This window comes from Spermophilus citellus, assembly GCF_964194105.1.
Source record: "Spermophilus citellus genome assembly, chromosome: 12".
NCBI classification, from domain to species: domain Eukaryota; kingdom Metazoa; phylum Chordata; class Mammalia; order Rodentia; family Sciuridae; genus Spermophilus; species Spermophilus citellus.
In genome coordinates, this window is record NC_138198.1 from 3,264,757 (window position 1) to 3,335,719 (window position 70,963).

A 70,963-nucleotide genomic window follows, 5' to 3' on the forward strand; every position below is an offset into this window, starting at 1 on the left:
TCCCCCTCTCATCCTCACCAGCATTTATTATTATTTATATTCTTGATGGCTGCCATTCTGACTGAGGTGAGATGAAAACTCAGTGTAGTTTCGATTGGCATTTCCCTGACGGCTAATGACGTCGAAGCTGTTTCTTGACCTCCAGGTCAGCTTCAGTGTGGACTGGACAGGCGAGGAAACAGCAAACAAGAAATGCTGCTTAAAGTCACAGTCATTGCCCTGCATAACTCTAGGGGGCACTGCTCACATGGTCTGGAGCAATGCATTGCTCAAGCTGCCCAGCCGTGAGTGGCAGTCCTGCTACTGAGCATGGAAACGATGGAAAGAAAGGGAAAGGAAAATAGCATTTGAGGGGATGCCAACTGTGCTAGCTTCCCGTTACTATAATAAAATACCTGAGATCATTAACTCATCAAGAGAAAAGGGTTAGTTGCTTAACAGTGCTGAAGTTTCCGGTCCGTGATCAAGTGGCCTCTGATGAGGCAGCACATCAAGGCAGCAGCTCATGACAGAGTGAAACCACTTGTATCACCAGCCAAGGAGCAGAAGGAAGACTGGGTGGGCCAGGTCCCCAGGTCCCCTCTGGGGACATGTATTCAACAACCTAAGAACCTTCCACTAGCCCCACTTCTGGAAGGTACCAGCCCTTCCCAACAGCACCACCCTGGAGACCAAGCCCTTAATGCATGAACCTTCTGGGGACATTTACCAGACCACATTTACAAGATGTCAGTGCGCGTCACTGGCCAACCGCAGGAGAGAAGCACGGGCTGGTAACTAGCTGGGTGACCTTGGACAGCCCTTGATATTTTTAAGCCTGTTACTCATCTTTAAATGGACTGTACAGCCTGTGTCCGGAAGTATTTTAAAAATGGTTTACCACAAACACCGTGTGATTCTATGGAGATGGAAGTTAACAGTAATCCACATCTCCGGAGCGTCTCAGTAGCATTTGAGGTACTTTAATTATGGAGTCACACCGCGGGATGGCTGCAGGAGCCCTTCAAAGTCTACGCTGGAGGGCTTGCTAATCAGCATGAAGGACGTTAATTTGGTAGTATTTTTTTTACATTAAAATGAGCATTCTTCAAGATATGTGATCGGTCAGAAAGACTGAAGGGACCTGCCACCCTGGATCCGTGATTTGCCCGAGTTTGGCCTGACCAGTCCCCACGCCTGAAGAACACCCTCAGCTTCACCAGGCCCCTGGCTGTGCTCTACGGGAGCTTGACCCCTGACCCGTGAACAGTCAGTTGGCTGCTCCCAGGGTGAGCCACTCGTGGGGACCCAACAAAGAGCTGGAAGACAGAGCAAGGCAGTGTCACTGGCCCCTGCACACAGGACCCCAGTGCCACCCTTAGCAAAGCATATCAGCTCATTAAGAAGTGGCCTCCCATCATGTACCTCTCTCTTCACGCTCCTCAGACAGGGCACTAACATCCAGAAAACACGAGAACTCAAAAAAAACACCAAAATAAAAACCACCATCAGTAAATGGGTAAAGGAACTGAACAGCCGCTTCTTAAAAGAAGAAATGTGGACTATCAACAAGTACATGAGAAAATGTTCAACACCTCCAGCAGATACAGAGACGCAAACTAAAACTGCACTGGAATTTCAAGAAACAGTCAATGTTGGTGAGGAGGTGGGGAGAGACACACCTGTACATTGCTGATGGCACTGGAAAGTTGTTCAGCCAATAAAAAGAATGAATGTCTAGGCTGAGGTGGCTCGTGGAGCCCGGGGTGCCTTTGTGATTGGTCCTGGGTGTGAGTCTGATGTGAAGGGCGGGGTGGGTAGTTCTAGTTTGATGGGGAAAATATGCCAGATTTTATTTTAAATCCTCCTTCGATCCATCTTCTGTTAATTCCCAGAGTCAGTACCTACAGCCACTCTGAAAAGCAGGATGGGGATTCCTCAGAAAAGGGAATGGAACCGCACTTGACCCAATGACCCCCTCCTAGGTATATGTCCAAAGTATTTAAAATCAATCATACTATAGTAACATAGCCACAATGTTTATAGCAGCTCAATTCACAACAACTAAGCTGTGGGGCCAAGCTAGGTGCCCTTCAACAGATGAATGGGTAAAGAAAATGGGGTATATACATGGTGGAGTATTACTCAGCCATAAAGAATGACTTTATTACATTTGCTGGTAAATGGAAGGATCTGGAGACTATCATGCTCAGTGAAATAAGCCAATCCCAGAAAACCAAGGGTCAAATGTGTTTTCTGATATGTGGAAGCTCACCCACAATAAGGCGGTGGGGAAAGAATAGACATTAGTGCATTAGACAAAGGGGAATGAAGGGAAGGGAGGGGATGGGAAAGGGAAAGACGTGAAATGAATCTGCCAAACTTTCCTACGTACATATAGGAAGGCACCACAGTGAGTCCCACCATCACGTACATCCACAAGAAATTAATTAAAAATAATAAGTCTGGATGAATGGCAGAAATGTAGAGAGAAGGGAGTGGGGGGGAGGGAGGGGAAAGAGAAGTTACCAGGGGCTGAATTAACAAGAGAGATTCCATGCATTTATAATTGTGTCAAATGGACTCTACAAACTCAGAAACTCAAAGGTCGAATGTTTTCTCTCAAAGGCAGAAGCCAGAGTAAGAAAAAGGAAAGGGGGAGGGAAGGATAAGATCACATGAAGAATCAACTTGTTAATAGACAAGCCACAGGAAGGTAGGAGGGGAAGGAGAGGGGAGGGAAGGTGGGAGGGAAAAGGGGGGTCACGAACTGAAATCCATTTCCATGGGTGTCTGAGCTCGTGGGGGTGAACCCAGCTCCCAACTACTGTGTGTAACAAGGAAGGGAGGGAGGGAGGGAGAGAGAGAGAGAGAGAGAGAGAGAGAGAGAGAGAGGGCGAGAGAGAAAGGGAGAGAGGGAGGGAGAGAGAGAAAGGGAGGGAGGGAGAGAGAAAGGAAGGGAGGGAGGGGGGAAAGAAGGAAGGAAGGAAGGAAGGAAGGAAGGAAGGAAGGAAGGAAGGAAGGAAGGAGGAAGGAAGGAAGGAAGGAAGGAGGAAGGAAGGAAGGAAGGAAGGAAGGAAGGAAGGAAGGAAGGAAAGAAAGAAAGAAAGAAAGAAAGAAAGAAAGAAAGAAAGAAAGAAGGAGGGAGGGAAGGAGGGAGGGAAAGAAGGAAGGAAAGAATTAAAAATTTAAAAATCCACACAAAAAATGACCTCCTACCCCTGGGTGGGGTCCCTCTGCATGTCTAATAGCCCTCCTCTTACATTTAGCTACAGAAATGGCTTCAAACTTGCTGGAGTGATTCTCGGAGGCAAACAAATCACAAGATTATGGTCTTGTGCAATGGTTATTTCCATCTTAATGCGAGAACTATCCATTTTGGTAGCATCAGGTCATTGGAGGCTGCTGTAGTTTGAGTAGCTCATACATTAGCAATAGGAAAACGCAGAGTTCCATAGATCACAGCTGCTTGTGTAAGCAAGTAAATCAAATAAGGAATGAGATTAGGAGATGACCAATTAGACGGAAGGACTTCCCAGGCATTGTTACAAGACAATTAATTGTAACTTTCAACTCATTTTTGTACACTGGGTTGCCTATTAAGAGAATGAATCGATTCTCTAACTCTGGGTCTCAAAATGTGTTTAATCAGACTGGGCTTGCAAAGGGTCATTATTTTTATGACTCTGTGAAATGCATATTTTAAGCAACCAATTGAAATGAGAAGTTTGTGGGGGGGGGGATTCTCCTTCTTAAAGAGAACAATTTTGGAAAACAAACACCCGAGTCTTCCTTTGAGTTGAAAAATGTCTGGATTAGAGGCCTCCGAGCCAAGGATCAGGGGATTTTTTTTTACCCCTCTTTCTGGATTTTCCCTGGGAATCTCAAACAGGGTGTAGACAAACCACAAATCACTACTTTGAGGTCTAGGTTCGGGGGAGTTTTCTTGGTCTCTCTTTAAAAAAAAAAAAAAAAAAAAAAGAACTTCTCAAAAATGTGACAAGGGATTAAGTGGGTCCCTTTAGTGTCAGGCAACCAAGAATCTGGGAGGGCAGCCTCCAGATGTATAAAAATCACAAAGACATGCAAAGAGGAAGCAGAGGCTTCCCGTGGAATTCAAAAATACCGGTGTCTTTTCTTCTTGCCTAGAAGCTTAAAAAGGGCTGTTTGAGGATAAACTAAAGGCGGCCCTATTTTAAACAATCTCCCCTTATGTAAGAGATAGTATGGCTAAAAATACAACGGGCTTCAGGGAGGATGAATTTCAGATAAATCCCGGGGAACATATTTATGTCAAGTTATTGAGGAAGAACTCAGAAGCTCCGAGGACATCCCCTGGCTCGTGGGGGGCGGGGGGGGGGGGCCTCCTGCGAGTCCTCCCAGCGAGTACTCCACACCCGCCTCCGGGCTCCTGGGTGCATCTGTCTGCAATCCAGAAATACCCGAGGCTGGTGCCAGGAGCGTCTTCGAGTCCCTCAGCCTAGCCAAGGGCCGGAAACCCAAAACCTGGCACCAGAGTGAACAGGAGGAAGAGACATCCCCCCCCCCCCACTAAAAAAAAATGCTCCACGGTTTTTCTATGCACCTAGAAAGTTGCACCTAGAAAGAGCCTGGAGCTGGTCTTCCCAGGGCAGAGCAGCTCCCCAGCCACCCTGGTGCCTGGATCCAAGATGGCATTGACTTTATTCATGTTTATTCACGGAGGCAGCGAGTCGGGGGAGGGGCAGCCAAAGGTTGGTTTTAAAGAATGTCCTTTCTCCTTTCCCACGTGAAACACCCCAGTGGCTCTAAATGGCCTGTTGAGCGCTGTGGTTTCCACTGCAGCCTCTGGAGACAGATTGGCTTGAGCTGGGATCAGAGCTTCCCAACGTGCCCGCCCCATGACCTTGGAGGAGTTAATGTCTTGGAGCCACAATGCTTCATCAGTAAAAGGAGGGTAATTGCAGTATCTGTTTTAGAAGGTGGTTGTAAGAACTAGACCAGAACAATCCATATGGTGTGTCTTGTGTATTTATCTGGCCCATGATGATGGTATGATATGTCAGTATAGGTTGGCATATGCTGCAGTAACAAAAAAAGACGAGATCTCAGTGGCTTCAAAAACAAAGTTGTGTTGTTCACTCATGCCACATACTCATCCATTTAGGCCAGGGGTCTCTGTTGATAGAAGCTACTCAGGAAACTAAGATAAAGGAGCAGCTACCTAGGTCATATCAGGGGCAGGGGAAGAAAGTAGCAGCCCTCCATAGCTGTGGGTTCCTCATCTGATTCATCCAAACACCGACTGAAAATGTTCAGAAACAAAATTCTTGTCTGAACTGAATGTGTGCAGACGTTTTCCTCCTGTCGCCTTCCCCTAAACAATACACATGATAATTATTCACATAGCACTCATGTTGTATTAAGCATTATACGCTTGCATGGTATCAGGCATTGGGAGTCATGGATGCTCTGAAGTCTACAGGAAGATGGGGTAGCTCACATGCTAATGCTGTGTCACTCTGTATCAGGGAGCTGAGCATCCGAGAACTTGGGGCCTGCAGCGGTCCTAGAACCAACACCCCAAGGTCACTCGGGATGAATGTACTTCATTGATTAAAGCGCGTTGCCACCCTGTGCCCCTTAGCTCTTGGAGGCAGTGAAGTGGGAGCCTTCTGTGCTCCTAAAAGTTAGGAGAACCAGAAATATTTGGTGAATGACATTCCCGGACTGGCTTCCAGTGTGAAGACGGGGCTCACGTGCTAGTGCGTTTGGGGCTTCACAAGCGTGCGTATACACGCAGTGGCATGAGACAGGTCACTGTGACAGAACTCGGCTCTCTGTTTCACCCAGCCCAGCACAGACTACAGCAGGGCACGTTGGCAAGAGAGCTCCTTCCCAGCCCCGCCATCTTTTATAATACACGTTGTCAACAGCCAATCATGTCTGAGCAGGCGTCATGCTACATTTCGGTCTGGTCGCATGACAGATGGAAAGAAAAGCTTCCAGGGAGAAAATGGAAGCAAGCAGCTCTGTTTTTCTTCCAAAGCTTAGGAAACAATGACATAGTACTTACTGAAGAAAAATAACCCCCAGGTCCTCAGGCCTGTCGACTGGTTTAATGTGAAAACCTTTTTTTTTTCCTTCTTCCCATCCTTTATGGGGGTGAGAGGTGCTAGAAGCAGAGAAGAGTCCTCCCCCAGTTCTAAACGGTCCCCTAAATGTTTTTCAGTGATTTACGTAGCAAATAACTAAAACGCACACGGAAGCTGGAGACTTCTCATTTGATCTTTCCCGTGGAGAAGACGAAGGAGAGAGGCTGTTGGAAGACTTCAGAGGCCACTAAACTGCTTTCTATTGATTTTATACTAAGATACTTTATCACTCTTGTTGCTTTAAAAAGAAATGCAATCTGTGTCCAGGTCTAAATAGACTTTCCTAGAAAAATCAGGCCCATCCTCCTATGTGAACAGATGTGAAGGATGTTTATCAGCTTGGGCAAATCAACTTTGGGGATTTTTATTTTTTTCAGAAGCACATTTCTTGCTACCACCCCAGTCCTACTGCAACTAGAGTCTCGCTTCCAGAGGTTAAGCTTTCCTGGGTCTGCAATTCATGTCTAAAAAGTGCCTTGTTCAGTTCGCTTCCTGTGCACCTGGAAAATGTGACTTGGAGACCCAGGAAAATGAGCCTGGGAGATGTTAGGGACTTGCATGTATTCACTGCATGTGCTAGGGACAGGATCCAAGCTTGTTCTAGTGAGCTTTTGTGTCACTGTGACCAAAATACCCGACAAGAATAACTTAGTGGAGGAAAAGTTGATTCGGGGCTCACAGAATGAGCAGTCTCAGTCCATAGATGGCCTTCTATTGCTCAGGGTCTAAGTTGAGGCAGCACATCATGTTGGAAGCATGTGCCCCAGGGAAGGTGCTCCCCTCCCGGCAGCAAGGAAGCCTAAAGAGGGGAGGGGCCTTGGGGAAGATGCACCCCTCCACTGCAGCCCTCAGCGCCCCACCTCCTGCGGCCACGCCCCACCTCCTGCGGCCACGCCCCACCTCCTGCGGCCACGCCCCACCTCCTGCGGCCACGCCCCACCTCCTGCGGCCACGCCCCACCTCCTGCGGCCACGCCCCACCTCCTGCGGCCACGCCCCACCTCCTGCGGCCACGCCCCACCTCCTGCGGCCACGCCCCACCTCCTGCGGCCACGCCCCACCTCCTCCGGCCACGCCCCACCTCCTCCGGCCACGCCCCACCTCCTCCGGCCACGCCCCACCTCCTCCGGCCACGCCCCACCTCCTCCGGCCACGCCCCACCTCCTCCGGCCACGCCCCACCTCCTCCGGCCACGCCCCCCACCTGCCCAGACTTACCACCGGGTCAATCCATTTCACACAGGAGCTTTGGGGGGACACCTCGCATCCAAACCATAACAAAGCTCAAATCCTACTTTTCCAGCATCTCAGAATTGTCAGAAACACTAAACCCCAGGCATCTTCTCCTGCCCCAGCCTCTTCCCCTGGAGCCAAATGTCAACCGTTTAACCCGGTGTCCCCAGGGAAAGCGTGGGATGGAAAGCGCCGTTTCTTATTCTGTCCTTCACCCTCTCGTACAAGCTACCCTTGGCCTACTTCCTACCTATATATGGAATGTCATTTCTCCTATTTTCAGAAATTCAATAAATAGAAACCTTCACCTACAAAACTAGTCAATCTCAAAGACCTTTCCTTTTAGGAAATGGTTCTCTGTATAAGGAAAGGCCCGAATTCCAGTCTTGACCTTGCGTTAACCAGTTCTGTGTCCATGAAGAGCTCCGTGAGTCCTTCCTGGCCGAGCTTCTGCTTCCTTTTGGTGGAGACGCTGGGAAAAGACCACCTTCAAAGATCCTTTCAACCCGAAATCGTTTGTGAATTGGTTACAGGGATCCAAACAAATTGTTCTGATATACTTTTTTAGATTCCTGGTTTTTCATGATTTATCTTGAAATAATCCATGTTTATGAAAATGGCATAAAGATGAAGGAAATGAGTCCACCCCCCACACTACCAAGCCAGGACTTCAGATCTGCTGCAGGAGCCGCTCAGGTGAAGCCCATCCTCCGCCTTCTCCCACCCAGATCCACCCGCTCCTCTGCCCACCGCGGAAGCAGACTTAGCTTCTCTGTGCCTTTGTCCATCACTTCACCACGCAGGTTGAGGTCCCTAAACAACATACAGTTCTGTCTTGTGTATCATGGATATTCGAGACGAGTGCTTCTAGAACTTGCTATGTAGCTCTGCTCTCTGTTCCAGTGCTCAACCTCGATGCCTGGACTGGGGGGTTCTTGCCTCCCCCCTGTGGCAGATCAGCTCCGTGGGTGAATATAGCAAGTGTACAGGTCTTACCGGCAGAGAGCAGGGTGTCTCTGTCTTTCACTGTTAAACAGTCCTGATAGGGACTGCTTTTCAGTGTCTGCAGCACACAGGGGCAGGACTGCTGGGTGCTAAGGAATTAGCTGCTTTCATCTTTTATGGTATTGACTTTTTCCCATCCATAAACATGATCAATCCCCACATTTATATGTCTTGCAAAAAAATGATAATTTTATCTATAACTAGCTTTCATATATTTTGCTTAATTTTTTCCTGGACACTTTAGGGATTGTGTTGTTACCATTAACGGTGGCCCATCTATAGGAATGCAATTAATTTTCATATACTGATCTTTTAAGAGTGTACATGCTGATCTCACTTATTAATTGTAATAATTTTTTGGTAGAGTCTCCCAGGTTTTTCCTGTAGATAATCATATCATCATGTTATCTTAGTTCTTTCTGATGCTGCTGTTTCACAGCTAGCCATACTGATTGCCTGTCCACTGGCCAACCCCTGCTTCTTCCTCATTACAAAATCCAGAGTTAGTCCCTCTCCACAATACCCATCCCAAAATACCCAGTCCCCTAGTCTCCTTGCCTCTGGGAGAGGAGAGATGAATCAGCTCTGGTATGAGCCCCTGCAAATGAAGATCTTTTCCAAACAAAAGAGCAAGCAGTGAGAGAAGACGACTCCTGGGGTTCCCTTATCACAGCTGCAGCTCTGTCGGAGGATAGCATTGGCCCAAGAGTGCTTTGGGTTTATTTCTCATCTTGAGGTTTCCCGGACTATATGGGTAATGTACCTCTTTTAGTTACTACAACAAAATACCTGAGTCAGACTATTTATGAAGAAAAGAGCTTTCTTCAGATCACAGTTTTAGAGGTTTGAAGTTCAAGACCAGGTGGCACCACCTATTCTGCCACTGGAGAGGGCGGTCAGAGCAGTTCATGGTGGCAGAAGGACATGTAGGAGCAAGTGGTCCCATCTCAAACCAGGAAGCAGAGAGGTGGGAGGGGCCAGGCTTGCTTCTTCAGTAATAAACCTCCCTTCAGAACTACCTTCAATCCTTTTGAGGCTCAATCCCATGACCAAGGGCCTCCCACCAGGCCCACCTCTCAGGGGTTCCACCACTTCCCAGTACTGCCTCCCTAGGGAGCAACCTCCAATTGTGTGGCCCCTTGGGAGACCCCCAAACCGTACCTATGCCACAGACTCTTGCTATGAGTCCTCCTGGGAAGCTGTTTTAATGAAGGACGAGGGCCGAGCCATTCCCTTGGACAATGGATAATTTCTCCTCTGTGACCCTACCTTCCAGGCCCACAGCTGCTCTGGTTTGAGTGTGTCCCCAGAGGTCCATGGGCTGGCAGCTTGGTCCCCAGTTTGGTGGTGTGAAAGGTGGGACTTAGTGGAAGGTGTGGGCTCCAGCTTCAGAAAGGATTTTGGCCAGTCTCACAGTGTGAATGAGTTTTCACAAGTTGTTATGAAGGAGCTTGGGCCTCCCCTAAGTCCCTCTGGTTTTCCATCCAGACAAGTGAGTTCTGTCTCCCTCACATCCCCACCATGATGCCATCCACCACCTTGGGATGCAGCCAGGAGGCCCTCACAACTGCTGAATTAGATGCCAGTGCCAAGCTCTTGAATCTCCAGAACTGTGAACTAAACAAACCCCTTTGCTTTATAAAGTACCCAGTGTTGGGTATTAAGGTAGAGCAACCCCAAATGGACTCATGCAGCAGAGTTGAGAGGAAGCACCTTTGGGAGCAATCGGGTCATGAGGGCCCTGGCTTTGTGAATGGATGAATTCATTCTTGGTTTGATGGATTAATAGATTAACAGGTTCTAGAATCAGTTATAGAGTCACTAATGGGTTCACAAATTAGTTTTTGTTATAAAAGCAAGCTTTGGCATGTCTGCTCTGCCTCTGTGTGTGATGCTCTCCGCCATGTTTTGATACAGCATGAAAATCCACTCCAGATGTGGTCACCTTGGTCACGGATGTCTCAGCCTCTGGAACCGGGAGCTACACATTATACATGACCAGTCTGTTATAGCAACAGAAAACAGATAAGGGGCCAGCTTTGGGCAGTGGCCTCGGTTATATCTTCTCACTCTGGATAAGGTCTGTCTTTGCAGTAAAATCCAAGCCTCGCGGTATCAAGACTGTCAACATCCCCAGGACCAGGGCCTCTGTTCCCACTCACCACTCTGGTTTTCTGCTTCTCTGTTTTTGATCTTTGGAAATATACCTCTGGAAATATCCTGTGTTCTTTTTCAAGCTCAGCAAAGCATCTAAGAGGATGCTTGTTATATCTCATCTAACATTTCTACAAGTTTTATAGTGGAAAGGTTTTTTTGATTGAAAATGAAAGTCTCTTCTGCTATTAACTTTGGTCATGGTCCAGTTGATGACATTCTCAAGAGCACACACCTTTTGGGAGCACATTATTGCTCACAGGGAACCACTCCCCCTCAACACGTTTACTTAGCACCTACTCGTGCCAGGCAGAGTCTAGGATCTGGGGACTCTGAGGTGCTGAAGGCGAACCGTTCAACACCCTCATAAATTTACATTTAACGGGAAGACTCACAACCAACAAGAAAACAAATGCACAGGAAGATTTCAGAGAGGGATAAATGATAGGAAGAAAATGAAACAGAGCACAGTAGTCCCCTCTTACCCACACTTTCCCTTTCTGCAGTTTTGGTTACACTCAATCAAACACTGTCTGGAAATATTAAATGGAAAATTCTAAAAATAAACAATTCATAAGTTTTAAATCGCACGCATCCTACTCCATCCTACCCAGGATGTAAATCTTCCCTTGGTCCAGTGTATCCACACTGTATATACTACCTGCCCAGTCATCACTCAGTAGCTAACCTTCTCAGGTATGGGATTGACTATGGTGGTAGTACAGTGCTGATATTCAAGCAACCCTTCTTTTGCCAATAATGGCCCCAGAGGCACCAATGTTGGCCATTGATGCCAAAGTAAAGTTGTCAAGTTCTTCCTTTATTTGAAAAGGTGGAAATTGATCATAGAAAAAACCATAATGTATATAGTGCTCAGTACTCCTTGTGGCTTCAGGTACCCGCTGGTGTTCCAGAATGTACCACCTGCAGATAAGAGGCGGGGGAGAGTGTGACTGTGACCAACAGAGAATGTAACAGGAAAGGACGTTAGCTGGCAAAATTTAATACCCATGACCTGAGGCCTGCAGTCCAGAAGCTGGCCAGGTAGAGGTGGGGTGTGGAGATGCCAGGCAGATGGGCAAATGCCAGTTCCCCAGCCTGGGAAAGTACGGACAGACCTGTGCAAGGCGGACAGCGTGGCTGGAGGAGAACGGATATGTTTTTAAATTTTCTCTGTTCTTTCTTCCCAGGCACCAGCGGGCACCACGGGCACCACACACTCCTCTTCCTGTTTGGAGGGAGGTCTAATTTTAGGCGAGGGAAAGTTTTGTATTCTTATCATTTTTATTTTTTAGGGGAAGTTAATTAGCAGCAGGCAAAACCTGAGCAGGCTGAGTTCCTTTCATCTGTCCCTCATTCCTTCCCAAAACATAACCAACGTGAAGACAGAGCACAATCCTGAGCTTACCCAGGGACCAAGCCCACAGACAGGGTCGGCCCCCTACACGGCGGGGCTCGGGCACAGCAGGTCCAGGGCCTCCCATAGACCCTCCAGCGGGAGTCCACGCGATGGGGAGGAGAGGGCCTGTTGCTTGTCCATGTTCTGCTGTTTCTGATGTGGCCAAGTGGAGAGAAACCGGGTGAACGGGGCCGAGCTGGAGAGGACATCAGAGAGAAGATATTTTTGTTGTGTGTGGCAAGAGCAGGTGAATGGGGTCTCCCAGAGGATGGGGACAACCTGGACAAACAAGCAAGAAAGGAGGTGACCAGCTGCACGACCCAGGACGGGCAGTTCTGACTTCTGTATATTTGGGTCAGAACCCTGGTTCCACCAGTTGCCAGCTCTGTGGGCATCTCGAGACACCTGACCCCAACACCCTTGTCCTATAGGAGGGTCCCCTACTCCACTCTTCCTTCCTCTGCCCTTTAGCAATCATCTGCCAGGCCATCAGTGTCCTCTAGGAAGGGGACTATGAGGCCTGCCCCCACAGTGGCTTTGCGGGCAGTATGAAGGACATAGTCACCCCTTGGTGTCCAGGGGATGGATCCAGCACCCCATAGTACCAAAACCCACAGACGTGCATGAAATGAACCTGACATGGAATGAAGTGGTGTTTGCATAGAACTGATTCACTCTCCTCTATATGTTTTAACTCTTCTCTAGATGACTTCTAATACCCAACACAATGTAAATGCTCCGTAAATAGATTTTTATACTGTATTATCCAGGAAATAACAACAATAAAGAAAGCCTCCATGTTCAGCACAGACACAGTTTTTCTTTGGAAATACTTCCCATCTGTGGTCGGTTGAATCTGCAGGTGTGGAACCCACGGATACACAGGGCCAGCTGGTATGACCATGAGGTACTTGTCCATCCTGATTTCTAGATCAGTTTTAGCCAATATCGTGTCCTTATGTCCACGGTGCATGAATGTACCTGGGGAAAAGCCATGTTCAGGAGGAGGGGGACAATTGGTGTACTTGAATGTGATCTGGGGACCACATAAGGGGAAGTGCCCTAGTCCGTCCATCTGTCTGTCTGTCTGTCTCTCTCTGCCACCTTGTTGCTTGTCCAGACACACCCTCAGGATCAGATGGAAATTCCTCAGCCAGGCAGACGTCCAACCCAAGGGGATGGTATTCCTCCGCACAGCTGACTCCTAGGCCCCTGTCCCCAGCTCCCTCCAGGACCCTGCCCATGCTCCAGCAACACCTCCTCAGAAACGCGTCCTTCCCCCACCCTCCTCGCAGGCCCCCTCACACTTCGTAAGCACCCTTTCCCCATTATTTCTGCTTTGCCCACCCTTCTCTGCCCCACAGAAATATTACTTTAGCCAGAAATTGTGCTGGGTGTAAACTGAAATGCAAATTGATAAGCATAAATCTGAATGAACATTGATATTAAATATATCATGAATACACAAACATGAGGCCCCCGGGTCTCGACTCATAGCCTCGCCAGCCCTCGGCAGGCGCCTTCCCTATTCACCAGGTCCACCTCGGCACTGGTGCTCCGAGGCAGATCAGGCCTGTGCTTCTCTAATTAGGGCGGGAGGCCACTGATCACAGCGCGAATGATGGCCTGTTCCTCCTCCTGACCAGGCGGAGCAATTGCCGAGGGGCCATCCCCCTTGTAAAACTTTGCACAGCTCTCTAGGATGGGAGGAATCAAATTAGACCCCTGTAGAGGACTGGGGCATCTCTATTTATGCAGCAGGACCCGGCACAAATCTAATATTCTGTAAAGATGCTCAGCTCTGCGCAACGTGTGCGCGCCCCGCGCCTGGTGCAAAGACTCTCTGTAAATGTCTGTTGGCTGGTTGGTTACAAATAACAAAGCACCACTATAGCAACTGTGTGGTGTTGTCTGCTCTGAGCCTTCATACCTTTCTAGGTCACGGCCTTCCAAGTGTCTATGGCGCCCTGGGTGGGCACAGCGGTGAGTCAGCAGGCCCGCAGCCAGGAGGAGGGATGCGCAGGTCGAAGGCATCTGAGCCTCCCAGCTGGCCTGGTCCTCGTGCTCAGACCCCAGCAGAGACTGCGAAGCCCCTCGCTGGCGGTGTTTAACCACAGGGCGGGTGATTACTGGAGGAGAGAGGCGCAGGCCTGATCCACCCAGGGATTAGGAAAAGAATTAATGGCTACCTGAAGCTTTCTCATCCTTCCCTCGCCCCACGGGATGAAGCAGCCTGACACCGTGCACTCTGCTCATTACCATGGAGGACATTAAGGCTCTCCCCACCCCCATCTTTTTATCTTTTTCTTTTTCTTTCTCTTTTTTAATCATACCACCAATATGTTTGAGTGCCCTTGACTAAGATTTCTATATCTTGGTTCAAAGCTGAGACTCCCATTTGTTCCTTTGGTGCCCCTAACATATAAGTCACCCTTTAGAATATCCTGACCACGTGCCTTCAGCCCCCAAAGCCAAACCAGATTTCTTAAAGCCGGAAGAGTTTCTCCCTTTGCCATCTCCTCCCGCATCCTACTAACGTATCTCTTGGGAGGTGATCCTGGGCAGTTTGTTCCTATGACGGGAAAAGTGGGCCTGCAGAGACCTCCCTGCCACCCACCGGACCTCAGGGAGAGTGGCAGAAGGGCCGGGGCCACCTGTGAGGACGGAGGCAGTCGCTTGCTGGGCCTGGGTCTGTCCCTCCCTCTGCACCCACTGCCTCCCCTTCCTTTCCCACAAGTGGCGGCTCAGGCTCCCAGCTGCACAGTGCAGCCTGGAGCAGCAACTTGGAGGTTGCCAGGGAAATGGCTCCCCGGGTTTTCTGGTGGAAACTGGCGTCAGTGTGCAGCAGCCAAGGCCTGGGGGAGCCAGGGGTCTCTGAGCTCAAAGGTGGGTTCCCTGTTCCCACCCTAGAGGCTGAAGGAGAGCCCCAGGAATGGCCCCTTGTAGGACTGGGTGTGAGTGTCCCCCGGCGGGCAGCTGGACTCGGGAAATGGCTGGGCAAGGGGAGCAACAGTCGTCATGAAATGCAAATAAGAAGAATTTCTCTTTATAAACGGTGTAGCATGAGTCAGGCGATGGTTTGATCTTTTAAAATATATTATCTAATTTAATCCTCAGTAAGAGTCACCAGTCCTGTGGCTCTGGGGCCAGACCAGGGATGGAAATGAGGGAACGATGCTGGTGGGAGACCGTGAGGCTGAGGGGAACAGCAACAGGCTGGGGTACCCACACCCCACCAAAGGGGAAGCTGAGGCTCAGCCCCGGGGCCCAGGATACAGATGAGGAAACTGAGGCTCAGAAGCTCATCCTCTAGTTTTCCAAGAGAAGTTAAAATGCAGGTGTTTGGGTGCAGCCTCCTGATTCTTAAGGTTCTGTAACTAACTGGAAACAAGTTCAACTCCGTGCACATAAAACTCGCCATGTCGGCACAGGGCCAGTCCTGGGTCACCAACCTGTGATCTTGGTCTAGAAAGGACAGGACAGGACTTCTGTCTTTCTGAGGAGACAACTCAGTCTCCAAGTACTTATGCAGCTGGCCCAGGGCTGCGGGGCCAGGGAAGGACCGTGCACTCCGCAGGGATTTTGACCTGGGCTCTTCTCCTAGGCTCAGGCTCCTGGGACACCACCCGTCATCCAGACGCAGCTCAAAGCCAAACGCCACCTCACAACCACTAGGAGAGGCCAGCGGCCGTCAGGCTCAGCCGGGCATCAGACGTGAGCAGTGGAGCTTTTAGACCTGACCGATGCCGGGGCCTCTCCTCTGGAAACTGATTCACCCCGTTAGGAGGAGGTCCCCAGCATTGGCATTTTTTTAGGAAGCATCCTGTTGTGATTTTAAAGTGCAATCAGGTGACCAGCCCTCAGAGCCCACCTCTTGTTCAAGCTCCTGCCCGAGTGGAAGGGAATCCGGATGAGCGGTCAGGAGCGAGGGTGTCGTCCCAGACAGAGCTGGGTTTGAGTCCGGATGTTACTTGGTCCTAGCTGGGGAACGTTGGGGACATCAATTCACCCCTGAGCCTCCGTGTGCTCATCTTGATAAGGGGCTGATAACAACCGCTCAGCTGGGTTCAGTGAGGAAACGCAGCCTGTGGAGGTGTGTGTGGTGGCACCCGCTGCGCAGTGCGATCAGCAAGAGCTGGTCTTCAGCCAGGGTGGACCCCAGCCCTCGCCACACAGGCACGGAAGCCAAGAGCAGAGAGCCTGTGGAGAACCGGGACTCGAACCCTTCATCACCCAGACACGGGACCTAATGTCAGTGCACAGTTCAGTCCCAACTAGCCCTGGGGTCCCCTGCCCAGGGGACTTAGCTTCCCCTTGATGGGAGAAACCATCTTCTACTGGGGACCATCTCAGAGTCTCACTCTCCACGTGCCTGTCCTGCCTGCCACCAAGAGCCAGGCAGGAAGAGGTGGCCCCCACACATGCCCCTTGTGAAAAACTCAACAGTCAAGTCCCCGTGACGCCTGCATCCTCTAAGCCCTTATAATAGACATGATCTGAAGCAGATGAGGCCATTTAGAGCAAAGTATCTGAGACATGTTAATCCAATACTTGGGCCTTCTAGAAAGATCTGTGTATTGGAGTACATGTGTTCACAAGCAGGTAATCCTGTAGGATGAAGATCAAAACTGCCGTCTCTAATCTAAATGGACTCATCAGGTAGAAACCCGCTCCTGCTTCCCAGACACTGAACTGTCCCTCCACGATGAGAGCAGGTCAGCATGGCCAGGTATTTGCATACGAGTCCGAATGGCGCAAACTAAAATGATGTTTCTGTGAATACACTTACAGGAAAAGACCAGCTCCCCTGGCCCAACCCGGCTCCAGTGAGTGTTCCTTAGCTCTTTTTAGGGACTGTATTTATTCTAAAGAACAAATGAATAGCTATAATCACAGACACGGAGGGATTTTCATCAAACAGCTCTCCAAGAGTTCTGGAGTTAAGTCTCTGACCTGCAGTCATGATTGACAAGGTGATTTCCCTGTGTCTTTACCCCTCTTCCTTCTTTTCACCCTTACCCATTTAAGACCAAAAAAGTGTTGTTGTTGTTGTTGTTTTGAATCCTCCAGGATATTTTCTCAGTGTGTATTCTGTCGTCCTCAGTGTCTCCCATTGTCCCTTGACAGGGCAGGTAAGGATTCCCATCTTTTTCTTCCTATTATAGTGATTCTGGCCAACCTAACTTTGGGCCCCTTCGCCTCCCCCTTGACCTGATCTTTTCCATCCCTGAAAGGACGACAGCCAATGAGCTGCAGCGGCCCATCCGCTCTGATATTCCCCTTCCTGATTTCACTAACAGGCAACTCTTTACTTCCCTAAGAACCTTGGATGGCTGCTGTGATATTCTTTAAAAAAAAAAAAAAAAAAAACAGATTTTTTGTCACTAAATTCAGAAAGCAATAAACAGCAGACCGTTTGGAAGCTAAAGCCAGTCATTTCATGCCCAAGAGCAGCAGGTGGGTGGAGGAGGTTCTCGGGGTTTCCCTCACTCTGCAAGAAATCCACTCGGCAAGACACAGTCGCTCAGAAATAGAAACGGGGAGAAATGGAATCTAAAAGCCACAAAAACAGAAATACCCTGGGCAAAGGATAAAGTCAAAATTGTAGTAGACTGCAGGAAGGAGATTCTGTGGGGAAAAAAAAATCGATGTGAATCTTAAATTAGCCTCTATCAGAAATAATACCATTCAAATGATTCCCTGGTAACAGGATTCATATTGAAGTTAGGAGGCGCACAGCACTGACCAGTGGCCAAACTTCGGTGCAATTGTTACATGAAAGATGTTTTTAAAAGATTCTTTCGCGGACCCTGATTATCTCCCCTTAGATACAAGGGGGGACCAGATTGAAAATTTTAAAGTAACTGGACCGAAAATAAAAATCTCCCATGTCCTCTGTCCCCAGACACGTGACATAAACGAGAGTGAGATGGTCCAGCCTTTGGAGGAGCTGGGGTGGACACATTTTTTTTTCCACATTAAATATCTCTGTAATAAATAAATAATAGATATTTATAAACACATAAAAATAAATACAAAAGATAGTCTTTAGAAAGTTGGCCTGTATTAGGGTTCTCCAGAGACACAGGGTGTGTGCCTGTGTATACAGAGACTGCCCCCAACTTGATGACGGCTTGGCTCACAGTTGTGGACTCTACCAGGGTCCAAAAGCACAACCAGGCATCTGCTCTGTTTCTCATTTTCATTATCATTAAGTTACATGAGATAGCCAAGACTTTAGTGTAAACAGGCCTATGTTAGATGACATTGCCCAATGGGGCTATTGTAAGTCTCTTGAGTATTGTTAAAGCCTGTGAAGCAAAGCCACAGTGTTCTGGAGGTGTAGTAAACGCAGTTTTAACTTATGGTATTTCCAGGATGTAACCCTATCATCAAAGAGTGTGTGTGTGTGTGTGTGTGTGTGTGTGTGTATCATATATAGCAAAATATGCGCTCGCGCTCTCTCTCTCTCTCTCTCTCTCTCTATATATATATATATATCTATATATATATATATATATAATACATATGTTATAAAATATATACATATGATATACATGCATCTATGTTCCAAACAATGTCCCAACTCAAAGGCCATCAAGCAGGAAGAAGTCTGTGTCACTCAGGGGAGGTTTGGCCCTTTGTTCTTGTCAGGCCTTCAACTGATTGGAGAAGGCCCACCCACAAACTACTTCAGTCATCATCTACCAACTAAAACGTTCATCTTGTCCAAAAAAAAAAAAGAAAAAGAAAACACTTGATAGCACAAAAAATAAGCCATTGCATGGCCTCTGCTCTTTTCCTTGATATAGTCCTTTGGGTCTATATTTTTGTTTTGCCATTTTTATGAAGATAAGGATACAAAGGAATATTTTTCTCCCATAAGATAAAGAGGACAAGCATGATGACTTCACGTGACAGTGGCCTTGGTGAAGTACATAGGGGGAAGGAGGTCACTCTTAGCAGCAACCAACTGTGGTCATAAGTGGACGGAGCCCAGCATTGTCTGCAGATGGACCTTGTGAGTTTCAAGCATCAAACAAATCCACAGAGTGCAGTCCCCCTCCCCACCACCCAGGCCTCCCATTTCAACCTCCGCCCTAGACTGTGAGTTCTGGGAAGTTGGAGTGACATTGTGTGACTACATCCACGTTTGTATTCCCAGATCTTGCCATGGCATTTAGTAAATCATGGGTAACTCCAGAGTTGGAAACAGTAAGCGCACTAATAATAGTGCTTGACCTTCATAAGCCCCCTCTGGTAAAGAGCACAAACAATTTTTGCAAATTTAGCTTGTGCTGCAAGAGCTGCCAAACCCTGACGATGAACAGGAAATAGCTCTCCCTAGGCCCTAGCGCTGCTCTTGCAGTGACAGACTGACAGCAGAAAGAACCCCTTCTTGGTTTCAAGTTGTGCAGCCATGGGTCTACAGACACCAATGATGCCACCCTCAGGTGGCCTGCAGGTGCCCCTGTTCCATGCCTCTACCATTTACGAGTTCCTTGTCAAAAGTCCAGTTCCTCTCTGTGAATGCGGAGGATGTGTCCACAGCTGTGCTCAGTAGTGACTACCCAACAGGACAAGAGCTGGTTTATCTCCCTGTTACACCAGGCACCCAAGTGAGCCACCACCAGCAAAACTCAGAAGGTAAACAGACCAGCCAGGCCCAGCGGCAAACCCCAATGAAGTGTCTGCGTCAGGAGCGCCCGGCCTTCCCGAGCAGGGAAAGAGCTTTCTTCTCGGTTTTGCTCCTTGTCACTTATCTGCCCCCAAGGAGCTTAGCAAGAACTAATGTTTGTTAAGAGATCCTAGATGAGCCAGGCATAGTGACACATGACTGTAATCCCAGATCCTCGGGAGACTGATGCAGGAGGATGGCAAGTTTGAGGTCAGTGTGGGCAATTTAGCAAGACCCTGTCTTAAAATAAAGAATAAAAAGGGCTGGGGTGTGGCTCAGTGGTAGAGCATCCCTGGGTTCAATCCCAGTACTGAGAGAGAGAGAGAGAGAGAAAGAGAGAGAGAGAGAGAGAGAGAGAGAGAGAGAAGAAAGGAGAGAGAGAGAGAGATTCTAGATGAGATAAGCTGGTCACTGTGATAAAAACAAATTGGTAATATAGATAATTTCTTTTAATGTTTTCATTACTAAGTTTCATGAGGTTCCTTTGTTCTTTTCAGACATGGGGCCATGCCCTGTTTCTTAGTTAGATATTTGGAGGGATGGCCTGGAGCGTGTCTCATGCACTAAAGGGTTGTGAGGTGCACCTTAGCATCCAGTCTTGGGAGCGTGTGCACACAGGAGGAACTGTCTTCCCACTCATGCTGGGACCTGAACTTTTCACCCAGCTCCGACCCACTCTGACCCACTCCGACCCACACTTCTCTGCATAGCGTCTCACCCCAGAGCATCTGGGTCCAGAGCAGGCTGTTCTGGTTCAGCATCTTTTGGTGCCCAGAACAGAGAAGCCCTCAAATAAGCTCAAGATAAAAGTGGAGCTTAGAAAAGGCATCCAAAGTTTCAAGGAGAACAGAGAATCAAACTCTCTGTCTTCTTTCCTCTCCCCTCACCTCCTGTCTCCTCTGCTTTCTCATCTTACCCGTGGCCCACAATGGTGGTTCTTGTTCCGATGAGATGTGGCTCAAGGATTTATGATCTTTTAGCTCAAGCGCCTGCTGTGACCTGGAACTTCCTTTTGTATCTCTTGCTTCAAAAGAAATCTGATGCTGGCTGCAGTAGCGCCCTCCCAGCGGCTCAGGAGGCTGAGGCAGGAGGATTGTCAGTTCAAAGCCAGCCCCAGCAATGTAGCAAGGCCCTAAGCATCTCAATGAGACCTTGTCTCAAAATCGAATATTAAAAAAGGGCTGGGGATGTGGCTTGGTGGTTAATGTGATTGGCCCGAGCAATCCCTCACACTTCCTACTGCAGTACTGCAGTCAGCTGAGCTGGGCTTGCAGAGAGGGTAGCAGGTACACTGGACAGGAAGGGTTGGCCCTTCTTGTGCTAGAGGTACAGGAAGGATATATAACTGTTTTGTAGGTATTTGATAGTCAGTGCATATTGAACCAATTGGCTCACCAACTAGAGGGCTTTTCCCCTTAACAAATGGAGGAGAAAAAACATCCAGTTGCAAATGAATCAATGCTGGCCTGGTCCTGAAAGGCGGGTCTCACAGTCCATCCTTCAGGACAGCTAGGTTCCACCTTTTGAGTGGGTGACATTGGCACTTCTGAGAAGATTGCCTGCAAGCCACTGTTGGTATAATGTGAACCGAGTGGCATGTGACCCCTCTAAACTGCAGTTGCTTCATCTTTAAGATGAAAGCAGAATTCTCTCATCTCAGAGTGGCCGTGGGAGAGGCAACAGGCCTGGGCAGAAAAAGACACTGTAAATTCCTGAGATGGAGCTTGAATGCTCAAGGCCAGAGTTTCCAAGCCATTGCCACCAAGGGCTCCAAAAGCACAGTTTTATAGTTTTCAGTCCTTCCTTATTTACAGGTACAGATCCTCCACAGCCCCTCACTCAGAAACAATACCATTCAGCCAAGGAAACCAAAGGGCTTGAAATAAAGTTCCAATCTGCTTATGAGTCCTTTGTGTGGCCTTGATGAAGTCACTTTCTCTGTCCAGATCTCTGTTTCCTCTCAGGCAATATGGTAACTTGGAAGATAATCAGTGACCCCCATCATCCAAGTCCTGACCCAGGGCAGCTCCAGAGCCACATTTCAATTTCTGTGCAGGAAAACCAGAAAAATAAGTTAGCATAGTGAGTATTTCATAATGACTGGTTTATTCAAGGACAATACTTGATTCTGAAGTTACATCCTCTCTACTCTTCTTGTATTAAACAGTCTTTCTTTAGTGACAATCAAGGTTGTACTTTGATTTTATACTCCTATTGTCCTTTCTTGATGAGATTAGAAGTTGGCAACCCCTCATGCGTTCTCCCTGCATCTTTATTTTTATTGGCCTATGAAATCTCAAAGCATGAGATTTAGTAGATGAGATGAACTCTGTAATCCTTTTAAGCTCTGACAGGATCAGATTCTAAGGAACGATGGAGAAAGCCCAAACTAGGGAGCCAGAGAGCTTGGGTTCAAGGTCTGGCCCCATCACTCAGAACTACATTGTACTGGGCAAGTTACTTCTTTTCTTTGCTCCTCATCTGAAAAGTGGAGATAATAGTAACTACCTAACAGGGTTTGTGGATTAAGCACTTTGTTTCTTTTTCTTGCCAAATCTAAGTGCTTTGGTTGGTGCTCAGCACAAGGAAAGTGCTCACTGGATGATGATGATGATGATGACGATGACGACGACGACAGAGGAGGAGAAGGAGAGGAAAGAGGAGGACAAAGAGGAGGGGGAGGGGGAGGGAGAGGAGGGGAAGGGAGAAATAAGGTGGAAAAGGAAGGAGAGGAGAAGCTAAGGGAAAGGAAGCAGAGGGTGTTTGACATTGGGTTTGGTTCCCTGCAGTTGTCACCTCTGGTGCCAGAAGGGAGTCGTCCAGACTTCTCAGAAATGGCACCAGCTGGGAGGCTGGACGGTACCTAAGGCTCCTGGGACATTACAATGTCTCCTCGGGAAAAGAAGTCTGTGGCTCTCCACGCCAGGTTTCTACTATTAAACATGAACTCTTGTCACCTTGGCACCTCTCTGCACCCTCCACCTGCCACCCCCGAGGGACACACCTGCCAGTCCCATCAGCAGCTTCGCCCTTTCTGAGAAAACCCACACCAGGTTTCCCACGCGACGTGACCAGCCTGTGGATTGGCTGCGCTCAGGTCAGGTGTCCTTCCCTGGTCCAATCAGCTGCGCAGGGGCGTGGCTAAATCCTCGCGCCCTCTGGAATTCTCAGCAGAGGGGGCGTGCTGCGGCAGGGGACCCATTCCAGGGTTTTCCAGTGACTTCTGGCTACGGGCGTGGTTGATGATGACAAGAGGTGGAAGGACCAGAAAAGGACAAGTGTGTGGGGGCGGGGGGGGGGGCAGAGTATCCGGAATGAAGGAAATGACGATCGGAAGGCTTGGTTCAGGGCACTGGCTTGATTGGCTGTTGTGGGGTCAGGTGCTCATCCCTGGGCCAATCAGCTGTGTGAGAATGGGTGGGTGATCGCACCCACGTGGGCACGTTCTCCCTCCCTGAAGCGCAGTTACGGTCAATACTGGGACGACCAGTTTCTCCTTGTTGAAGTTAAAACCCAACAAACAACAACAACAACGAAAGCAAAACCACACACACCTGAAATTCCTACTTGTTGAAGAAAAGTGGCCCCCAAAGGAAAATCCTTTGAAAAACTCAGGTGCCCGAGAGACTGATTTGCCTCTCCCCTGGGATGAACCCATCAAAGGCACAGGATTACTTAGCAGGGAAGTGGTAACATCTTAATCTTTTATTAGGTGAGCATTCGCTCCTTGGGGGACATGAGACTGCCATTCTGTTTGTTCGGCAAATAGATTGAAATCTTCCAGCTAATTTGGAGCTATCCGTGCTTCTAATTTGGAAAAGGGAGAATTAGTTGTGAGCGATTGCCTGAGAGTCAGAGCATCTGAGACCAAATCCCAACAGTAAGGGAAGTAGAGGGAGACCCATCTGAAATGGTTGGAGTGTGGAGAAAGTATGCTGGCTTTGATTTTCTGGGTAATTGATAATAGTTCTTAAGCAACATACATTTGGTAGCTTGACTCACCTGCATAAATTTGACTATATAGATCTGAGCAAGCTACAGGACTGACTCTGAAAGACCCATAGGAATATTTCCCAACACTTATCTCGTGTTTGCACTGATGTCCTAAGCCTGGTTCCCTGGAAATCTCTGGTTCCCCAGCTGACTTTCCTTCCATCAGGTTTGCAATTTCTAAAACGGCTGCAGATGTTCAGTGAAATGTCTTTCTGGTCCCTGGATGGCGGAAAAATGTGTGGGTAGATTCAACCTATTTCTGCAGATGTTCACTGAGCACATACTAAGTGCAAAGAATGTCCTGTGTTTGTTTTCCAATCCCTCGAAGTCAATGTTTATTAATTAAAGAGCTTTCATTCTTCCCACGTGTCCATATGGCAGTGCATTCCAGAGATTGCCGTTGGAAGCAGGAGATGGCTGTTTTAATGATCAGAAAGCCAGATACTTGCTTGCATAGCACTCTAGAGTGTCTTTAGTTAAGACAACTCATCTCTGAGGGGATTTCGGGAAGACAGTGTTGTGGATCATTTAAGAGGCCTTACAAGTGGCACTTTGACATGTGTGTTAAGAGGCTGGCACAGGCGGACCAGGGTGAGCTGTCAAATCAGAACAGAAGTGTCCTCACAGGTGCCAGCAGAGCCCCATGACAGCTGTTCCCTGTGCAGGTGTGGATCTGCCAAAGTGGGGACTGTCTGCTCCAGGCACCAGGGCCTTGAGCCATAGGGTCCCCCTGTCATCCCATGAGAACCTACAGTTAGAATTTGATCAGCCCCTTCCACCTTCCATCTAAGGGTAAGTGACTCCTGGGTCCAGGTTTCACCCCCACAGGGTCCTCCTACACCACCTGGGGGAGTCACCCTGTAGCTTGTTCAAAGTGAAGATTCCCTGACCCCTTGCCCAGAGAGCTGGGTTCAGTGTTTCCATGGTGGGGCCCATTCTGACGCATCACCACCCACCCCAAGGATCCTAATCAGGGGTTTTTCCAAACCTTTTTTTTTTTTTTTTTTTTTTTTGTGGTGCCGGGGATTGAACCCATGGCCTTGTGCTTGTGAGGCAAGCTCTCTACCGACTGAGCTACTGAGCTATATCCCTATCCCTCAAACCATTTTTTTGAGAATAATGGTTCCTAAAATACCTCTATCAGGACCCTCTTCTGAACTTCCGGCTGGAATAATCAGCATTTGTACCAAGCTGTCCCAAGCTGACCGTGATGGTCAGTACATCATGGTGAGGAGCCACTGACCAAGGATACTGCTCCCCTCCTGGCAGCTGGGAAGCAAAAGAGAGGAAGGAGCTGCCGTCCCAGTAGCCCCTTCAGGCACACCCCCAACTGGGTTATCTCTAGGAAGGTCCCACCTTTCTGCCCCACACCTGTGCCGGAGCTTGGCCATCTCCTCAGCCACTCATGCCCCTGCATTCCTTCCTCATCCTCACCCTCAGCCCATATCAGCTTCACCCCCAGAAGAGCAGCCAGTGGACCTTCCTTGCCTTCCTCAGGACCGTGCCGTGGTTCAGCCCCCTCACTGCTCACTGTTCCCTGAAAGAGCTCTCCATGGATGTGTGGGAAGTCCTGTCTTTAGATTTTGCTCGTGGATTTCCGTATGGCCACCAACCATATTAGACTTTGGTGCCAAATTTGCCTCACGATATGGTTCCAACTCCCAGTGTGGCATTTGGGGCCCTTTAGTACCCACGTTCTAACTTCTTGCCCACACCCGTCTCCTTGGGCTCCCCTTCCCGATTCTACCATCCTGGTGTATGTTTCGCTGTGCAGTGTGCCCTGTGCAGGGAATGTTCTCCCCCACTTTGTCCACCCGGTGAGCTTCTCCTGCAGCTGGAGAGTTGGGACCAGTTTGGAGCTGAATTCGTACATCTATTTTCTGATTAAATCCAGGAGGCCCATGTCGGGGTCCCCTCTCCTAAAAGTCAGGTGTTCTGTTCACTGGGTTCCTTCATTCCTCTGCTTGAGTTTACTTTTAACAGTTTTATTGGGGTACAATTTATGTACCATAAAATGCACCCAAAGTGTACAATTTAATTATGTTTGGTATATTTAGAGTTGTCTAATTTCAGAACATTATTGTCATTGTCCCAAGAAGAAATCTTGTACCTACGTATTGCCCCACCCACTGCAGTTCCTGTCCCCAGCTGCAGGCCACCACTAGTCTGCTTTCTGTAGTTTTACATATTCTGGCCACTTCATGTAAGTTGAAGTGTGTGATGGGTATTCTTTTATGTCTGACTTACAAGAATATTTTAGCGTACCTGTACTTTGTTTCTTTTTCTTGCCAAATGGTAGACCATTGGCTAGAAATACAATACACATTGTATTTATCAATTCATCAATTCATGGACACTGGCTCTTTTAACTGTTACAAATAATGCTACTGTAGCTATTTGGATAAATGCTTTTTCGTGGATGTATGCTATTCATTTCCCTGGAGAGATGCTGTTATAGTTTGGATCTGAAATAACCACAAAAGGCTTTTGTTGTTAAGGGCTTGGTCAGAGGCTGTGCTCCTTTGGGAGGTAGTGGAACCTTTAAGAGGCGGGACCTAGTGGGAGGAAGTTAGGTAATTGGGGGTGTGCCTGAAGCGGGTACTGGGACTGCAGCTCCTTCCTCTCTTTTGCTTCCCAGCTGCCATAAGGGGAGCAGTATCCTCTGTCAGTGGCTCCCCACTCTGATGTACGGACCCACCATGGACCAGAGGCAAGAGGGCCAAGCCACATGTCCTGACACCTGTGGAACCAGGAGCCAAAATACATCTTCCTCCTTGTGAGTTGCTTAGGTCTTTGCACAGCCACAGAAAGCTGACCCACACAGACACCTAATAGCAGAATTGCTGAGTCACGTGGTAATTCTGTGCTGAACATCTTTTGAGAAATGGCCACACTGTTTTCCAAAGTGGCTGTGGCATCTCCTGCTCCCACCAGCCTCGTCTGAAGGGTTCAGCTTCTCACTGTACCTGGGTGTTGAACGACTCTCTCCCCTGGATTCCACCACCTCCTCCCCTTCCCTCTGAGTCCTCGCCCACCTACCTGGACTCCTTAACTCCAGCTTCTCCCTATCCTCTATAAACTTACAACTTCAACTTCTTATCAAGTTGATAAGAAGTTTTCTAAGCCCTGGCCTCAACTGAATGACCCCCCACCCCAATTCTGCTGATGCTTATGCATGAAAAAAAATCCTTTACTTGGATTTTTAATTCGTTTTTTAAAAACAAAAATCAAATATAACCTTGAAAAATTGTACTTAAATATTGAAAAACCAAGAACTGTGAGCATAGTCTTCAGAATGCTTCTGATTAAAAAAAAAAAAAAATTACCATTGAGGAATAAAATCAAGTCTGAGGTTAAAAGGCTTAGTATAATACTGCCTTCTTGCAATAATTATACCAAAGAGAAATAAACTAGTGATTATTGCCCATAATTGTTCACCTTTTTCATGTATTGAATCTCTGTCTTCTGCTCATGGAATTTACTCCACAAAAATTGCTCAGTGTTCTTAAACTTCTGTCTTTGTTTTAGCCTCATTCGGTGGGCTCTCTGGGGCTTCGTGTCTCTGGCAAAACTTGTCTGAATGCCTCCGGTGGGTCAAGAGCAAGCGGTGCCTATGCCATGTGCATCTTGCAAGTTTCCTGGCAGATTGGCGGGAGGCTTTGGAAGACGGCATGAGAGCAAGGACCCCACCCACACCCCAGAGCGGCAGCCCTCACTTGGCATTCATTTGTGGTCTTGAACTAGGAACACTTCTGGCTGTGAACTTCCAGGCCAGGGTGGATAACAGGCAGCCTCTCCACCAGCGTCCCAGGAAGGCTTGCCCTTAATCACATGATCCGAGCTTCTCACTGGGCCGGCACCTGGAGCTGAGAGGGCAGATAGGGCAGGAGGGCGGGGCTGGCATGCACTTGGCCCCACAGTAAATCCAACATAACTACCCCTCCTAGGAGTGAACCAAGACTCCCCACCAGTTCCGGTTACAGAGAGGGCCAGGATTCTGACCTGCTCCAGCCCCATCAGTACAGTGGGAAGGCTCCCTCCGTCATTCCCACTGTCTCCCCGTGTTCAACCCTTGGGAGCCAGGCCAAGTCATTTCTGTCATTTAATGGGTGGGTGGGACACTTGAGAATAACTCAGTAGGTAACACCTTACATTCAACTTGGCTCCGCAGGTTATTTCAGTAGCAGCCAATGGAACATGTAGGGGCCTCAGATTTCCTGATGCAGATTAGCGAAGCAGAGACGCTGGCGAGGCGCGACAAAGGCTGCCCGCTCACGTGGCCAGTGTCCGACCCGGGGCCTTGGGGGTGTTGGCACGGGTTCAGAACCCAGGGGAGGAGGAGAAAGGGCTGAACAATCCCCGCTCCCTGAGCCTTCCTGGGGGAGCATGGCCCCGGCTTCAGTAGGTTTTCTTTTTAATCCAGTTTCCTGGGGGACACCTCCTCCAGATCTCTGCGCTGTAGGGCTGGGGGCCCAGTGCTCAGGCCCAGGACGCAGGAGCACAAAGGTGCCCAACGCTTTTTGTCACCTGCCTCCTTGTGCTGTAGGCTCAGCAGCTGGGTCACAATAGTATGTTCTAGGACTTTCTGTAAATACAGTGACAAAGCCATCCCCAAGACCAGGCAGGGCCCTTTCGGAAATGTGTGCTGTCTGTGACCTCTGTGGTCAGCTGGGTTCCCGCTAATAGAGAAGAAACAAAATGCTAAAGGTGGCAGGAAGCTCTCCACTTCATTATTTATGTAAGCGTAAACAGCAGCTGGAGTAAGTGTTCATGCAAACATTAAGTACCCACTGTATACTCAGCACTCTTCTGGGCGTTGTTAATTCAAGACAACAAAGAAATGGAGCAAGTGTTCCCTGCCATCTGGAAAGCTAATGTCCCACCTGTAGCCACCCGCTCAGAAGCCACGATGTAACCGACCAGAAAACGTAGCAGACCGCTCAAGTGCTCATCAGCTCTGATGGACAGGGGAGAGGTCTGAAGTCCTATTTCATGCATGAGAAGCAACCCGCTTCCGACTCATTAAGTTCCTCTCTCCTAGGGGTCAGGAAACCCATTTCTCCTAAGCTACACAGGGCCTCCCCACTTCTTCTTTGAGCCCCCATGTGTACGCAGGGAAATGTAGCTGAACCATTCTGAATAACACAGAGCGCGCTCATCAAAAAGAAATTAAGCACTTTCGTGAAAAGTGAGTACGTTTTCAGGAATCTACTGGGGGCTTTCCCATAAGCCTGTTTTTCTGCAAAATGGAAGCATTAGAGACGCAAATCAACCTAAGCTAGGTGAGAACAGGTCAAAGCTATAAAACAAGCAAAGTTCAAATAGACTATCCACCTGGCACCCAGCAGTTTCATGTTCTGTATGTCAAGGGTTTTTCCGCTTAAGTTCACCGGTGCATTTTGCTCTTAAGATTGTCATTTTAGGGGCTGGAGCTGGGGCTCAGCGGTAGAGCCCTTGCCTAGCGTGTGTGAGGCCTTGGGTTCAATCCTCAGCACCGCATAAAAATAAATAAATAAAGGTATTGTATCCAACTACAACTAAAAAATAACTATTAAAAAAGAAAAAGATTGTCACTTTGGCCAGGCGTGGTGGTGCACACCTGTCATTCCAGCAGCTTGGGAGGCTGAGGCAGGAGGATCACAAGTTCAAAGCCAGCCTCAGCAACTTACCAAGGCCCTAAGCAATTTAGCAAGACGCTATCTCAAAATAAAAAGTAAAACTGGCTGGGGTTGTGGCTTAGTGGGTAAGTGCCCCTGGATTCCATCCCTGATACAAAAAAAAAGAAAGAAAGATTTTCACTTTGGGGAATGGGGAAAGAAGGAAAATCGGGCAGTTGGAATTAGTATTTGAAACAGGAAACATCTTCATTAAGAGAAAATATCTTAATTAAGATAAATGTTATCAGTGCCGGAGGTGTCTGGGAGCTCAGGTTCTATTTATCTCTGCCTAACCGTTCCTATTTGTCTAGTCAATTTCCCTCTAAAAATACATGCTCTTATTCCAAGCAGCAGAGATTTCAGGATGTCAAGTTTCCAATGAAAAATTTTAGGTGAGCATCTTGAAAGCTCTGAAGAGACTCCAGGAAATCTACAAGGACTTCTGTCCAGAACAAATAAAAACCAAGGCTGAGCAGCCAGGGCAGGGGGCCAGCCCGGCGGCGACTGCAGGCCCTTTGATTGTTACCTGGCCTGAGTTTCTGGTCGATGGCGTGTGGAGCTGGATCGCATGAGTGCGCCTAGACCTTCGCCAACCACCATGGGATGGAAAGGCCTCTTGCGAGTCCAGGCAGGTTGTCCCTGTCCACAAGCCTCGCCTCATCAGTTCGACTGTCACGGATCAAGCACCTGTTGTTGGCCAAGCTGGATGTCAGGCCTTGAGGAGGAGGGGAGGAGGAGGTACACAGGTGGCTCTCTGTGACCGCTGCAGGATAGGAGGAAGCACATAGGGAAGGGCTTCAGGAGCTCAGAGGGCGGGGGCAGGGCTCCCTGTTCAGCCAGGACCTCAGGAAGGAGCAGCAGCTGGTTGGGAGCAGCGGGTGGAAAGGCACCTGCCTGAGCTCACGGCATAGATCCCAGGTTGGGGTAGGCAGGGGCTGGTCTAGATGGACCTGTCCCCAGCACTTAAGGTGTCTGAGTTTGATCCTAAAGAAATGAAGGATCCACTGAAGGGGCTCATCAGAAAGAGCAGATTAAATACCAGCTCAAGAAGGCCACCCTGCAGCAGGGTAGAATTTCGGGTGGTTGGGGAAAAGGGACACAAGGAGAGGGGTGGTCAGGGAACCGGTGGGGAGGCCATTGCAGGGATCCAGGTGGCAGACAGCCAGTGCCTGAGTCAAATCAATGGGAGGTTCAAATAGAGGAGGCGAAAGTCAGGAGGCAGAGTCTTAAAGAGCTATTGCCCAATACGCTGATGGGGACCTGGATGTCCCCTGGTCCTGGGATTAGTGTTTTTCAAGCCATGAATCAGTGGTGCCGGTAGCTTACCTATTATCTGTGTCTCTGCTGGTCCACACTGTGGGGGTCAGAGACAAAGGCTGGTGCTTTCTTGTGTGCCTGGCCCTGGAGTGAATGCAAACTCATTCCCTTCCTTGAGCACGGTGGGTGGAGAGCTACCTCCCTCTTCAGAGGCTAAGCTTCTCCATCTTTGGCCAAGTCAGTCCTGGTGGGGAGAAGCCCTTGACTTGGATTTGGGAGAGGAATATAAGATCCTGCCCTTCCCACAGGACCTGTGTTGTCTTGAACAAGGCACTTGACCTCTCTGAGCCTCAGTTTCCTTGTGTGTATGATGAAGATGATATTAGTATTGGACTTCACAAAACATGGTGAGGACTAAAAGAAGCCGTCCATGGTGAGCGGTTTGCAGTGTCTGACATAAACAAGAACTAGTAAAACCAGAAGAGTGGATGGATGGATGGATGGAAGGAAGGAAGGAAGGAAGGAAGGAAGGAAGGAAGGAAGGAAGGAAGGGTGGATGGAAGGAATGATGGAAGGAAGGAAGGTAGGAAGGTAGGAAGGGTGGAGGGGTGGATGGAAGGAAGGAAGGATGGAGGGAGGGAGCATACACAGAGGGGTGAATAGGCAAATGGATGGATATATTTATGGAAGAAAGGAAGGAAGGGAGGGAGGGAGGAAAATGTAGACACAGATGGGTGACTGGGTGGACATGTTGATGGGTGGATAGGCGGATGGACACTGGATTCATGGACCCCTAAGTAGAACGTTCTGAAGAAGCTCTCTGTGCCAAGTCATGGTGTCTCAGACCAGCCTTCATCCTACTTTGAGGGGCATCTGTGTAATCAATTGATCAGTGCTAAAAGTTAAAAAGCCACCTGGTCTTGGTTTCTGTGCAAGTCTTGTGGCCTGCTGCCATCGAATGCTGGAGACTTAAAGTTCTTATTTTAGGTTCTGTCTAGACACCTCTCTAAATAGGAACTTTATGCTAATCTGCAGGTGTTGCTTCCGAACAGGTTATTTCTAAATAGTAGCTGGTACACTACAAGAACTCCAAGAGTAAATAATACTTATTGAGATGAAGGTCTCCAGTGGGAAAAGTCCCTGTCAATTTGTCCACACCTCCCCTGCCACCTGGGTGCCTGCCTGTGTGCTGCTTCCCAATTACTGGAGAATCAGATCATCGAAGTGGGTATCATTAATTAAATGCGTTTTGACTAATTAATTTAAGAACTGGTAAATAGGGCCTCCCTTTGGTAGTTCAAAGATGCTGCTACTGGTGCCACTGAGTGAAGTCAATCTGGCTGGAAACCAACATGTCACGATGGGACCCCTTCCATGACATTTCTTTTAAGGTTTGTCAAACTGTATCTTACTGATATCGCTAACCCCCTTTAATCAGTAAGTATAAAATTCATCCACGAGCATAAAATATATCTGACAACGGCATACATCAAATCCCAAACTGAACGTTCAAAATAAATTGTATCGAGATTTTGTCACAAACATTGATTTCTGCTTTTCAAGCGGGTTTCTGGGGCAGCCACATAAAAGTTAAATACAAGCTATCTATGGGCTCATTGGATTGCGGTAATTCATTAAAGCAACAGTGCTTTAATAAATCGGAGCATAAAGATTGCTTCCACAGACACCCGCAGCTTGGAAGTAGGCCACTAATCAAAGAGGATGGCAAAACTCATCTCACTGGCACACGAGGGACGTGAGAAGTAGCTTCAGTGGGTGGCGAAGGGCTGGATTCCAAGGCAGTGCTGTGCTGGGAGAAGTGAGATCAGCTGGTGGGGAGACGGGAGCCCTCCGGAGCCAGCGCCCCAGCCCCCCGGGGCCACCTGAAGTCAGGCCAGGTGGCTGGTTGTTTTAGACAAAGCCGGGTTTCGTCTTCAGTGTGAGTCCACTCATTGAGTGGTCTTGGGTTCCATTGATCCATGTCCCCACTGCGTTCACTTCCCACAGGGATGACCAGCACTGTGTCAAGCATGTCCACACCTGGTGACTCCTCTCCTGCCACAGAAGTCCCAAGAGAGACAAGGCCAAGATTAATATTTTTAAAATATTTTTAGCCGTAGATGGGCACAATACCTTTTTTCTTATTTAATTATTTTTTATGTGGTGCTGAGGATCGAACCCAGTGCCTCAGTGTGAGGCAAGTGCTCCACATGTGAGCCACCACCCCAGCCCAGGGCCAAGATTATGATTATGCCCACTTTACAGATACAAAAACCCAACATCCCCTGGCTGGTAGAGCAGGGGCCCCAGGCTAATTGTCAAATGTCCAAGCTCTGGGTTCAAATTCTACCTCTCTGACCTACTAGTTATGTGTCTCTGAGCAAATTAGTCAACCTTTCAAAACTTCAGTTTTTGCCGGGCTCAGCAGCCACAAGCCTATAATCCCAGTGGCTTGGGAGGCTGAGGCAGGAGGATCAAAAGTTCAAAGTCAGCCTCAGCAACTTAGCAAGGCCCTGTCTCAAAAGAAAATTTTTTTAAAAAAGCGTTGGGGATGTGGCTCAGTGGTTAAACACCCCTGGGTTCAATCCCCAGTACTAAAAAATTTAAAAAAAATAAAAATTTAAAAAAAAACACAACTGTTTTCTCAGCTGTACAGTGAGGATATTCAAAGTATCCGTCTCCTACTTGTGTGGAATTTTGAGGAGCTCCTATTTAGATCCAATGCATGAAGAGTCATTAATACATGTTTATTTTGATCCATGTAGAATATCCTGTTGTATATTAAAAAAGAAAAAAAAAAAGCCCTGGACACAGGCCTGTCAAGTCACTGTAACAGGAGTCTCGGGCTCTACTTCACACTGGTGGAGGGAAACCTCACCATTCGGAAGCTCTTGCCAACCTCCTCCAAGAATCCCCCTCTGGCTGGCGGGTGTTTGAAGCAGCCGTGGTATTTCAGTGCCTTTCAGCTGTGACTCATTATTGTAAATAGCAGTGCAAGGAAGAGATGAGAAAAGAACTTAAAGACACTAACTGACAGGATTTTTAGGGAACGTGATACGCAAGAAGATAAAAAGCAATCAGAAAAATTTACATAGACCCTTGTGATCTCAGAGGTCATCTGTTGGGGAGTCTACTAATGGAACTCCATCTTTTTAAATTCTCGGTGATTATTCAATTGAAAAGGAAAGAAGTTCATAGCAGCAGAGCAGACTCATGTCCACGGCAACCCAAAACTGCTTGTGTCTTTAGGGGGGAAATTGGTCCGTTCACCTACAAGTTAAAATGTAGGATGGAGCAGCAAATTGGATCATTTATTAGGACCTGATTCAGCACTTTAAAATACGTTGGTCTCAATGTGCTTTAAGAATTCATTTTTCAAAATCAACTTCCTGTTACACCTCTTCATCTGTTTAGGAAAGAGGCTGGGTTCATAGCCATTAATATACTTGAACTTGACAATGAGCCTCCAAGGTAGGCAGGTACGCGCTATGTCCCCACAGTGGGAGCACATACTATATACTGAGGCCAGGGATCAAAACTCCTCTCCTGTTCGGCTCTGTTCTTTTTTCTTTTTATCCCCAGTGTCTGCCTAACAAAAATGTAAGTCAGATGTTCTATCACAACCTCCAAAAGTGGTCTGTTTGGGTCATGAACCTTTTCTCCCAAGGCCACACAGGGCTCTGCTTGGCCATAGTGTCCTTGAGTTCAAATCCTGGCTCTGCTGCTTATTACCTGTGTGACCTTCAGAATTTATCTCTCGGAACCTCAACTTATAGCAGTGTTGATAATGACCATCTCCTGGAATTGTTAGAGTAATTAAATTTCAAGAGGATAAAATGAGGGGAGAAATCTAAGGTACTTAGTACAGTATCTGACACCTATTAATGCTGAAAAATTGTGGCTCTGGCCGTCCCGTGAGTATACTTGGAAACGCTAGGATAAGCATACTTGCTTGACCACTGCTGAATTTTTTTTTAATCATTAAATTCAGAATTAACAGGAACCAACTGAGGGGCTGGTGCATTGCTAGACAAGAAACCAAGTGCAGAGGACTCACGGGGCAGCCAGGCAGGGATCCTGGGTGCTCCTGGGAGAGATTCTCCCCACCTGCAGTGCAGCGTGCTGGCGTTAATCAGCGGCAGGAAGCCCTGGGTGAGGCTTTTCCTATGGGGTCCGTCCACAGTATCATATGGACCTTTTGCCAAGTGTGGAAGGAAGTGTTGCTCATTTATTTTCCAAGGAAGGGATAATTGGTACCAAGTGTGCCTCGTAGGTATAGAAATCCAACATCTTTTTCTTGGCATGTTACTCAGGATATTTGCAAATTCACTGAATTTGAACCAGAGTAATGAAACTGTGAGGCAGTCAGCTTGGTTCTCACCATGGCTAGTGAGGTGTCTCTGAGCTCTGTTGACGGTGCAGCCACGTGTGGTGAGGACCATGTGACTGGTATTAGTGGGTGTGGGGAGTTCAGGGCAAGTGACCAGTGGCTGTGAGATGGACAGGTTGGGTCACCTGCTACGTGAAGGTTTTAGGGGGAAGGGCTAACGCTTCACCTGCTGTGCGCCAGGTGCTTTATGAAGGGCAGCCCTCTTACTCCTCCCAGAAGCCCTGAAATACCGCGGCTGCTTTGAGCATCTGCCAGCCAGACACTCACTGGTTTTTCCTCTACTTCTCAGGCTCCTATACTTACTTCCTCTCATTGCCTCTGACCTCAATGCTGGAGGGCTGCAGGCTTTTCCCTTCCCCATCCACGTGTGAGGAGAGCCCATCCATCCATGCCTCCGGCTGACACCTAGGTGCTTGACAAGTTTCCAAATCCCTATTTCCAGTTAAGACTCATTCTCCAAACCTCAAACTCCCATATCCAAGTGTCGGCTGAACGGCCCCATTTGGATGTCTCGCACGCATCTCGCATCCACCGCCCTCCCCATTCCATAAGTCAGTTTTCACCCTTCCGATATTTTAAACCCCAAACCTTCAAATCCTCCTGGGCTCCTCCTCTCACTACCTCCACCTGGTTCCATCTTAAATGTCTAGTGGGATCCACTGGCACCTGCACACTCTCCCCTGAACCCTACTTCTGACTGCCAGGCCTCCTCGTTCCTTGCTGGATGCAGCACTAGCTCCTGGGTGGCTTTTGTTTCACCCTCACTCTCACGGTCTTTCCTCACAGTAGCCCGGGAGCGTTCTAAAGCCTAAATATCTCATGCTGCCATTGCTTACAATGTTCAGTGTCTTCCATGTCACTCAAAATGGGAGCCAGACTCCTTGCAGGTCCTTACAGTCCCCATGCAGACCTGATCCAGTCCCATTTCTCTCTCTCCTAATCTCTTGCTCACTCATCACTCGCTCTGCCCCAGCCTCATAGCAGTCCTACAATTGCTCACACACTCAAGAACTCTCCCACCTCAGGGCCTTTGCACTGGCTGTAGCCTGTTACCAGGAACTTTATTTCTCTAGAAATCTACCTGGCTTTTTCCTTCTTGTGCTTGAGGTCTCAAGTTTCACTTTACTGGAGAAGCCAGAATCTCCAACCACCCTCTATAAAAAGGAGTCCTGATTTCATCCTCTTCTCCCTTTGCCTGGTTTCCTGTCCCCTTTCCCCCTGCAGTGGCACCTTGTACACACACATTTACACGCAGCCTTACCTGCCTCTCACCACCCAGACGAGTGTGTGAGCTCCTGGAGGTCAGGTGCTATTTTTCCCTCCGTCATGTGCTAAGTGCTCAGTGCATACGTAGTCCCTGACTTACAATGGCTTGTCATAAGACTTTTTTGGTTTGATGATGGTGCAAAACTGTACCCCTACAAATGTTTGGCTTTTCATTTCATTTTCATTACAATATAAAATAAATGACATGGGATATTCAGTGCTCACCAAGAAATAGCCTAAGCTAGATAACTGTGCCCAACTGTGCGCTGAGGTAAGCGACCCAAGCACATGAGATAGGCCAGGCTCAGTGATGGTGTCCATCATGTCCACTGCAAAAAATGCATTTTGGACTTCTGATATTTTCAGCTTGCGATGGGTTTGTTGAGACATGACCCCATTGGAAATTGAGAACTGGCTCTTGTTAATATAAGTCACATCTTCCCTTGTTTGACAAACAGCAAAGCTGAAGCTCAGGGGGTGGCTGATTTGCCCAGAGTCACGTGGAGCTCATGTCTCCCAGACCAGCAGCACCCTCCTCCCGGCTCTGCTGGCTCCAGGCCCTCTGTGCCTCCAACAGCCCAGGGGCCCCGAGCGAAGCCCGGCTACTTTAAAGTGGGCATCCATTCCAGATGACTGCTTTTGAGCTAGATCCATCTTGGCGGGTCACTTCCTAGTTGCACCTCAGTCTCTGCCTCTGCAGGATGGGAGGGCTGGACGGGGACCACTGGGGACTGACACCTCCAGCTTAACCATTAGGGACGTGTCGCTCCATCTCACAGACACCTAGATGTAGTCTCTGTTCCAAACAACAGTATGAGATGTTCCTTTACGAAGACTCCTTCCCGTACCTGGGTCAGGAGGACAGACTCTGGAACGTTCCATCTCTGAGCAGTGGTTCTTCTCAGCAGCCCCAGTGACCTTGGTCACAGGAAGGAGGTAGGAAGCATCCCCACCTAGATTTTGAAAAGAGATGTAAGACTCTTGCATTTTGAACTGGCCTCCAGTGTTTGTTTGTTTATTTGTTTAATCCTAAGAACTGTATTGACGAAAGGGAAAAAATTACACGGTTTTCATTTCATGGAGATGCATTACGTGAAGCTCAAAGAATCGATGACAGAGAGGACTCTATTCAAAAGCACGCTCTTAAAGGGGCACAGAACCAGGCCCCACCCCGCGTGCGTGCTGGGTGACTTGTCTCAGCCACTAGACTGTGGGCAGCAGCAGGACAGAGACGGCGTCCCTGCATCCCAGCACGTAACGCAGCTGCCTAGGAGCACACGTCCACACTATACAGCTTTAAACCCTTTAAAACTCATTTGACCTTCACAGCGTCCTCATGAGAGAGGCACTGTTCTGTATCTGGCCATTTCCCAGATGAGGAAACAGAGGCACTGAGAAGCCAAGCTCTTCACTTGAGGTCTCAGACCTGGTGGAGGTGAGGAGAGGCTTGTCCCCAGCAGTTGGGGTCCAAGGCCAGGCTGTGCCCTTGCCGGCAGACTCCCTGCCCTCCTCAGTGTGCCTAGGGGATGGCTGAGGTGGACAAAAATGTAGGACTGGCGCCCACCCTGTGCACAAGCCCCCAGGCCACCCAGGATCTAGTTCCCTACACTGGGAGGTTTGCTGGGGGGTGCTCCAGGGCGCACCCATGGAAGGGGTGAGGAAGTCAGGACCTGGGGGAGGGCAGAGCTGGCAGGAAGTGTGCACGGCCCCACGCCAAGAGGGAGCTCAGGAACTGGGACAGCCCTTCAGAGTGGTCCCTGGGCTTCTGTATCCAAGTCACGGGCCTTCGGGCCGGTCCCCAGGTGGTGGCAGAACCTTGGGTAAGGTGAGCCCTGCTCTGGCTGCAGGGGAGGGGGCAGTGCTGAGCCTGCAGCAGCTGGGTGTGTGCAGGGGCCCTGAAGAACTGGGCTGGGCAGCGCCGGGGTGTCCACCGACAGGACATGGGCTGAGCATCCTGCACAGAGGGCTGGCCCGATCCTCTCCCCGCCTGGAACCACTTTTGCCCGTTTCCCCGGCTTTGTGGTAGAATGAGCTGCAGCTTGGAGAAGCCCGGCAGCCTGCCTAAAGCTATCAGCCTGGCGCTGTGGCTGGGATCCAAGCCAGTGTGTGGCTGAACACCTGAATGGGCGGCCCTGGCCACTGTGCCTGCCCCTGCCCAGCCTGTAGGCCCAGCTCATCAGCTCCTTAGACGGGGGTGACGGGCATGGATATCCGTTGCCTGGGTCTCCCTGGGGTTCCTTCTAAGTCACTCCCTGTCCTTTAGCATGGGGCCACCAGCTGGATTCCCTAGAGCCACAGGGATGGGCACAGACGCCTGGCCTGGTCCATCCGGGTCTCGGTGTCAGGCCCAGAGATAAGCCAAGTCCTCCCTGGGGACCGTGGCAGAGAGAAGCTCTGGCTTCCTCTGAGGAGGTGAAAGCAGAATGATGCGAGGCAGACGCTGCCAGTGGCCGCGTCGCCCAGCCCCCTGAGCTTGGAGAAAGGCCAGTTGCTCAGAAGAGAATGAGCACTGAGGTCCGTACACTGAAAAGGCTGATCAAGGGGCCAGATGGCACCGCTCCGGCTCCCAGACCTCCGGAGGCCAGAATTAGGCTCCCTGTTGCAGGAACAGAGATCCCCTGGGTCTAAGCCAGTGCGCGGTCAGCATCTTTGGCTGGCTAGCAGGGCTGTGGGTGGCACTCGGTGCCATTCCCCCAGATCCCCATGTGAAGTACCCTAGACCGTGATTGCACTGGGTCTTTAAAGAGGTAATTAACTAAAGTGAGGTCATCTGCTTGGCCCCCCATCCAATCTGATTTATATGAAGTGGTGTCCTTTAAAGAAGAGATTGGGATGTAGAGACACACACAGAGGTTGACGATAGAAGGGCACAGGGAAAAGACAGTCATTGACAAGGGAAGGATAGAAGGTTCCGGAGACACCAGTCTGCCAGCACCTTGACCTTGGACTTCCAGCCTCCAGAACGGTGGGAAAATTAACTTCTGTTGTTGGAGCCATCCAGTCTGTGATGCTTGGGGATGGCAGCCCCAGCAAAGAAACATGGTCACCCCTCAGTGTCCATGGGGAATGGGCCCCAGGACCCACACACAGAGCAAAGCCTGCGGATGCTGGAAACCCTTCTATAAAATGGCATGGTGCTCGCACATGACCTGCACCCCCCCTCCCCTATGGTCTGCGTCATCCCTAGGTTACTTATAACACCTCATACAGTGGACCTACTACGTGAGGGTGGTTATACTGTATCGTTTAGGGAATTCAAGTTTCGCTTTTTGAAACTGGAGTTTGGTGTCTTTATCCCCCCTCCACCAATATTTTCAGTCTGCAGCTGCTGGAATCTGCAGATATGGACCCTTCAATGGGGAACCCTGGGGTACCAAGGCCACTGCACAGACAGGAGAACACCCTGTCAAGGTGTGCTTCAGTCACCTGGTTTTCCTGGGTGCCAGCAGCTCAGAATCTCCACGGCTTACAGCAGCACCCCTTTCCCTCACTTTGGGTCTGTGCGTTGGCAAGCAGTGGTCGGCTCTGTCTGGGTTTTGCTGCAGCCTGTGGGTCTGGTTCAGGTCTGCTCCAGCTGAGCCCAGCGCGGCAGCCCCCTGGGGCCCTTCTCAGGGAAGATCCCAGAGCAGGAGAGGCCCCTCCAGAGGGAACCAGTAAAAGCTCACTCACCGTCCAGTGGCTGAGGCCGGTCACATGGCCGAGGCTGTCAGCAGCAGGGCAGGGAAGGGCTTTCCACCCAGCCCACTGGTTTCCCACAGCGAAGTCAGAGGGCAAAGGGCAAGAGCATAACACTGTGAGGAGGAGGGATGAGGAACAGGGAGCCCTAATCCAATGAACCACAGAGGCTACGGGAGCTGGAAGGGACCAAGGACTCCTGAGGCAGCAGAATATCCAGGGCCACTGCACCCGTCAGCTGAGGTGTCGCGTGGCCCTGTCCCAGCGGGAAAGCCGGCTTCTGCTGCTCCATTACAGAGAGTTGCTAGCCCCAGCACCTTCTCAGAACGGCACACACCATCTCGAGGTGGTGGCTTCGTGTGCAGGGAAACCGGACCCTTCCTGGGAGATCAGAATCAATTTTAAATAGACACAGCTGTTCCCTAGCGGGACTGTTGGAAGGGAGAGGGATAGACGCTAGAGGAACTGTTTCACTTCTTTTTGTTTTAATTTGTTGAAATAACCAGAGGAGATTTTTAGAGGTTTGATTACTAATTTCTGGAAGAGTCAGTTGCTAAGTTTCCGATCCTTTTCGAGAAAAAGAAGTGTAAGATCAAAAGGAGACTTTGTAGAAGAGATTTTCACCTCATTTTGAATTTGGGAGACTTTTACAACAGAAGGATCAAAAGCAGAGCTAGTTTGGTTTTCTGATGGGCCCCTCCGATGGAGAAATCAAGTCCCACAGTTCAGCGCATCCAGCAGATGTTTACTGGATATCCCCCATGGTCATGCGCTCGCCTGGAAAAACATAAACAAATCATCATAACATCAAGCGCTGCCACTCTGTGTGGGGCCTGTGGGGTGAGTCCAGGTCCCTCCCTGGGTCTTGGTTTCTTCATTTATAAAGCAAGTGTGTTTGATGAAGCAACAACCCTTGGTCCGTTCCAGACCCAGAATCCTGAAGTCCTCAAGCAGGGTGGTTTACTTTTTCACTTGCTGATAAATCAAATTAGAGGTGTGAATAAAGGGGAAGGGAAGCTGCTGAAGATAGAAGGACGAGGACAGTGAATGGGGCGGTTCCAGGTTCCTCCCAGAGGTAAAGCTAAGAGTCCATGCTGGGTGCAGTGGTGCAGGCCTGTAATCCCAGGGACTCAGGCGGCTGAGACAGGAGATCCAAGTGGAGGTCGGCCTCCGTAACTTAGCAAGACCCTAAACAACAGAGACCTTGTCTCAAAATTTAAAAAGTAAGTTAAAAGGACTGAGGATAGAGCTCAGTGATAAAACTCCCCTGGGTTCTATTCCCAGTGCCAAAAAAAAAAAAAAAAAACCAGGAGCAGGAAGTTGATCATTACATTTGTGTTCATTATTGCACCCAGATTCCTGGAGAAAGGTCCCTTGCTCCAGTGCCATTCTCAGGCCAGGTATGTATGAATCCAGCCTTTACCACCCTGTTCCATTCCACAGTATCCACACCAAGCTCAGGTGTAAGAAGCTGAGGCAGAATAGAGGTAAAGAGGGGGCCGCTGGACCTGAGTCACCTCGTCAGTGGGGTATGACCTTGGGTAGTAAACTCACCTTCCCGAGCCTCAGTTCTCCAATCTGAAAGATGGGGATGATACCAGTAGCTTCTTCCTGATGTCATTAGATATTATCACTGGGTCAGAAGTAAGAAGCCACTAAAATCATTGCTGTCTGTCATTACCGTAGCCCCGCTTCTGAACGCCTTCAAGCCAAAGTTGGTTTTGCCTCTACCAGCTTGTTTAGCCTCTCCTTCCTCAAGAAAACTGAGAAAGGATTCATGTTGTCATTGGGATTCAGCGAACATAGTGTTCTCCACGTAAAGGTGTCCACAGATTTATGAAAGCATGTTACTTTGAATTAAAACAATAAAGAGATCTTAAAGCTGGAGTTTCCATTCACCGTGGCACCCTCTGAGTGAGAAAGGTGAGAATCCAACAGGCGAGTGCTACCTTCTATGGTTTCCAAAGGGAAGGCAGACCTTGAGCTCCGGGGTGCACCTCTGAGCCCCAGCCCTGGAACAGAGCTGCCCTCGCCTCTGGAAAGGAGCGCATTTGTAGCTAATTTGCACAAAGGTGCCCCGTGCGCTAGCGGAGGCCCAGACAGCCCGTCTTTGGGGAGACACTTAAGTCCCCACTTTGGTTTGATGCCTCCTAACGAACGACAGAATGGGAACCCAGATCTGTCTGTCTTTCCTTCCCCAAAGCTGCAGAGGCAACTCAGGCTCCCCACACTTCCCCAAGCTGCGAGGCTCTTTGCTTTGTCAAGAGGCTCTGCCAGACTCCCTGGGGGCCCCGCCTGGCGGGCGGGGAAGAGCACAGCTCTTCTTCCAGACAGTTCCACTGCTTGGACATAGGACAGCTGTCTCAGAGCTGGAGAGAAGCATCCAGTGGTCTGGGGGGGGGGCAGGTGTGGGGCTGGGGACGCAGGGGGCAGATGGCAGAAAATGCGTCTTGGAGAGGAAAGGGACCCGTCCCCTTCCTGTCGTCTCAGCCCCACCTGCCCTCTGTGAAACCAAACCTCCCACGTGTTTATTTCTCAAAAGCCAGAAGACTGACAGCTTGCTGTTCTTCAGCAAAGGGCTCAGAACGCTGTCTTGGATCCAGGATGGCTGAGGTGCCACATAATGGCACCCCTGGGAACCACGATCCCTCCTGAACCACAGGTGCCTGCGACCTTGGCCCTGTGGCTCCAAGTATCAGTTACAAATCCCCTAAATCCCCCCAGTATCAAATAAGACAAGTAAATACATAAAAGGGTGATCAATGAAGTTAAATATGACAGCTTCACGCTTTCCCAGCCAGAGTCACGGTGTCCCACTGAGTCATGTGTGCAGGTCATTCTGACTCTCGGGGGGCAGATGGCTTCAAGTTCAGTCCTTCAGGCCACTGGGTTAGACAGTCTTCACCATTTGGCACCTGACTGTGAAGAGTTTAGAGTGAGTGCAAGGGGCAGAATCCAGGGGAGATCCCTGTCACTGCTGCTTCAAACTCCTAAAAAAGAGGGTCACCTTGCCAGACCCCTCCGTAAGGATCTTGGTGGGTGCATAAGCTAGTGTCCCCCCGGGAGGTCTTGAGTGAGAGTCACATTGTTCTTTGTGACCTTTTAGGGGTGGAGGCACTTGTTCTGGAGAGGGTGGGAAAAAGGAAGGAACTAGAGGGAAGAAGCAGCTCCAGAGAGAGCCTGGGCGGGTTGGCGGGGGCGTGAGTAGCACCAAGCCCAAAACTCACCTACAAAGGATATCCATCATCCAGCCAAATAAGTGAACGAGGAAGAGCAAAATGTGGCAATAAATCCCCATGTTTGGGAAACTTGGCTCCATACCAAATCTGAGGCACTTAATGTTTAGAGACAGTCCCAGTCGCTTCCCCAGCCCCCCACGACGTGGAAAGCAACTTTTATTAGCAGCAAGAAAAAAACTGAATTAAGTATTGGAAGCCACTGGGATGCCATTCTGTGAGCCAAAAGAACTAATCACCAAATGGGCCCCCAGAGACAGGAAGAGCAAGTGCACCGGTCACAGATCACAAAGAGCAGCTCCCTCCCCTGCCCTTGTGCTGGGGACGAAGGGCATGCAGTTGGGGGACCCCAGGGCTCTTTGCAGCAGCATCGTGGAGAGGAGCTGCATTTGTGTATTAAAGGGGGAGCCGGGAAAGAAGAGTGGGGCCGGGCGAGTGTGAGCAACCTCACGGCCTTGCGTGTCCTCCCGAGGGTGACCTCAGTGCTGGGAGAATTCAGGCTGAGCTGGCAGAAATCGGCGGACAAGCACAGTGGCGGACCTTAATGGAAGCTGCGGTACAACTCTCCATGTCCCCTCGCAGGGTCGTCGCGGGTCTCTTAGTCTTCTCTCTCTCTGCGGTTGATAAGATCTATGGGTTCTTTCCAGGTACCAGGCCCTCTGCCAAGGGCTTCCTGGGCAGTCTCATCGAATTCCTCGACAGGCCTAGGTCAGCGGTCATATTCCATTTTGCTAATGAGAAGCTTGAGGCCCAGAGGAGTTAAGCAGCTCATCCGCGTCACAGAGCTGGTCCGCGGCAGGGCTGGGACTGGACTGGATGTGTGACTCACCCCAGAGCCTATGCCTTGAAGCTGAGGAGGACTGTGGCCACTGGGATCCCTCTGTTACCCTTGTCCCACCCACAGGCTGGAGGGACACTCGTCAGGTGGGATATGAAAACTGACCTCGTGTGCCAGAGGCTGGGAGACTGGACCTAACCTTCTTGGTTATGTAGGGACAACCTCTCAGAGATCTCTGGAACCTGGAAAACAAAATGGCGCCCAGCCCAGGGAGCTACCCAGGCAGGAGTGGGCAGGGAGAAACCTGTGTGCTGACCAGTTCATTAGAGGTGCAGTGATGGCTCTCTGCAGGTGGAAATACTTGTCTCAGGGTTTTAGATTTTATTTGGCCATCGCTGTTTGTCCACCGCCACACACAGAGCCTGTGACAGAGCCCAGGCCACCGTACATATTCTTCCACAAGCTGCACCCCACACCCAATAAGAAACACATCAGAAAGCCAAACAACGGTAAAAGAGAAAAAAAAAATGACACTTCTGTCAAGAAATAGACTCTTTAAGTCTATATGCTTACGACGTGCTTAAGCCCACGGTTGGTCTACTGTATGTTTAACATTTATCTCTTTCATGCAGAGGAGCCCTGGAATTAGAGTGATTATCAAAGGCCTGTTGGCAAACGGAAACTCTGCAGGAGAAGCCTGTGGTTAGGTCCACGCACAGGAGGGATGCACTGGCCAACCCAGCCTCAGTGAGAGATGGCTGGGGAGGCCGTGTCAGTGGACACACTAACAACTCTGTCGCGTGTCCACACGGGGTGTGTGTGTGTGTGTGTGTGTGTGTGTGTGTGTGTTGGGCACCTGCCTAGGTACATTTCCCATCTCGGCTGCAGGCTGCTCCCTGGAGCCCCATAACCCTGTCTCCTGCTTCTGTCCCTCCCTCTTGGCCCCTTTGTTCCATAATTGTGGTCCTGCGGTGGCTGATGGGGAGGGAGTGCAGCTGCTGGGGTTCTGCCGCCTGCGCACCCCTTTCTCTGCCCCTCCCCCTGCTAGTCTTCCCACCCACAGCACCGTCCTGGCTGCGTCCTGGCTGTGCCTGACTTGGAGATGCGTCGCCCTTTCCCCCAGAGCACATGTTAAAACCCACTCAGCCAAAGTAAACCGTGTAGATGTACAAGAGATCCATCTCCTAGATTGGCCGGGCTTAGCATGTGACAATGTGAATAAACACAGCATCCATCTGCAGGAGGGAGGGGATTCCCCAAGGACTCTTGGGTGGAGGGGGTGGGGGAGACGAAGGATGGATGGAATCCGGAGGAGAAAGAGCAGGGAGCCCTGGCAGCCCTCCTGAGCCCTGCAAGGATCCTGGCATGTACGGGGTTTTGCACTGGCACCTGGTGAACCCCTGCCCTGGGCACCTAGAGCTACGAGTCTCAAACTTCCCATGCATCAGGTTCCCCCTGGGCAGTGTGTTGCAAATGCCTGTACCCATGCTGGGCACCTCCAGGGATTCTGATTGGCCAGGAGGGGCGCCTGGGCTTAGGTATTCCATATCAGAGGGCTTCATCCTGACTTTGAGAAACACTGGATTTATCCTACAGTTCAGAGATGTGCTCACAGAGCCTGGCGAAGGACACTATTTGCAGGAGGTGGCCTTTAAAGTTGTAAGCCTGGACCACATCTGCAGGTGTTCCGGGGCCCCTCGGGCAGCCACACGCCAGTTCTAAGAAGTGTCAGGGGTCCCCATCACAGCTCCTGGTTCCCCATTGCGGCTGGCTTCTCACAGCCTCCCTTTCCCACCTGTCCCACGCGAGGATTCCTGGAGGCCACTGGTCATCACTCAGCCTTACAGAGGGTGAGGTGCTGGGAGGTGAATGTCCCCTCCAGTTTTAGAGCCAGGCAGAAGTGATGTCCCGGAATCCAAGGAAACCTGGGCCGCATGTGGGGATATCCAAGGAAGCCTGGTCCTCAGCTCATCTGCTCAGCAAGGACGTGTGGAGCCCTGTGGGGTCAGAGGTGGAAGGACACGCGGGCAGCGTGCGGTGCTCAGAAACCTGGGTTAAGACTAAGGTGCCCGAAGCAGATTCCAGTACCCTCTCCACTCAGTGGGATTGTTTGGAGAATAAAATAAGAAGAGAGCTGTGAAAGTACTTTGCAAATTAAGATGTGACTGGAATTCCTGGGGAAGACCGAGAATGAGGAGGGTTTTAATGAGAGAAGAAAGAATATTCATGGATTGGGAGTTGTGGGGTGTGGGGGAGATGAGTGTGCTCGGTCCACCACGAACTCTGGGGGAGGTATCAATGGCACATGAGTCCGTGGAAGCAGAAAGACAGGACCAAGCCCACCCTCCTGGGGCTCCGGGTCCAGCTGGTGGGTGCGTGTGGTGGGGGACTCTGCAGTTTTAGCAGGACGTTTTGTTGCATGCAATAGAAGGAATCAAATTAGCCTAAGTAAAGGGCATTTATTCCTGGAAATTCCATGAAATCCAACACAAAGCAGAATAAGCAGGATTGCCTCCAGGACCTCAGTAAGTGGAGCTTAAAGACCTTCACCCTAGAGAGCCAAACTCAGGGTGATATCTTTTAAATCCTCCAGTGTATACAGTATGACAAATTAGCAAATAAATAAAGCAGATCAATGGTGGTATATGCTATGAAGTAGGTCAATGTCGAGTGTTAAATCTAGGGGATGAAAAGGAGTCAGATGCAGAGAGCTAGGAGAGACCATTCTAGGCAAAGGTAAGAGAAAAAAGAAAGATGGAGAGAGACCCTGAGGTCAGAAAGAATTAAAGAGGAAAGAATTTAGTGAGGAGGGGGCGTGGCCAAGAGCAAGGGGCGTGGCCAAGAGCGAGATTTTACAAAATGCTCAGGTAAGGCTTGGTGGGCACAGGTGGGCATGGCACAGTGGGTTTATGCTGCTCAGAAAGATCAGGCACTCGGCAAATACCAGCAGAGGCTGGTGACCGTACCTGGGTCTTGGATGGCATTTGGGTAGTCAGGAATGATAACAGGTGACAGTGAGTAAAGGGAGGCAGGTTCCAATGTAGCAGATCCATCTTCTGGCTGGTTTTTGCCTCCGTTTGTTTTATGTTGCTGTAGCAGAATCTGCAGGCTCAATGATTTATCCTTTAAAAAATAAATTTATTTCTCTTAGTTCTGGAGGCTGGCATCTGGAGAGGGCCTTCCTGCTGATTAAGATGACAGGGACATCACATGGTGGGACACAGCAGGCAGGCGTGAGAGCTCAGGTCCCTTTTCCTCTAACCCCACCTCATGACCCCGTCTAACCCTGGCCACCTCCCAGTGGCCTCCCCTCCAAATGCTATCAGCACACGACTTTGGGGATCACATTTCCAACACATGGACTTTGGTGGACAGATCATGGTGGTTCTTCACCTCAGCTTACTGGGGTGTGTGGGGGTTTGAGTTTAGGAACATACAGAAAGGAAGACCCTGAACTAGAACCCACGGTCCTGTCCAGTTCTTGTAGCTGTGGACCCCGAAGAGATTAACAGAGTTGTGGGTGACAGCGAACCCTCTCTCTCTCTCTCTCTCTCTCTCTCTCTCTCAAGCTCATGTGTCTCCCAAGAAATGGCAAGCCAGTGCATACCAACCCCCAACACACTCACCCAGGCAAGGGGCTCGCAAACAGGGCCTTAGGCAGGTGGCAGAGGACACAGGCTCTGGGCAGTTGCTGTTTGAGATCTCCCAGGCCCCAGCACTGCCCAGGCCCAGGGTAAGAAAGGTAGGCCAGGAGCCATTTGGATTTAAACCAAGTTGATCCTGAGAGGGTAACGGATCTCAGGGGGTAATTATAAAGAGAGACATGAGGAGAAAGTCCTCTTTTCATGTTTAGGGGGAAAAAAATCTCACAATGAATCAATAAAAAATATGGGGGGGAAAAGTCAAAAAATAAAATTCTTTAAAATCCTAGGAGGCACCCCAGGAATTTCTAAAGCAAGTTTATTGAAATCTCAGTGAGGGGAGAGGGGCCCAGGAAATAAATCTTTGCTTTCTTTCCTCCTCGTTAGATTTCTTTTCTTTTTCCCCTGGTTTGGTTTGTTTTGAGTTGATGATTGGGGTGTGTGGGATTAATCTCACTGAAGAGGAAAATGAGTAACACTTGGTCAGTTTGTTGACAGCACAAACATGCTCACTCACAGGCTCACACACAGACTCACACCCAGACACACGTGGAGCTTGCCAAGGGCTGGTGGAAAGGCTGTGAGAAGGGAGGGCAGGAAAGACCCAGCTGCCCCCTCTCCTGCCCAGAAGTTCCCAGGAAGCCAGAGAGGCACATGGAAGCAGATACGTTACCCTTCCTTCTGACGCGTGCCGTACCAGAGGTGACAACTTGGAATCAACCACCTTAATGTGGACCTTTTGATGGCATTTAGTATATTCACGGTACTGGGTGACTATCACCTCTTGTCTAGTTCCAAAATATTTTACCGCCCCTAAATAACCTACAAAGCAGTTAGTAATGTATTAACAGGTTATTAATGAGTTAATAATTTATTAATGACCTATTAAGCAATTAATAAAGTATTAATAGCCCACTTTTCTCCCCCAACCCAAAGCCTCTGGAAGACACCCACCTCTCCTCTGTCTCCATGGACTTGCCCATTGTGGGTATTTCATGTCCATGGAATCTGACAATAAGTGACATTTGTGTTAGGCTGCTTTCACCTAACAGTGTCCTCAAGTTCCATTCATATTGTGGCACACTTTAGTCCTTTTCATGGCTGAATAATATTTCATCATAAGTATGAAACAATTGTCCATTGATGGCCATTTGGGTCATTTCTGCCTTCTGGCTGTGGTGAGTAGTGCTGCTCTGAGCATACATGTCATTCGTGACATTCCTGACATTTTTGTCTGGATATCTGTTTTCAGCTCTTCTGGACACATACCCAGGGGCATATTTGCTAGGTCTTATGTAATTCTATGTTTAACTTTTTGGGGAACCCCCATGTTTTCCACAGTGGCCGAACCATGACTTCTGCCCTTTGAAGATCCACAGAATGCTGTGGTTTTGATGCTTCCCTGCAACCCAAAGGTCTTCAAAGAATTGAACCACGCAGTGCCAGGAGCCATGGTTGGTCCATTTGGTCAGAACTTGTGCTAACGAGGCAAAGGTTGGTCAGTGGCTCTTTCCCACACTGACCAGTTAGTTAGCTGAGCAGGGCAGACATTGGACAACTGTGCCTCCTGTTTCATATGCCACCATCTCATACTGTTCTGCCCTCTTGCAGAAGGTTGTTGGTGGCCACAGGGTGGGGCAAGAGTGGTTACTGGTTCCACCTAAAAGGAATAAAAATCCTAGCAGTCAAGGTCTCCTGGAGGCACAGTGGGACTACCTGGAGTCAGATGCTCACTTACCTCATTCACCTGATTTCTGTGGGTCCCTTTAGTAAATTGCTTACTTCTGCCTAGAGCCTCAGTTTCCTCTAAGAGGAGAATAATAATCTTTAGTCAAAGAGATAACAAAGCATAAAAAAGCACATTCATTCTTTTCCTGGCTTGGTTCTTAGGGGTTTTCATGCCATTGGGTCTGAAGGAAGGGTGGGTGCCCTGGTCTTATGCAAGATCCCCCCTTCCCCCCCCCCCCCCCCCCCCGTTGGTTTCTGAAAACGCTCTTCGTCCCCAGGGGGCTGAGCAGGAATGGTGGTGGCCCACTGTCGGCTGGGGGCCTGCACTGGCGGCTTTAAGTTGCCCTATTTGCATGGAATGAAGCTTGCTATGGTAACAAAGTCTGGTGGCTGGAATCCAGGGCCCCAGTGAAAAAATGCGAAGCCTGCGCTCTGGGAAAGAGGAGTCGGGAGGGGCCTCTCAGATAAGGTTACCTCAGTTCGTCGGTGGCCGAGAGGAGACGGTGGGTAAACTGAGGCCGCGGGGCGCATCACTCCTCGGCATAGGAGGAGAAGCCCACCCCCGACGCCCTCCCGTCCTCCCTCCCATCCTCACCGCTCTCCCCGCCAATTCTCCGCCCAGCTAAGAAGCTCTGGACCGGCCGGAGCAGCGCCCTCCACCTGGGGGGCACCAGCCGGGTGGGGGCTGTGGAGAGGCCGCAGCTCCACCGGCCCGGGCCAGGGAAGCATCGCACTCCTTCCGGGGGTTGACAGCGCAGGTCGGCGGCGGGGCGGGGGCGGAGGTGAGTGGCACTCGGGCCACCAGCTCAGCTCCCCCCGATTTAGGGAACCCGCAAAGCAAGAACTCCGCTCCTGAGCTCGCGCGAGCTCCCTCCAGCTCCCCTCCGGGGCCCCTCTTCCGCGCACCCCTCTCTCCTGAGCACCTACCGCCTCCCGAGCCCCAGCCGGGCGCGGGGCAGTCGTCCGCGGGGCGGGGCTGCCCACCGCTGCGGGGAGGGGACAGAGGACCGACCTCGGCTTAGGCGCCCCCACCCTCGCCTGGGGCGCCTCCTGGGCCCCCTCGGGGGCGCGGCCCGCCTCCCGCATTCCCTGGGGGTGTGTCCCGAGGTGGGGGGCGCCGAAGACGGAGGGTGCCCCCAGCCCCCGGCCCAGGCCCCCTCCCGAGCGGGCGAATGGTAGGCTCCGGCTGAAGAGTGCCTGGCGGCGCGCGGTGTCCTCTGCGCGCAGCTCGCGGCGCCCGCCCGCCGGGGTCTCGGCGATCGCTGCTCCTCCTCCTCCTTCTCCTCCTCTTTCTCCTCCTCCTCCTCCTCCCCCCGCCGCCTCGCCACCGCCGCGGCTCGAGCTGGAGGCGCCGCTGTCATTCCTGCGCCGGAGGAGCCGGCGCTGCCGGTGCCTGGGGGTCGGGGCGCAGGGTAGCCGGGCCGCGGGGGACCCAACAGGTAGAGCCGGGGGTGCCCGGCCGCGCGCCCCCCGCGCATCATGCAGCTCTTTGTCACCTCTCTCGCCCCCAGGCCAAAATCCTGAGCATGATGGAAGACAATAAGCAGCTCGCGCTCCGCATCGATGGGGCGGTCCAGTCGGCCAGCCAGGAGGTGACCAACCTGCGAGCGGAACTCACGGCCACCAACCGGAGACTGGCGGAACTGAGCGGCGGCGGCGGCGGCCCCGGCCCGGGCCCGGCAGCCGCGACCAGCGCCTCGGCGGCGGCGAACATGGAGAACCACCAGCTCGGCGCGCAAGGTAGGGATCGCCCGGCGCCCGGGCGGAGGCGAGGCCAGCGAGCACGCTGGCCCGGAGGTGGCCGGGGACTCGGCGCCCCCCATGCCCGGGCGAAATCGCTTTGCATTGTGCTGGTAACCCTTTCCGCCCGGCGGTGGTCACCGCTGCTCTGGAGCTGGGAGTTGCAGGCTGCTGTCATTAAGGAAACCCCTTGTGCACGGGGGTCACACGGTCCCACCGGCCGGCCAGCCTGAGCGAGGTGCAGCCGGCAGGTCCTTCCGGCAGTAGAGTGCCTTCTCCTTGGTACATGGCCCCCAGCTCTGTGGCAAACTTTTCACGCCCCCATCCCTGCGGCAGGGGTGAATGCCTTCGTTCCCCCCAGATCCAAAGGCTGCTTCCTTTGGAATGACTCCCAGAGGGAGCTGGGGCTCTGCCGCCTTGTTCAGGGTGGAGGATTGGAGTAATGTGCACTTTTCTCCACGGATGCCAAATCTCTTGTCTCAATTGCATATGGACTTTATTTTCTCCCCATTTGCGATCGCGCAGGCAGTGGAATATATCAAGGAACAGTAGATGCTTTGCTCTGCTTGGAGTTTAAATTTCCAGTAAGTGCACACGCCGAGAGCACTTCCCAGGGGAAAATCTGGACCTCAATGGTTGAGTGATGGGCCCTGGGGGAAACCAAGGCTCACATGGTAGATTGCAGGGAGCCCCTGTTTGGAAGGACTGTCTGCAGTTTAGAGGAAGGGGGAAAGACAGCTGGTCTGTGTTGACATTGATAGAGAGGAGGCTCTGAAACCCCCTGCAGGGGTTAAAGGTGAAGGAGGCCTCCCTCAAATGTACTGTCTGGTTTCTGTGAATTGGAAAGTAAAAAGGTAAGCAGGTAATCCTTTTCAGGACCCCCCCCCCCCCAATTGCCCTTTAAGAAACTGGTGATGAATATCATTTGAATTGTAAACTAAACAGCTGAAATTCAGAACTGGACAGAAAAGAAATCTCCAGTTCATGAGGGCCACTTATATAAATATGTCATTTGATGGAGTACAGGGTACCAATTGCTCAGAGGCTCCAAATGATTTTCTGGTTCTGTTATTTCAACAGCTTCTCCTAAGTGTGGAGAGACGGTCTGTTTTCATGTGGACGCCTTCTCTCTTCTCTCTCTCTCTCCCCCCCACCCCCACTTCCTGAGAAGGTATGGTGTGCTTTGTGAAGTGCAATGCAGAGCCTGAAATGACAGTTTTGTTTGGAATTCTAAGTCAGATCTTAACTTGCTACTTCAGAGCCTGTTAGAAGTGTTTAAGAATGGGGAAATAATTTGGTAACAAAGTAGCCATGACATCATGGTGGGAAGATGCCCGTTGCCTGCACGGTTTTCAAGGTTGATACCTGGTTGTTCTTGTCATTTATCCCTCCTTCTGTCATTGTGTGTAGAAGAACATTCTCACTGGGACCTGGGAAAAAAATGGGAGAGACAGACTGTAAGATAAGACTTAAGAAGGGACTCTTCTAACATTAAAGAAAGAGCTAAGAACTGGCATTTTGTAAGAATCAAAAGCCATAGCAAGGGACCCTGAACAATGCTGGTGAATTTCCCACCATCTCTTCTTTTCTCAGCCAAGGAAAAGTTAAGTGGCTTTTTATCTGCGGACTGGATTTAGCTGCAGACGGGGCGTGCTGAGAGAGTCTGGCAACACTGATGCGTGCACACACCAGCCTGGACCTCGCCGCGCTGGCCGCTGTTAAAATGCTGTAGTGGAGCAACAGGGGCTGTTTTCTTTTTCTTTTTCCCACAAAAATGCACAAGGCTGTGGAGATGGAAACAGCTTTTGGATCTCTTGATATGAAGTAAAAACACACAAACCCAGCACTACCCGCCTGCGCTCCCCGCACCCTGCCCCTGTCAGTGGCTGGAAGAAGGAGGGCTTCCATTACTCAGCTTTCTGCCACAGGTAGTTCTCAGAACCTTTAAGGGAACTTAGTGGTTTTATAATTAAAAAAGAAAAATGTTAAAGGTTTTAACTCAATTGTTGGCCATGTATTCATTTAAATTGATATGAATTTATACCGATGTGAGGGTCGAATAGAAAACAAGCGCAATGTCAACTCAGAGAGGCCTCTGGTACCCATCTAGAGCAACAGTACCCCGACTCCATACTTTTTGCATTATTGAGCCTTTCTGGGTTTTGGGTTTGTTTGCTTGATTTCCTGGCCTCGGGCTAGCACAATACCTTCAGCAGAGTTGTTCTGGTAGTTTCTTCTGCTCTGGCTTTTATGTTCCTAAGGGGAAGTGTGGAGTTCTTACAAGTTAATTTTCAAGTGTGCTTGACTGCCTTCCTCCTGCTTCTTCCTAACATACCTCCAGGGAGGCTCACAGAAGCCCAGCAGCGCCCGGCTCTCCGGACTGTTCTTCCCAATTAGAGTTATTCTTGTGTTTTGGTTTTGTCAGTGTTGGTGCCGTTCGGTGGGCCATTGAGTTATCACTTTTCAAATCAAGGTTTTGGGTGAAATGAGTATCTTCCAAAATACAACTATATAAGTCATCTTTTAACTAAAGGACATTATGCACCTATTAGATGCATGTTAATGTTCCTTTACTAATATTAGCACAAATGGTTAGGGGAAAGAGTCACCTCTGGCTTTCGAAATTTTTGTTGTTGTTTAAAAAAAAATTTCTAAATGAATGAAGCCCCGTCATCAACCCATCTGCGCATGTTTTGTTCCAGTGGTGACAACTGGTGTCGCCTTGCAATACGGAAAACTCAGGTTTTCCTAGAGGGTTAATGCAGCGTGTCATTTAAACAAAATATTAACTTGGTTGGTACCCTCTGTGAGCTGGCATGGTTGCTATGTAACAGAATCTAGAAAGCGACTGCTGAAAATCTGGGCTTTCGGCACTTCTCAGGATCTTCTTTCGGAATCTGTGTTGAAAGAACGCCTGGCAGCCGGCCCATCTCCCTCTCCCCGCTGCAACTGGGTTGGATAATCCCTAATGAGGACGCTGGCATACAGCGCCGGGGGCATCCGTGCAGGGTGGCACATTTCACAGCCCCGGAGGCCACCTCTTGGGTTGGAGGGGTCACAACTGCTTTTGACAGGTGGACAGAAGGAAGGCTTGGAAAAAAACAGCCCAGCGATTGTTCCAATTCATCTTGTCATGGGTAGCCAGAGAAAGGATTTGTTGAAAGTAACATTTCTAAGCTGTTTTCCTTAGCGGAACATCCCTGGGAAAATGTGTTTAAAATGCTTGCTGTTCTTTGAGGGGGAAACATAGTTTGTTTCTTTGAAAATGTTTTAGCTGATGAATGACTAATATTAGATTCAATTGGTTGCTTTGCTATGCATAGAATGAAGCAATTAAGCACCAGTAATACCCAATTCAAATAGGTATTAACTGTATATAACATAAAATGCTATGCCCAGTAGGATGTATGCATACTGCCATTAATTTATTGTTTTCTAAAGGAAATAATTGAATTAATATAGCAAGGGGGGTGCGTGCCGAGAGCCTCTTTCTTTGGCAATGAGGATTTCCTGTCTACTGAGCTTATTCAAATGGGGAGGGGGAGAGGGTTGTTTTTCCTATACCTTTGTAAATTTCCATAACTATATGCAAATTTTATTTTTCTCCCCAGATGTTAAAATAGGCCATTACTTAAGGTCTGGCTGCTCTTATCTACCATCACTACAATGCCGGCGACTCTTTGGTGAAGTACAAATCCCCTCTGGAGTGACTTGAATGTGTGAGGAGTCTACCAAGATGCTAGACGCTGTTGCTTTGTAAAATAAGTTCTGTCCCTCGCTGTTCCCTTCCCAATTCATCCTGCCTCTGCTCTTGTTTGTCGGTTCTTCTAAAGGGGGGGGGGATTTTCAGATGGCAGAGAGGTGGGACGAAAGGTGACAGGGTCTCAGGGGCCCCCTCTGGCATTTGCTTGGGTCACAGAGCCCCAGCCCCACCCCCTGCCAGGCACACGTCTCGGTTTTCCAGGCAGGAAAATGGGCTGCAGATGTCTCTTCTTAACCTGGCAGGTCCTCATGAGCGAGGGCTTCAAAGTTCTTCCTGAAAATCACTGTGCGTGGACACAGAGATTACTCACAGATCGGTACAGTGTGGTTGGAACTAGTTATCGATTGGCGATTATTCACTCTCTTTCCAGTGTCTATGGAAATGCCTTCAGAGGATCCCTGAAGTGAAGTTTCTGGTTCTGGTTGGTTTCGTGCTTCTGCCTTTGGTTTTCTGATTTTCTGCAGTTTTCTAGAACTTCTTTGCTGACCCCCAGAAGTCTTAGCTACTCTGCTTTGGGGACTTCCTGGATGCCAGCGAGTTGGCGGCCATGGGCTTGGCAGGTGGGATCTGGAACTCCACTTGCTGACCCTGAGAGACCCACGGAGCCCAGGAGGTTGGGCTTGGGGTCTTGGCTACATTGACAGCATGCTGTGTGTCTGTCTGTCTGTCTGTCTGACTGTCTCTGTGTAAATATGTATCCCTGGGTTACAGAGCTGAGGAAAGTGAAATCAACATGGACCCTTTTCAGCCCCTTGCCAGGACTGGCCTGTGGGAACATCCGTCTGTGGCTTCACCCCCTCTCCCATGGGCCAGGCAAGAAGAGAGCCCCTTCTGCCGGTTAAGCCCAGAAAAATGGGTTTTTAAGCCATCCTGCAAACGTAAATGAGACCGTACTGCGTGGGCTGAACATTAGGACAGATGACACTCGTGGTGGCAGGGGTGTGGCCAACCGTGGTCCTTGTGCTCTGAAGGACGACAGAGCAGGTTCTGGCAGAATCATTGAAGAAGAGACGGCTTCCCGAGGCCAACAGGGTGGCCCTCCACGTGGGCGCGTCGTGGAGAAGGTGGCGGAAGACAGGGAAGGGACGGCTTCCTGTCCTCGTGGTGGAGCAGAGCTGCCTGTTGGGTGCAGCCTCGGTTCTGAGTGGCAGGTGAGGCCGTGCGCCGCGGCCCTCCCTCCTGCCTCCCTCCTGGAATCTGAGCTGCTGCAAACACGAAGAAGCTGAGCATGGTTTGGGTGATCACGTTTGGCGAGGACAAGTGTGGGAGTGGGTGCTTCCACGTGGTGGAAAGCGTTAGTTCCGAATCTATTCCCGTGTCTTCCTTGACAAGGCTTTTCTTTCCAGACCTTTGGGTCAGACTTCTGAAAGGCTCCACCCCTTCACTTTCTGATGCATGGGGGTCCTCCCCCTGGAGCTGGGAATGAGCAGTTCTGTGAGCAAGGAGCCCCAAGGCCTCTGCTCCCCTCTGGGATAGGAGCAGGCTGGAGGAGGGAGAGAAGTTGGGGAGACGAGGTGCCCCCCGACCCCCAGCTGATACCGCCTCTTCCCTCTCATCAGAGCGAGCGCTCAGGACCTCTGTGGGGCACGCGGAGGCCTTCCAATCCCAGGATTGGCTCAGCGTCGTCGACTGTTTGAAGTACTCGGAGGCATTAACAGAAAAGCTCACTTTAAAAGGAGGTGGGGCCCGAGCTAGCGCACGCCAGTCACCTCTGGCGCTTCCTTACCTTTCTCAGAGCTGACCTCCTGGGTGCCTCATGAGACCCCGGGTGTTCCTTGAAACCCTCGTTTCTTCTTTGAGTCAAAGCGAATCATTTAATGTAACGGTAAATGAGAACTTATTTCAATGTTTCTGCCAAGCTTCAATGAAAAATAACAAGCACCTATAACAACACATCAAGTACTACAGTAAGTGTGTAAGGGACCTTATCACATCCGGGGCCCAGTGAGGTGACAGCTCTCATCTCAGGTTTTCACAAGAGGGAACTGGGTCTCAGAGAGGTCAGGGCCCTTGTGTGACTTAGTAAGGACCATGACGGGCGATGGTAGCAGCACAAGTTGACATGGTGCTTCCTCTGGGCCAGGTACTGTGCCGGGTGCTCTTCTGTGATCCGTCAGGCACCGTTCTTATACCCACTTCACAAGTGAGAAAACTGAGGCACAGAGGAGATGCCAAGAGCGTACAGCCATCCTGTGACCGTGCTCTTACTCTTGCCACTTGGGTAAGAGCTCAGAATCACTCTGCCGCCACATCATTGGAGCCAGGAATTCAAACCCACCGGGTCTCTCTGCTGTCGAGACGTGTGTGTGCATCCTAGCCTGGTCTCCTGGGTCAGAAATGTCCTTGGAGCTCCCTGCTCGTCTCCCTCCTGAAGGACGTCTCCCCAGCTGGGTGGTAGTTTCCGGGCCCTTGTGTAAAGTCAGGATCCTGCGTGTGGAGAGGCCACACCTCCCACCTAGGTAGAGGGTGGGATGAGGAGGAGGTGGCTGGATCCTGTTCGCAAGGTCAGCAACCCAGAGTCACTTGTCACCCACCAAAGGAATCATTTCGATCCTGGACCCTGAGCCTCATGTTTCCTGGACTTGATGTGCCTTCCTTCTCTTGGGAAGGAGGGTTCCAGGCAAATCTGGAGTCTTCTGACCCATGTCCCTTTCTTTCCCAGCCTCTCTCTCTCTGACCTCAGGAGCTTCCAGGGGGCCCAAGATCACACCCAGGAGAGATCGTTCATGCCAGGGTTCCTCAGCCTCGCTGCACCCACATGTGGGGCAGGGATAGCTCTTTGTTGCGGGGGCTGAACTGTGTGTCGTAGGACAATGAGCAGCTTACCCCCCCTACCCACTGGGTGACATAGAACCCTCCATACCTCAGAAGTTGCCAAATGTTCTCTTAGGACCAAATTTATACCCACGTGCAAACTCCTTTTTATGCCGTGGCATTAGGGGGGACCTCAGGCGGGAGAATGAGTGAGGGCAGGGAGTTTTTATCTGTTGCCAACGGTACCTGGCATGTATGGAAACTCAGGGGGTACTTGTTGCAGGAGTGGGCAGACAGAGGAGTACTGAGTAAGAGTTTGGTCCGCTTATCACATTATATATGTTACAGGGAGGATCGTTAATTCAACGTTAGATGTCTTTAGTTGAGTGCATACATTTCCTAGACCGAGCGCTGTTCCAAATCCTTTGCCCACAATACCTAAGTTGATCCTTTAAACCACCCACTGGGGCTTATCGTTTTACAGATGAGGAAACTGAGGCACAGGAAGGGTGCAGGACTTGCTCAGGGCCACTGAGCTAGCCAGTGGCAGAGCCAGGATGCAAACTCAGGTGAACAGGACTCCGGAGACCGCTCTTCTCCACGTCGCTCTGATGCCTGGGAACGTTTCCATCACTCTCCAGGAAACCGTCATTGTTGGAATGCTGACACCGTGGCTGTGATGACGAGGCTGTGCCTGGTGGCACCAACGCGCTCAGCGCCAGGCATCAGACCTCCGATATACAAAGACGTCCTGTCGCCAGTGGAGAATCTGTAGCTGGGAAGGGCTGTGCCCGGCAGGAGGGCAAAGAGGGCAGAGTGCGGAGTCAGCTTCAAACGTGAGACCCTCCCTCTGCCTCCCCTCGGGCCTAAGCTGGAGTTGCTGCAGGACCTGACCGCCCCCTTTCTTCCTTTCGGGTAAAGGGAGCTGTGGGCCCAAGCCTCTCAGCAGGGCTCTGATTCATCCTTAGACCAGGGGTGTTCCAGGATAGAGTGGGCAGCTGGAGAGGCCGTGGGCTGATCAGAGGGTAGAGTAGTGGTGACAGCCTGCATCTGTGACCTCTCTGCGGCTTTCCCAGGCACCACCCAGAAGGCTTCCTGAGCATTTGAGGGGGAGGTCTCCTCACCACCTGCCTTCCTCAGACGACGAAATCGAGGTTCGGAAAGCTGAAGAGGCTTTTCCAAGTTCCCCAAGCGTTCAAAGGATGAGTGGGAGAGCAAGGGATCAAACCCAAGTTCTCCTAACCTTAGAGTCGTCACCCTTCCCAAGGACAGGAGCACCCAGATGTCACAGCCAGGCAGCCCCAAGGCATGCCAACAGCAGGGGGGGTCTCCCTTCTGTGCACTGCCTCCCCCCTCCTCCTCTTCTTCCTCTCTTCCATCTCCATCTATCTTGCAAGATTTGGCCGGAGGTCCCGAGACCACAGATTTCATAGGATATGGACCGAGTTATCTTGAGCTTGCTGATGTCCAGAAGGTGTGACTGGCTCGGAAACATGATTACTTCCTCTAATAAAGGTCTAGACAAGTGTAATGAGAAAATAGACCAGGAGGTGACAGATCCAGGGCCTTCTGATGTGCATGACAGTAACGACACATGATAAAAGCAAGGGGGAGGGAGACGTTAACTCCACCTCTGAAGGTCAAAGCCGAGCATGACAGATTATCCAGTTAGACCACTTTTGGGGTAGGTTGGGATTGGACCCTGTTGAGGACAGCCACTAGCTGGGACCTTCTCACCCAGAGAAAGAGCACATCTTAAGGAGAAGGAAGATGTGAATGATAGAGGGCTTACAGCTCGAATAATAGCTTTAAAAAAAAAATGTTCTATCTCTTTTTCAAGAGAACAAGAAAAAAAATGTGAATCCAGAGCAGGCAAACTCACATCTTTTAAAATAACCTCCCTTTGTATTTTGGCTAGGACTGGGCCTTCATGTCATCTCAACAAATGGATTCATTCGTTTTACTTGATTAACTAAGCCTTTTTTTTTTTAAGCCATTGAACAAGGTGCGTTTGCTTTAATTCAGTAAGTGCCACTCGGAACGTGGCGGGACGGATGCCACCTTTTTCTCTTTTTTTCCTCCTTTCCATTTTTGTCATTCAAAATTCTGCACTCCCTGGCCCTGGATGCAGCGAGGTATGAGATTTTGAAATCTGGCACTGACCCTGGAGGGTGCCACCGTGGGTCCCACAGGGTGATAGATGATGCCAGGGACTGACCGGGGATGGCGTGTGTATTGATTGTCGTAATTAATGTGCTCATCCCGTGGATTGCTTTTCCTATTCCTATGTGAAAGCAAGAAAAAAAAAAAAAAGGAAATATTTGACCCGTCTTTAGATTTGGGAGTTCAGAGGAAGTGGACGTTTCTCAGCTCAGGGCTCAGAGGTGCAGCCCCGGAGCTGACTGGCCCCGGGGGGGTGCTGGGCTGGCTGTCCACCAGGGTCCCCTCCCTTTCTCCAGCCCCACAGGAGGAGGATGGCCCCACAGCTGAGGCTGGGGGAGGTCCGGCCTTGCCTCGGCCACTCCCTCTTGGCCATGGACCACTGTGTCCGCTGCAGCCTGGATGGTAACACCGTCACCTCCTGACTGGGCCCTCCCTCAGAGCCCCTGTCCATGCCCGTGGCAGAGCAGAGTCCCTTGTTACTAATTAAGTCCCAATTTTTACACTAGATTCTTTTGTCATTTCAGTGGCTTTTGCAGTCATTTGAGCTGTCTTCCGACAGCCTGGATTCTCGGCACTTGAGCTCAGAGACCCCTCCTCCAGCCTCCTCCTGGAGCAGATGGGGATCTGGAGACGAGCAGTGTGCCCCGTGGGAACATGGGTTGGTCACTGATGTAGTTTCCAAGGAGAACTTTTTGCTCCCCATACCACCCCAATTCAGGGGTTTGGAGTCTGGGAAGCACCCCATGGGGAGACCTGTGGTCCCAGCATGTGACGTATGTCCTCTCACGTTTGGGGCAGGATGTAACTATCACTGTCCCTTCCGAGAGACCCCATGAAGAGCAGGGGCTGTGGGCTAAGGTGCATCTCGAGCGTGTGGGTTGGAATTCTGCACCACTCCGATAGTTGGCGAGGTAGGCGCTCTCGCTCTGCCGTGGCCACAGCTGCCTGGGCAAAGGTGAACCTCCTGCTGCTTCAAGTTCATGCCCACATCTTGGACTCAGGTCGGTGGAATTTCATCCCAAGGTCAAAATGTGGCAGAAAATCTGGGAAGATCCAAACGAATGTTCTGCTGCGCCTTGTAGAGGAAGGGAGGGGAGGGTCAGCCCAGCGGCTCGGCCATGCAGCAGGTGACCGACACGGGGATACTGACTCCTCAGCTGCTAAGAGGACAGCGGGGGTCTCAATGGGAGACGGAATCTTGGCTTCCAAACCAAGCAAAATGGAAATAATACACATTTGAACTCTGTTTGAAGATCTATTTACAATGGATTCTAGAGAAGTCGAAAGTATTTTTAAAGATCAAAATGTTCTGGGGCTCTCGAGTTGGAGGTGTGCATTAGCACAAAGCGGGTGGCATTCCCCATGGCTAACGGCTCCTGGCGTTCCGTGCGTAGATGAAAGAGCGTCTTGATGCCGTTTGGAGTTTACTCCGGTGTTTTATTGTGGCTCCGATGGTGGAGCCAACATAGAAGCCGGCGAAGATTTTCTCTAAAGGGCCGTAAGTATTTTGGGCATTGAGGGGGCCGTCAGAGTCTCTGTGGCAACTCCTCTGATCTGCTGCTGCTGAAATAGCAAAGCAGCCGTCCACTATGGGTGAACGAGGGGACCGGCTGCGTCCCCGTAAAACCTTATTACCAAACCAGGTGGCCACCCCCTGGGGCTCACAGGTCTCTTCCATTCACCTTCTGACTCAGCTTGGCATCCAGGAGGAGCTTAATAAATGGTGATTCAATGAGTACGTGAGTGAATTAGACGTGAGCATTAAAGGAGCAGACACAAGCCACTAACTACCAGGGAGGGGACCAGAGAAGGAAGGGGACATTTGTTGGCAGCTCTGTGGTTGGAGGGGGAGTACTCCTACTCAGTCCTCAACACTGACCTGCAGAGAACAGGAACACAGTCATTGTCATAGTGACCATAGTGACGTGGGGTGAGGCACTGGCTTCCAGCCTCAGTTTCCTTGTTTATGAAACAAGGCGGTCACCTCTCTCTTCACGGTAATGCGGCAGGTGTACGTGGGCCTAAGCAGGGAGCTGGGCCTGATTCCGCCTGGCCATGTGCACGGTCACCCCAGCTCGGACCCCCCTCCTCCATAACACGAGGCGGATAGACCACTGTTCTCGTCAGCTTTCCCACTGCCGTGACCACAAGACCTGACAAGAACAGTTTCGAGGAAGAGGTCCACGTTTCCAAGGTCTGGGCCCAGGTGAGGCAGCGCATCATGGTGGAGGAGGTGGAGAGTAAAGCAGTTTATGACGTGGCCACGAGGGAGCAGCTCAGCTCACCAGGGACAGACTCTGAACCCCAAGGCACACCCTCAGGGACCCACCTCCTGAGCCACACCTACCTGCCTGCAGTCACCACCCGGTTAGTCCCCATGGGGGGATTCGTGCACTGATGAGGTTGAGGCTCTCGTAACCCAATCGCTTCACCTTGAACGTTCTTGCACTGTCTTTTGGGGGACACCTCAGACCTAATCCATAACAGCCACCATGGTAGGTGCTATGGTGGCTCAACACAGGGTTTCTTCATTTTGGCACCACAATATTCTGAGCCCAGTGATTCTTTGTGGTGGGCATTGTCCTGGGCATGTGGGACACTCAGCTGTGGTCCCTACCCACTAGATACTGGTAGCACCCACATAGCGTGCAACCAAATAAATCTTCAGACATTGCCAAATGGGGACAGACGTGCCCCTGGGCTGGGCACTCCAGTTTATGGAACAACACGCTGTGTGGTGTGCCCGACACCGAGTCTGGCAGACTTGGAGACTCATTAAGAGAACGCTTCATTATTAATCGAGCACCGAAGTATCGAGCGCTGAAGCCTCTCCCCTTTGTGTGAATTCTCTCGTTCCCAGCCGAGTTCTGTCTCTCGGAGGCAATGTGGATTATTTTTGTTCCATAATGCAGGTTCTTGTCATGACATTTCTGTGTGGCTTAGAGGCCGGGTTTCTGGGAGGTGCCAAGTTTCCCCAGGCGTCCTGTGACGGTGCCTCCCTTTCAATACACATGAACCCCAGACTCATTCGTGAGGTTGTCATCTGAGTCCATAGACAGTTTGTGTAGGAAATCATGCAGAAGTCCTGGGCGAGGGCCAACAGGAGGTTCCAGGACTGAGTCCCAGAGGCCAGCAAGCTGAAGCACAAGATCGTACCCAGAGAAAACACTGTGTGTGTCACAAACCGGTTCCGACAAAATGACCGCTTGCCTCTTAAGTGAGCATGCGGTTTCCACATTAGCCAGGGGCCAGTTTTCACTGGTCTAAACCATGGCCCAGGTGGCTTTTCCACCTTGATTTAATGTCTCTGCCCACCGGAACAGTGAGCCCGTTTTTAATGAAGAGACAGAGAGGGAGAGAGGGAGAGAGAGTGAATTTCTATTAGCGGTTGTGTTTTTCCAATCTGTTTGAGAAAATACATAAATGCAAACGATCACAAAGCCTGCAGCAGCCTTGTCAAGTGGATGCTACCTCTGCATTTGCACACATTTTAAAAATAATGGCACATACTTGCAAGAAAAATGATTTTTTTTTCTGTGCACAGGCAGCACCCCAGAGATTCCGGACTTCCTGTGGATCTCTCTGGCCACCCAGAGCCTCTGTGGCCCTCAGGTGGGACATCGCTGCTACTGGATGTGTCTAGACAGGTGGGCTCAGCCCCATTCTGTGCATGGCTGCACGAGGCCACCAACAAATTGGGTGCTTGATTAAACACCTTGGAAAACTGTGGCCACTGGCCCTGGTCCCTGCATCTCTCCCCCGGATAGTCAGGGATTCCTCTGTGTCTTGAACTCATCTCTGCCTCACTGTGACATAATCAGATTTGTCTGTCGCCTGGGCCCATGGCTTCAAAGAAAACTCTGCAAAAATTTCTGCAGAGTGACTTGCTGGTGTGGGTACCAGAAAAACGCCAGTTATCGTCAGAACCACGGGACCGGCCCCAAACTAGATTTTGGGCAATTTGATTTGATTGGCCAACTGCCACCCCTAACTAGCATCATCCTGCCCCATCTCTAGCTATGCCCTAAAACCCCTCAAGCATGTGATCCATCATATCATTTTCTCATTTACGCCAGCGCTGGATAATGGCCTAATCTCTCCAGCGGCATTCAGATTGATGAGAGACGGTGGCGTTGGCAAAACCTTTTCACGGTTCCGCTGCAAACACCCCAAGCTGGTCCGCACATTCTTACAATCATAAACCTTCCTTTTAACAATGGTTTATTACCTGCAATTAAAATCACCTGGATGAGCCTGGTCAAGGGTTCTCATCTCTCTTCTTTTGTGTTGGGTTAATCTTTAGCTGGCCGGTGAGCAGGACATCCAGGAGCCTTAGAGAGAGGCAGGTTCCACGCACAGATGGCAAACTCCGCTAAGGATGGAGCCGAGCAGCAGGACACAGTCATGCCAAGGCCAGAGGTGGCCCAGATGACCACCTGCCTGGCCCGTTGGCAAAGCAACTCCTGCACTGGCATTAGATGTTTTTTGGGGGAAAATATGTGCCAAACCAAATGTGGTCTGCCTGGGAGGAATCTTTCCTTCAATGCGTTTTGGGCATGAGATTGTCCCTCAAAGACAATGAAAAGTTTCACAGTCATCATGAAGGTACAGCCTGGACAGATGTTAGGAAACAGTAATTCCTAGGAAAGAACGCCCCGGTTTTTCTGCTAAGGGCTTCCTGGAACAAACTAAGGTGCTCATTTAGGGAACATTGAAAGTGTAGGACAGGACCCTGAGGAGCCCTCTGCCTGGTGAATGTCCCGTCTCTTAACACTTCTTAGCTGGGTGAGGTGGGCATTTGCTTTACCAGAAGAGGCTGCAGTTCCCTCATGGGGACAATGCCAGTCCTGAGTTGCTAGTGCTGCCGTAAGATTAAATTAGAGGGTTGTCATGTGCTGAGCACGATACCTGGCACTCGCCGAATTCCCTGTAAATGTCGTTAATAAATGTCCCCAAGTGTCTGGCATCCCCGCGGGCACCGGGGAAAGAGGAGACTGAGTTCACTCTTTGATTTATTCAATTAACTTTCACAATGCACATTCTGATTGACAAGGTCCGCCATGGGCCCTAGAGACACCCAGAAAAATAAGGTGTCCACTACCTGCTGGAAACCAGAGAAGGGGAGACCCCAGCTGAGGAATCAAGAGATTCAAATTCTGGCCCTGAGTCCCCAACCAAGTCACTAGAAAGGAGCAAGAGGGAACTTCTCACTTCCATGGTGGCTCCTCTGCCAAATGTATGACCAAAGTGTGGGGCATGCCACCCCCACCCCCTTTGATTGTAGAGGCACCCAGGTAGCCCCGGAGCACGTGGCAGAACGAGCACATTGGGTAAGACCACTCTCTGTTTCTGGATTGATTTCTACACTTGTGACTCTTATCACTGAACTCATGGGTTCCACCTTAAAAAGGACCTTAAGGTAGACAGGTGGTGTCGCCGGGGGAAGAGCATCTTCCCAGATCAGCAGAATGATGGAAATGTGTCACTCTGCCAGGGACATGTGCAGGACAGAGACCTGAACACCAGGGCAGCAGAGATGGTAGCCCCAGCTACCATGTGGGTTAAGGAGCCCCACGGTGTGAACCTGGACATTTCAATGCAGGCGGGACCCACTTGTCCCGCAGAGGAGGGGCTCTGAAACCAGCCCTTGCCGTCTGGGCTGTGCAGTTGGAGGAACTGAGGCCACAGAGCTTCATGATGGACCCCGGGCTAGAGTAGCACCCGTTGGCCTCCTGGCCCAGCTCAGGCGTCCACACAGATGCACAAAGCTGTGCTGGAGAAACTTCGAGCATCGCAGACCCGTCCCTCTGTGTCCTCAGGAGCGAGCATTCTTAGACAGGTGGAAACAGGAGCCCTCGGTACGGGGCTCATGGCTTGGTTTGGCTTTCTAGGGAGCAGAAAAGTGTGTGATTTAGAAAAAAAAAAATCCCAAGCCAGATGCCCAAATTAAAACACTAAATTTTCCTGGAGTTTATGGGCTTGGAGCAATGTAAATAAAGGTGAGGGCTGGGCTCCTCGGCCCATAAATCAGCGGCAACCGGAGGCTCGCTCCCCTGGCTCGGTTAGGTATTTCGACCCATCACCCACACATCTTGGCATCTCGGAGAGACAAGGGGGAGGGTTCCATTTGTCATCCTGATTGTCCTCCCTGGGGTTTCTTGGAGCTGCCAACTCACGGTTGTCTTTTGCATGAAATATGCAGCTCAGGGACGGAACCAGGACATTTCAATGCAGGCGGGACCCACTTGGGAAGGCTGGCTCTCTGCCCCCGCGGCCTCATTTGCATTTAGTTTGCTCCTGACCATTTGTAATATGGCGGTGGGTGTCCATCAAAGAGATCTTCGTGCTCTTCAGCCTGCTCCTGGGGGCCCGTCTGGGCAGCCTCTCCCGACTCCAGGGGACAAGGTGGCTCATTCCTGAGGTCATTCAGAAGGTGTTCTAGCCACCGTGAGTGTGACACCCCCTCTTTGTGTCTGTTTGGTCTGAAAGCCACCACCAGCCTTGGCGGTGTGACTCTGCTGTCAGCACCGACCCCAGCACCTCCTAGCGTGCAGCTTGCTGGATCCCTCACAGATGTCTCCTCATCTGCACGAGGCAGCTGTTACACACACAGTCCGTACCCTGCGTGAGTTCCTGTGAGTCCCTATGCCTGGCACCCTACGCTAAGGGGACAAATCTCGTCCTCTGTGCCTATGAAGCTGTATGAACACTGTAGCCCACCGTGGCCCACGGAAGACCTCTGATGCCAAAGCACGGCTGTGTTTGGGAGTGGGAACAAAGCCATTTAAGGAGCTGGTCATTAAAGCTGGAATCCTGGTTTTCAAGTAAAGATCCCCGCGTGTGTGAAGCCTTAATTTCCTCATTTATCTTGCGGTTTGATCTATGGGGTTTCCCATTTGGCAGCAGCAGAGGGGACTCCCTGGGTACCCGCTGCTGTGTGCGCTCCCCTTGAACACGCCCAGCCAACATCTTGTCTCTAACATCTCCACATGACCCTCCCTGGGAGGGGGCGCCCCGCGGACTGCCCACAGACCCTCAGTTAATTTCCGGATTCCTCCTTTTCTCCATTGTTTAGGGCTCGCCTGCTGCTGTTTCAAGTTTTCTTCATTAAGCAAGGGAGGTCCCCAGTGCCTGGAGGTGGCAGCGGAGCACAGAGCTTGGTTCTCTTTTGCTGGTCAGTTCTGTTTGGGCACCTGTGAGATGGGTCCCTGGAAACACACTGGTTTGTGGCCCTGCAGTGTCCTAGTGGCGAGAGTGAGGATCCATTTAGGAAGGCCCAACCCTCTTGCTGCTCTCGGGGTAGGGACGGTCCCTTGGCTGTTGGAGTCCCCATTTTCCCATATGTGAACGGAGGAGGGTGGAGTAGACAGACCCCACCTTCACTGTACACGTGTTCCTCGGGCACCCACTCGGCAGGGGCTCTGCTATGGACCTCATGAATGCCTGGTGGAAGGAGGCTGGTGGCAATGATGGGGACAGTCCTGGCACTGACCCTTGTGGAGTGCCCAGCAGGGACAAGGCTCTGTTCTAAAAGCCGTCTGCCTATTTCTGTATTTAATCTCACATCAACCTTTATTAGCAGCCTGATTTTGACAGGGGAGGCAACTGAGGCACAAGGTGGCGAAGTCATTTATCCGTGGTCACACAGTGTTAGAGTTGACATTGGAACTCTGGCCCGTCACCCCAGAGCTCATCTTTTTAGCCAGCACGTGCTGTTATCTCGAATCAAAGCATAGAATTACGATGGGCCGTGACGAGGGTAACGTGAATGGAATGTGCGAGGCACATGGCAGCGTAGAAGTGACCACAGGGGACATTTTGCTCTGGCAGAGTTGAAGGTGAGGGGCTCGGTGACAGTCCCCAAAGGAGGCTTTCCTTGAGTCAAGTCTTGAAGGGCTAGGGTGCCTGCTGGAGGTGCAGGAGGATCTTTGGCAGGATCCAGCATGCCATCTGCCCTGCAGGGGCACAGACCCAGTGGGTGACCGCGCGGCTCGTTGGGAGGAGAACCAGTGTTGGGGTCTGGCTTGAGGCTGGTGTGATGAAGAATGACTGGGAGCCGATGAGCGAGAGAGGTGGAGCGCACAGGGCAGGTGCCGCGAGCCAAGGTGCGGAACCCAGCTTCCCCCAGGCACGATGATAGGACGTGGAGTGGGTCATTCTTACCACTGAACCATTTTAAGTGTACAGCTTAGTGCCTTGAATAAAATATACAACCATCACCACGGTCTAGTTCCAGAACTTTTTAATCACCCCAAGTAAAAGCTCTGGAAGCAGGAAGCAGCAGCTCCCCACTCCTGCTCCCAGCCCCCGGCACCCATCGTCGCTGAAACTGTTTGAGGCTCTGAAAATCCCACTTGAAATCAAAGTGACCTTCCCTCAGGTGTAAAGGCGACTGATGGGAGCGCTGGGGAGGCATGGAGGATGGCTAGGTGACCCGACTCAGGTGAGGCCTGGAGAGCGGGAGGCCAGCGATGGCCGGCACCCCTCGAGTGCTGGCTGTGACCGCAGCCATAATGACCACCTCTGGTTTTATTGCACCTTCTCTGCTGCCCTGCTTTCTAGGCAGCAGGAAGCTGGGACAGGTCTCAGGACCTTAGGTCTCTGTCAGTCCTTTGTGGAGCCCTGCTGGGTAGACGTTGGGCACAGGTTGCCCACAGGAGATTGGTGACATCGTAGCTGTGAAATGTTCCTCTTATTTCCAACCATACCTATAGCTGGTTTAGGAGATGGGCAATGGTTAGACCTGGATCCTGCTCTTATAATCTAGGACTTGGAGCAACAAATAGTGGAAGTGGCTTTGGAGAGGGTGGCCTAGGATCGAGTCCTCTCTGCTGCTGACTTCTGCCCTGGGCAAGCTGTTTAACTTCCTCCGGTCTCAGTTTCCCCATGCACAAAATGGTTCAATACAGCAGAGTGTAGCTCATTTTGAGGCTTGAATGAGGGGGCGGGAACAGTACCTGGTGTCTAGTGGGCGCTCACCTGGCAGTATTTATTTGTTCCTAGGGGAGAGACACGCACCCATAAATTATATACTACAAGTCGGAAAGAAAACTTATAAGGGACCGTGAGAGAATGGACTGTGGCCATGTGATTGGGACCTGGTGGAGAAATAGTGACACCAGCGGTGGCTTTCAGTGCTCGCCGTGTGCCAAGAATAGGGCCAGTGGGCACCTTCCACTTTGATCGTATTTGACTCCGTTGTACGGTTCTTGGTTGGGGTGTGTTCTGGTTTTAGAACTTCTCAGCCACCCTGTGAGGTACCACGTGGTCCTGTGTGATCTCCAGGCTGAGATGGAGCAAGGCCTTGCCCGATGTCACCCAGCATAAGTGGTGTAGAAGGGAATTGAACTCGAGTCCACCTGCCCCCAGCGACCCTGCCGCAGGGTCACTTGAAAGTGGACATCAATTCTAGTGCACCGTCCACGCCGACGAGAAGGCGCTTCAGTGTAGGTACCCACACGGCGGTTCCCTTACTGTGGGGAATTTAAATTGAAAGGAAGTTCTCATTCTGTGAGTTCAAAGCGCCACAGATTTAAAAGAAACTGATCAAGAAGGGTGCGGGGTGGCGGGAGCCAGCTGCCATATCACAGCAGGCGAGAGGCTTTCAAATAACAGCCGTGGGTGCAAGCCCCAACCCTGCCCCTCAGTAGCTGTCGGTGACCTTGAGCAAAGTACTCAGCCTCGGGAGACTGAGTCTCATCATCTATAAGACGGAAATAAGGACCAGTGAGGACATCTTAGGGTACTTTGAGGATGCTGAGAGGTGACGCACGAGGCGGCTAGTCAGCAGAGGGACCTGGACACACTGGGCTTTGATGGGATTTTCTTTGTCACTGCCACCAACATGCCAGGTCGTGGACACTGGTGCTTCGTCACCTCTGCTTGTCCTGGAAGCTGGGGCATCAGGTCAGGAAGGAACTTCTTACTGACCCCAAGGAGGACCACAGAAGAGGTGAACAGCTCCAAGGGGGACATTGTCCTAGAGCCTCCAGGTCCCGGGGAGCTGCCAGGAGACACTTGCTAGAGGAAGAGGCTGGGTCCTTTGTGTCCAGGACAGACCAGGGCCACCAGGTTGCTTGTCATCTGCTAATGGGGCTTATCAGAAGTGGGAGGGTAGGCAGAGCCAGGCCAGGGGCCTCGGGGAGACTGCGGACACGTAGCTTTCTCTTAAGAATGGAGGCTGCCCCCCACAAGTGCTTCTGAACGCACAACGTGGCTTCTGAATGCAGGAAACGTACCTCTATAGTCCAGCTGCTCATTTAAGAAGAGCCGGATTCCATTAATTTCTGGGGTCTCCAGGGTCCTCTGTTTTGCATGAGAGTGGACAACATGGAGACACAGGGAGGGCCCCATGAACCTCCGGCTACCGCTCACCCCCAAAGGTCTCTTTGCTGTGCTCTGACCCCTCTGCCCCACCCCCACCCCCACCCCAGGCCCAGGCTTGACCTTTACTTTTCTCTACCTGCCCCTGTCCAGCACTGGCCCCCAGAAAAGTCCAGTCCCCCAGGCCTCCCTCTGCTCCCTCAAAGCTTCTGAAGAACTTGGGTGTTGACTGTGGGTTTGACCCTGTTTTGCTCTGGGAACCAGGTAGAAGACAAGAAACCACAGCCGAGGAAGGCTGCAGACCCCCGGACCCCTACAAGGCTGACCCCTCCCACCTGGCAGGATGTGAAGACCCCTCCCACCTGGGCGCCCAAGGACTGGGGCTGGCCTCGTCCACTGCAGACGGTGGGCTCCCCAGTCAGTGCCCCGCCCCAGCACGAGCAGTTGAAGGGGCAACTGTAAAAGAGAAATGCAACATTTATTTTCTTCTGCACCCAGTGGGCTCCTTGGTGTCAGATGTGCCTGTGACTTTTGAGGCCCAACAGGCATTTGATAAACGTCAGCCTCGGAGGCCCCTGAAGGGACCCCTGTGCACCCCATCGCTGAAGGGGAGACAGTAGGGGTACATGGGGGTTGGAAAAATGTGCATTTGCTTCAGATCCAGCGTCTGTTGGGCTTTAGGAAAAAAACACCGCAGACAGTGATAAATGGTCTTGTGTTGAATAAAACAGGGTGCCTTTGAGATTTCTTGCATTTTGGTAAAATGTTAATTAATACCTTTCGAAATCTCCAGTTCACCGTTAAGCCTCACCTGAAATGAAAAATCAGCCATGCGATTATCTGGGGTCAGACGTGGATGTGCTCTGGACGCAATGCCTTTATCTTGTTTATTTAGTATTTTTACGTGGTGCTGGCGATCCATCCCAGTGCCTCACGCGAGCTAGGCCAGCGCCCACCGCTGAGCCCCAGCCCCAGCCCGTGGATGTGTTCTGAGAACTGCATGTTTAGGCATTTTCATC

The 70,963-nt window shown here is 50.6% G+C and overlaps 1 protein-coding gene and 1 long non-coding RNA gene across 2 annotated transcripts; both read right to left on the reverse strand.

Moving 5' to 3' along the window:
- Positions 1-45,313: 45,313 nt before the first annotated feature.
- Positions 45,314-48,866, reverse strand: LOC308631536. The gene is made up of 4 exons (XR_014018244.1): positions 48,428-48,866; positions 48,147-48,295; positions 46,799-46,955; positions 45,314-45,829 (listed from the first exon to the last, which is right to left on the reverse strand). It is a non-coding gene; the product is annotated as an uncharacterized lncRNA (long non-coding RNA).
- A 378-nt stretch (positions 48,867-49,244) lies between these two features.
- LOC308632071 (uncharacterized protein) lies at positions 49,245-51,024 on the reverse strand (the record flags this gene model as incomplete). Its single annotated transcript, XM_081263716.1, has 2 exons — positions 49,245-49,279; positions 50,129-51,024. 2 exons carry the CDS (start codon positions 51,022-51,024, stop codon positions 49,270-49,272), a joined length of 906 nt encoding a protein of 301 aa, XP_081119842.1. The 3' UTR covers positions 49,245-49,269.
- Between the last annotated feature and the right edge of the window lie 19,939 nt (positions 51,025-70,963).